Consider the following 72,089-nt stretch of genomic DNA (forward strand, 5'->3'; position numbering starts at 1 on the left):
GCCCATGCTTTATTTTGAACTTAAAAGATTCCATTTCAAAATTTGCAGCCAAAATTGATTGTGGTTATCATCTGGGATACTCAGCCACTGCCAAGGCCTACAAAGTGTTCAATACACGGACCAAGGCAGTGGAAGAGACTTTGAATGTAAAGTTTAATGAACTTTCCTCAATGAAAATCCCAGCAAATCCTGCTGACCTGATTGATGTTGAAAAGTTTACTTTTGAAAATACTTCTGTCAAGACTAACAGTGCAGGTCCAACAGAGGATACAACACCAGACTATGGGTATGAAATCATCATCCCTCAAAGGTCTGCCACAAAGGGAAAAGCATCAGTTGTTCAAAACATTTGTCAAAGCTCAACCACTGCTACATCAACAGTTGTTGACCAAAGTAGCCCATTCACCACTGCTTCCACATCCTCAAACACTGCTGACCAAAGTCCTCAAACAGTGGATAAAAGTCAGCAGTTGTCCAATGTCACACCCCGGTTTCCACGTGTCTCACCGGTGGGCCCGGTGGGGGATTTCCGTGACGTAGTTGGCAACAATATAGTCAAACCACACAATATATATGAATGCACAGCGGAAGCAAAAGATAAATATATTATATTCCGAATAAAAGTAATATCCAAGTATTACAACGGAAAGTAAGGGATCCACAGGCAGATCTATAAACATTGTTCTACAGACTTTAGACGCCTAGAATTTGCAAGATTCCTTATTAATGTCCTGAGCAGCTTCCAGCCTATTACGTACTTGTACCTGTCACTTAGACTTTTGAAAATACGTCAGTTTTCACTGGTAAATACACTCAACTGACTCATTTGAAAAGAGTTTAGGAAAATTGATTTAGATGCACCAGGCACAAATTATTTTGACACTTTGACTAAAATGCACAGAGGCAAAATTAATCTTTTATAACTTGAGACAATCATAATTATGATCTTGTATACAGATTTACATGTTCGTTGTACGTTCAGGGCCCGATGTAGAAACCGAGTCAAGATTAACAGACACATCACAAGTATAGGCCCACTGAGCGTGAGATACCGTTTCCCTTATGCAGCGGTCAGGTGTATGCCTACACCCCGTGCATAAGACGTGACCATTTTATAATACAATGATGTCAAGGATATCCGGGACATGGTCATTAAACCCTAAAGGCTTTTATTTCAAACAATACAGATCAAACCGGGTTACCTCAATAACTTAATCACAATCCGATTAAATATTCAATAACCGACCAAGCGGTATTATTATACCGTATCCCAAGCCCGTATAGGGAAATAAGTTAAGAGTATTTACCTGAGCTAGCTCCTGTCTTAAAATAGCAAGAATAATAACTCAGCCGTATTCACTTAAGTAAGCGTAGGTACAATTTACCGGAAGGCTCTAGTCTGGAACGATGGTATAAATAACCAATTAGAATGCTAACGGGTCTTTAATTAAGCCTAAGCTTAGACCGGATAGTCTTAAAGAATTGTTACGGTTTAATCGCGTGAAAGGCGAAAACCGTGAATGGAGTGTGATTTTGACCCAACAAGTTTGAAGACTTGTTTCATATGGGTATAACAATCATACTCTGGATTTTGGGGTTAAAACAATACAGTTTGACCCGTTTCGGCTAAATTATGTAAACCAGTTACATAAGCCGAACCGTGCGCGCAATAGGCGCAACGGGTAACCGTGAGAGTCTTACGCTTATTTCCTAAGTCAATATGCATTAAAGAGGTTGTGGTATCAGTAGGATACCTTCCGTGATGCCCGTAACGAGTTTAAGTTAATATTATGCCCCGTAGGGGTGTTTCGGTCATTTTAAAGACTTTTAAAAGGGCTTTTCGAGTTCTACAGGAAATCTGAGTTTCCCGAACAGTTTATAAAGTCTAAAATACTTTAATTATTATTTAAAATCAGTGGCTACTGGAATCGGGTCAAAAGACCTTGTAGAACTCATGTTTTGGCCGAAAAGGGCATATTCGGTATTTACCGAACCGTAGCCATAACCGCAGGTTATGAGCAAGGTAAAAATTATTAAAAATCTTTAAAATTCCCAAAATATTAATTTATAACAGTGGGTAAAAGTTTTGGTGACGAAATCTTGGTTTAGATGGGCGTTATGCTAATTGCGCCGTTTATTACAAAAGTTTATTTTAATTGCGCTAATTAGCATAACTCTCATTCTAGACCTCGGATTGACGTGAAACTTTAAGGACATGCTTATAATTTATTAAGCAAGGTTTTGGTCCGTTCACGTATCCGAAATACTCGTTTTAATTTCAAAAGGCCGTTACGGTCAACTTTTAGGCGAATGACGGGAATGCGCAAAAGACTCGGATAACTCATGAACCGATCACGGAGGTTCATTCCAATATGTGACCTGGTCCTAAGAGAGTCCTAAGGCATATCTATATCTCACTAAAACGGGTCAGAACTGAAGTCAAAACAAAAGTCAAACTTTTGCGACATTCGGCTCCGAACCGGTTCAATATAGCAAATGGTCGATTCAAACGAGCGCAAACAAGTTTATATACTTATTATCATGTTTTATGATTATCAAAACAGGTTTCATATCATTTATATCATAGATTATGCAAGAATCGTAAAAATGGAATTCTGTTGACTTTTTATGCATTCGTTTGACTCGATTTTTGACATAGTTAGAGTGGTGATCGTGGGGAACCCTTTCAGAGGTTTATTACCCACATAAATACCAACTTATAACTACTTTTGATTCGAGATATGACTGAGCTATTTAGGAGTTATATCGAAGCCAAACCGTAGTTACGACGGTTGAATTTTTAGCTATATACTAAGCAAAAACTAAACTCCAAATGTTCTAAACAACTTACAGAAGTTTGAGCACGATTTAGATGGCTAGAAGAAGTCTTGGGAGCTTCAGAAATGATCAGAGAAGTTGTTTTGAGTTATGATTAAGTTGTGAACTTAATATGGCCTTTTATAGTAGTTTTCACCACAACTTTTTGACACACAAGTCCCCCAACTATCCACAACCTTCCAACATGAGTTCCTAATGCTTAGGGGTTGTTTAGGGACCAATTGGCAGGGTTTAAATGCATCTCATGGCGTTTAGAAGGCTGAACAACCAATTTGAGCATGTTTCTGCATCTGGGCGCCTGACGCGGCCCGCATGGAAGATCCATGCACTTTGTACGCGGGTCGCCTGAGTTCAACATCAGACGCGTACAATTTAGGAGGCTCACGGCCCGCCTCAACTTAACCCAAAACGCAACGCGGCCCGCGAGAGGGTTATTTTTCAAAGATTTTAAGTCTTTTGTAATGATGACTAAATCTTTGTAATAAATAACAAAATCTTTAGTAATTATTAATGAAATCTTTAGTAATCATTAACTTGACCTTTCGGGTTTTGAAGGGGTAACAAAATCTTTAGTAATTAATAATGAAATCTTTAGTAATCATTAACTTGACCTTTCGGGTTTTGAAGGGGTAACTTTGCGATTTGGCCCTTGATTATTTACAACTAAGGGCCTCGTGTTATTTACTCGCTTAGTTAAGTCCCTGGTTAGTTTATTTAATTATTCTGAAAGCCTTAACTTTCATTATTGACGCTTTTAACCCTTCTCATACGAATTCGATCGTAATTTCTCGTTTTAAAGCGGAACTTCGCAGAATTTATACAATATATTCTAGTGAGTGTATAATACTGTTACAAAGCCTCGGGAGCGTTAAAGGGCCACTCAGAGGTATAATTAAACATGTTGACACGGTTAACCCCTGTAGCTTGTAATCTCTCACTTTCTTCCGCGTTTCGCTTCCGTACGATCCATGATTTATTCGTTTGAAGGTACGAGCATCGTTTAGGGTTACTATACCGTATATTTACCCTTCGTTGACATTTATAACCCTCGAATTTACATACTTTCAAGGTTTGTCAACTTTAGTCCTTTATTTAATATTTAATGCCACGTGTAAACTTATGACACGTGTTAACACATTATTGGACCCAAAATTTCGAGGTGTTACATCCTCACCCCCTTAAAATAAATCTCGACCCGAGATTTACTCAAACAAATAAGGGTATTTTTCCTTTCATCGTGGCTTCAACTTCCCACGTGAATTCGGGACCTCTACGGGCATCCCATTTGACCTTTACTATCGGTACATGCTTCCTTCGAAGCTTCTTCACCCGTCGATCTTCAATCGACAAAGGTTTTTCCAAAAAATTTTAAGCTCTCATCTATATGCACATCTGTGTGTGAGATCACCAATGATTCATTAGCGAAGCACTTCTTTAGATTGCAGATGTGGAACACATTGTGAATTCCATTGAGCCCTTCTGGTAAGTTTAGCTTATAGGCAACTGATCCGACACGTTTGATAACCTCGAAAGGTCCTATGTATCTCGGGCTCAGTTTGCCCTTCTTACCGAAGCGCATCACCCCCTTCCAGGGTGATACTTTTAGTAGCACCTTTTCACCTACCTCGAAGTGAAAAGCTTTACGCTTTTGGGTCTGCGTAATTCTTCTGCCTATTTCGGGAACTTTGAGATGGTCACGAATCTGAACAATCTTGTTCATTGTTTCGAACACTATCTCTGGTCCGGATAATTGGACATTTCCGACTTCCGCCCAACAGACGGGCGCTCTACACTTTCTACCGTATAATGCCTCGAAAGGCGCAGCCTTAATGCTGGTATGGTAGCTATTGTCGTAGGAGAATTCGATTAGTGGTAGGTTCTTATCCCAACTACCACCCAAATCGATAGCACATGTACGTAGCATGTCTTCTAACGTTTGAATAGTACGCTCTCTCCGACCGTCTGCCTGAGGATGGTAAGCCGTACTAAAATTCAAACATGAGCCCAAAGATTTGCTGGAAACTCTTCCAGAAATACGACGTGTTTCTAGTGTCCCGATCAAAGATAATGGACACAGGCATGCCATGCAAGGCTACGATCTTATCAACGTATAACTGGGCTAACATGTCGGAGCTATAAGTCTCCTTGATGGGTAAGAAATGAGCCGACCTAGTCAGTCTGTCGACTATAACCCATATCGTGTCATTTCCTTTCCTCGTTTTGGGTAACTTGGTAATAAAATCCATTGTTACACATTTCCACTTCCATTCAGGAAGTTTAGGCTATTGTAGCATGCCAGACGGCTTTTGATGCTCAGCTTTGACTTGCGTACAAGTCAAGCATTTGGCTACATAAGCGGCTACAGACTTTTTCAGGCCTATCCACCAACAATTTGCCTTTAGATCCTGGGCATCTTATGGCAATTTTTAGTTGTTGTTTACTTGGGGTTGCGGTCATTAATATATAAGCAATATGAACCGTCTTTCTTATTTAATAATATAAAACCTTCAGAATATTTGGGTCAGGCTATATGAGCCTATATCTTAAAACTTACTTAATCAAGGTTTCGATTGTTCTATGGCAATATGGAGTTCTCACAATGCTCCAGCCTACAGCGTAATGTTAAAATTAATTCTACCTGCCTTCCAGGAGGTAAGCAGGGAAAACTTATGAGAAGATAATCTAGATACAGGGAGACTACCGAGATTTTTCATATCTCAGGCTCCAGTTCATTCATTATTGTTTGTGCCAAACAAGTGACACGTATAAGTCCACGAATTTCCAATTCGGGAACATTTACTTGGGCAATACCATTCTGGATATCTTCTTTGAATACTACTAGTCGACATTAGGACAATATGACCATTGGGATATCTCAGGGGTTCCATGTATTAAACTTCCATACTGATCAGGCATGGAAATAATCTATGGGACACATTAGGATACGCCAATCCTCATATGGTACTTTTATCAAACATAGTTTGGCATTCGCAGGCGATAGAAAAACAAATGAGAAAAATATATGAAAATAACATATGTTGTCGTATTCTATGCGAGGAAAGAGTACTTTTAGATTTTTCAGAAGGATTTCTTGCCGATACTAGAAGAATCGGTTAATTTGGTTTCTTTGGTAAGTTATACCTTGCGAATATTATAAAAGTTTGCTAAGCTTATGGTTTATTGGTATCCAATCCAAAATAAAACTCTTAGCATTTAAATTTCTGATAAAAAGATAGGGAAAGTACCTGAGGCCATTATTTATGAACTAGCTCAGGTATTTAGGCGCTTTCATTCTTAGGCTTTCCTTCTTTAGCCGCTTTTCCTTTGACATATTTAGGGCACGTGGTCTTGATGTGACCCTTCTCATTACAGCCGAAGCAGACTGCATTCTCCATGTCCCTGCAGTCCAACGTTGTATGTTCCCCCGACTTGCAGATCCCACATACCTTTGGTGGTGATCGGGATTTTGGTTCGAACCTGCACTTCCCATAGTGGCACTTCTTGCAGGTCTTGCATACCGGTTTCTGGTTGGACTTTCGTTTGTTCTTCTTTATAGAGCTCTGGGAGTTATTTTCCTCCCTTTTTCTTTTTAGCTTATCCTTGGCATTTGAGGTATGAACAAGGTCCTCCTTATGAGTAAGGAAATGTGGTTCCAGATAAAATTTGGAGTGAGTAGCATGGGGCTCCTTGAACTTTTTCACAGCCTCCTTCACAGCCTTCCCAACCGCTGCGTTTATCATTATTTGAAGAACATCTTCGGAAATTCTAAGGCTCACAATCGTAGCATCATCTGCATGTGCCACATCATTCATAACACGATCGACGGCTGTCTCATCTGAGTTTGCCATTTTCGATATTGGTCCCTAACACCAATAAAAATAACTTCTTAGCTGCAATCCAACAACCGCTATTCTTTATCCTGACGGCCTTAACATATACTAACCATGGTATTTATAGACCATATGGGCTAATATAGTACTAACATTCTCAACGAATGTTATTTAATATATTCATTATGTTTAGCCTAGGTCACGAAAGACCATCAATGGCGTTTAAGATTTGGGCCTAGTTCATCATCTTTTTGACAGGGGATCAAAACATCACATCTGTCTTTATTACATTGATGAATTTTGGATAGCTCGAAAGCTTGCCATAAGGATATCAGAAAAGAGTGATTCCTAATAGATATCAACATCAATCTAGGATTTGTTGGAGCGTTTTCTTTAGTATCAATGACAAATTTCCATCTCGTATTAAATGATCGGAGTCCTAAACAGGCGGAGGCAACAGTTCTCAGCAACTATGATTCATTATAGAATTATATGTGTCAGTAATAACTAATTTCTGCATAACTGCTTGATAAGGAAGGTACCTGCTATATATTTATCATACTGCACTATCTCCCGGGAGTTCATCCAGACGACTCATGCGTTTGTTCTTTTGGCTTCTTCGGGCTTCTTCTGATTCCTAGGGCAGTTGGTCTTGATATGCCCCTTTTCGTTACAACCATAACAGGTTGCATCTTTTAGCTCCTTGCAATCCAGGGTTTTATGTTCCTGAGACTTGCAAATTCCACACGGTAGAGGCTGAGATTCAAATCTGCATTTCCCGAGGTGGTATTTCCTACAGGTTTTGCACTTGGTCTTCTCAACCGACTGCTGGCTGTCTCTTTTAAACCTGGAACTCTTCTTATCGGAGCGATGAGAATTCTCATCCTCCCTTTTTCTCTTTCCATCTACAGAGGCCTTGGCAGCCTTGTTTCTAACCACATCGAGTGTGAGAGATAGCGATAGGTCTGCTGTTGACCTGAATGTAGTAGGTCTCGAAGCCTTAACACTGGCTTTGATTTCTGGGGCTAAACCCCCAATGAAGCGAGCAATCCTCTTGGGTTCTGGTGTTACTAGGTAAGGAACCAGTCTGGACAGGGTATTAAAATTGGTAAGGTAAGCTTGACAATCTAAGTTTGTCATAACCAACGATAAGAAATCCGATTCGATTTTTTCGACCTCATGTTGAGGGCAGTAGTTCTCCCTAATGAGAGTAACAAACTGCTCCCATGTCATGTTATAGAGCGGGATCTTCCCAGTAGCTTGAATGAGAGACCTCCACCATGCCAGTGCCTCTCCTTTGAACGATTGGGATACATACTTTACTATATCCCTTTCAGCACAACCGCTGATGTCCACCACCGTGTCCATTTCTTCCAACCAAGTCATACAATCTACTGCTCCCTTTTCCCCCGTGAAATCTCGGGGTTTACAGGAAGCAAAGTATTTATAGGTACAAGACTTGGTACGTGGTTCATTATCGAACACTTGCTTCTTGGATGGAACACTGTGTTCATTTGATGAACGACGATCGTCATCCTTCTTTGGTCCTTCATTCTTAGAGGGCGGCTCGTTATGAGGCTCTGAATGAGTTTTAGGGACATATTTAGAGTGAGGTATAGATGAGGCTTTACCATTAGTCTCACTATATTCCCTAAATCGCTCCTCTACAGCTTTAGATACCGCTGAATCAATCAATGTACGAAGCTCTCCTCTGGTTATATTAATCCTTTCATCATCGCGGTTTTCCAGAGAGTGACTGTTCTCTTCCTTTGACCTAGCCATGTAGCTTTATATGCTACATAAAATCAAACAAGGGCAAGGTTTATATGGAAGCTCTTACAGTTTTTATCGTCTTAAACGATTTATTAACCATGGTAATATAAACCATATTGGTTAATTTGTTAGTTATATTTAATTATCATCTTCATTATAATTTATCCTAGTTATAAAACATCAAGGATATTAAGGTGGCGCAGAGGGCCTAGTCACAAGGACAAATTTTAAATCATAAGCAATGATTTCAGAGAATCAAGGCCCTTAAATCTATTAGCACAACAGGCTTAGTCATGAGGACATATATAATTTATAAGCTATGATTTCAGAGAATCACAGCATGAAGGTATTCTGGCACAATAGGCCTAGTCACTAGGACATTTATAATTTATAAGCTAGGATTTCAGAGAATCAAAGCCTTGAGGTTTGAACCTAGTTCATTACCTTTTTCTGACAGGGAGTCATAGACTACCACTGCCTTATATGACAATTAGTATGGCCCGTAGGCACTACATCACTATTGGATGTCTAATAAGTTTGGCCCGTAGGCACTACATCACTAATGGATGTTTAATAAGTTTTGGCCCGTAGGCACTACATCACTAATGGATGTTTAATAAGTTTGGCCCGTAGGCACTACATCACTAATGGATGTTTAATAAGTTTGGCCCGTAGGCACTACATCACTAATGGATGTCTAATAAGTTTGGCCCGTAGGCACTACATCACTAATGGATGTCTAATAAGTTTGGCCCGTAGGCACTACATCACTAATGGATGTCTAATAAGTTTGGCCCGTAGGCACTACACCACTAATGGATGTTTAATAAGTTTGGCCCGTAGGCACTACATCACTAATGGATGTTTTAAAAATGATCATCTTTATTGACGATTTAACCCATGATTTATAAATCACTAATTTGGGTTTTGGAATCCATAGAAGGATTCTCTTATAGGAATGACGCGTGCAATTTTTAACGAATCACATCTGCCATGGATGTTAACATGATCACAGAGGTTAACTGGAATTCTGAATCTTTTAATCAGGTCTTACCATCTTGGCCCGGTCTTATAATTGACCCGAAGGCTAGGTTTCACACTTAAGATTCTTATTTAATAATTATCGCAGATCAATTTTAAATTGAGGTGTTAAATATGGATCTGAATCTAATTATGGAACTACCATCTTGGCCCGATCTTTACAATGACACGTGGCTAGATCTTGCCCTTTTTAGATTTTGCCATTTTATTATAATGGTAGATCCTACAATAGGAAATATTATTTTCCATTTATTTAATATTCTTGTTTAGAATGACAGTTTAAATTTAATCATTCCACTATATGAAAATAAAAATATAAGGTTGCCCTAAGCGGGACTCGAAAATAATAATGTTGTCCTCGAAGGGACTGAAAGGTAAATATGTTCTTATAAAGACTTATTAAGGAAACGATCTTCAGCAAGAGGAGTTTCTTCTTCATTCATTTCCTGAATGCTTTCTCCTTGGTTGCACGTTTCATCCTGGTCGCGGTACGAAGCTCAGCAGTTCAAGACTCCGGATGTGGAGACTTCCTATTACAGCTCCTTCGCTTGGCGACGTATAAAAATTTGGAAGCAAAATTTCCAGATCAGAATTTAGAACATTCCTATGTTAAGTCTAGACTCAAGTATGTGCAATTGTGTCATTGAGATTAAACACAAAAGACTAGTGTTCAATTCACTCAATGTTGGCTCTGATACCAACCTGTCACACCCCGGTTTCCACGTGTCTCACCGGTGGGCCCGGTGGGGGATTTCCGTGACGTAGGTGGCAACAATATAGTCAAACCACACAATATATATGAATGCACAGCGGAAGCAAAAGATAAATATATTATATTCCGAATAAAAGTAATATCCAAGTATTACAACGGAAAGTAAGGGATCCATAGGCAGATCTATAAACATTGTTCTACAGACTTTAGACGCCTAGAATTTGCAAGATTCCTTATTAATGTCCTGAGCAGCTTCCAGCCTATTACGTACTTGTACCTGTCACTTAGACTTTTGAAAATACGTCAGTTTTCACTGGTAAATACACTCAACTGACTCATTTGAAAAGAGTTTAGGAAAATTGATTTAGATGCACCAGGCACAAATTATTTTGACACTTTGACTAAAATGCACAGAGGCAAAATTAATCTTTTATAACTTGAGACAATCATAATTATGATCTTGTATACAGATTTACATGTTTGTTGTACGTTCAGGGCCCGATGTAGAAACCAAGTCAAGATTAACAGACACATCACAAGTATAGGCCCACTGAGCGTGAGATACCGTTTCCCTTATGCAGCGGTCAGGTGTATGCCTACACCCCGTGCATAAGACGTGACCATTTTATAATACAATGATGTCAAGGATATCCGGGACATGGTCATTAACCCCTAAAGGCTTTTATTTCAAACAATACAGATCAAACCGGGTTACCTCAATAACTTAATCACAATCCGATTAAATATTCAATAACCGACCAAGCGGTATTATTATACCGTATCTCAAGCCCGTATAGGGAAATAAGTTAAGAGTATTTACCTGAGCTAGCTCCTGTCTTAAAATAGCAAGAATAATAACTCAGCCGTATTCACTTAAGTAAGCGTAGGTACAATTTACCGGAAGGCTCTAGTCTGGAACGATGGTATAAATAACCAATTAGAATGCTAACGGGTCTTTAATTAAGCCTAAGCTTAGACCGGTTAGTCTTAAAGAATTGTTACGGTTTAATCGCGTGAAAGGCGAAAACCGTGAATGGAGTGTGATTTTGACCCAACAAGTTTGAAGACTTGTTTCATATGGGTATAACAATCATACTCTGGATTTTGGGGTTAAAACAATATAGTTTGACCCGTTTCGGCTAAATTATGTAAACCAGTTACATAAGCCGAACCGTGCGCGCAATAGGCGCAACGGGTAACCGTGAGAGTCTTACGCTTATTTCCTAAGTCAATATGCCTTAAAGAGGTTGTGGTATCAGTAGGATACCTTCCGTGATGCCCGTAACGAGTTTAAGTTAATATTATGCCCCGTAGGGGTGTTTCGGTCATTTTAAAGACTTTTAAAAGGGCTTTTCGAGTTCTACAGGAAATCTGAGTTTCCCGAACAGTTTATAAAGTCTAAAATACTTTAATTATTATTTAAAATCAGTGGCAACTGGAATCGGGTCAAAAGACCTTGTAGAACTCATGTTTTGGCCGAAAAGGGCATATTCGGTATTTACCGAACCGTAGCCATAACCGCAGGTTATGAGCAAGGTAAAAATTATTAAAAATCTTTAAAATTCCCAAAATATTAATTTATAACAGTGGGTAAAAGTTTTGGTGACGAAATCTTGGTTTAGATGGGCGTTATGCTAATTGCGCCGTTTATTACAAAAGTTTATTTTAATTGCGCTAATTAGCATAACTCTCATTCTAGACCTCGGATTGACGTGAAACTTTAAGGACATGCTTATAATTTATTAAGCAAGGTTCTGGTCCGTTCACGTATCCGAAATACTCGTTTTAATTTCAAAAGGCCGTTACGGTCAACTTTTAGGCGAATGACGGGAATGCGCAAAAGACTCGGATAACTCATGAACCGATCACGGAGGTTCATTCCAATATGTGACCTGGTCCTAAGAGAGTCCTAAGGCATATCTATATCTCACTAAAACGGGTCAGAACTGAAGTCAAAACAAAAGTCAAACTTTTGCGACATTCGGCTCCGAACCGGTTCAATATAGCAAATGGTCGATTCAAACGAGCGCAAACAAGTTTATATACTTATTATCATGTTTTATGATTATCAAAACAGGTTTCATATCATTTATATCATAGATTATGCAAGAATCGTAAAAATGGAATTCTGTTGACTTTTTATGCATTCGTTTGACTCGATTTTTGACATAGTTAGAGTGGTGATCGTGGGGAACCCTTTCAGAGGTTTATTACCCACATAAATACCAACTTATAACTACTTTTGATTCGAGATATGACTGAGCTATTTAGGAGTTATATCGAAGCCAAACCGTAGTTACGACGGTTGAATTTTTAGCTATATACTAAGCAAAAACTAAACTCCAAATGTTCTAAACAACTTACAGAAGTTTGAGCACGATTTAGATGGCTAGAAGAAGTCTTGGGAGCTTCAGAAATGCTCAGAGAAGTTGTTTTGAGTTATGATTAAGTTGTGAACTTAATATGGCCTTTTATAGTAGTTTTCACCACAACTTTTTGACACACAAGTCCCCCAACTATCCACAACCTTCCAACATGAGTTCCTAATGCTTAGGGGTTGTTTAGGGACCAATTGGCAGGGTTTAAATGCATCTCATGGCGTTTAGAAGGCTGAACAGCCAATTTGAGCATGTTTCTGCATCTGGGCGCCTGACGCGGCCCGCATGGAAGATCCATGCACTTTGTACGCGGGTCGCCTGAGTTCAACATCAGACGCGTACAATTTAGGAGGCTCGCGGCCCGCCTCAACTTAACCCAAAACGCAACGCGGCCCGCGAGAGGGTTATTTTTCAAATATTTTAAGTCTTTTGTAATGATGACTAAATCTTTGTAATAAATAACAAAATCTTTAGTAATTATTAATGAAATCTTTAGTAATCATTAACTTGACCTTTCGGGTTTTGAAGGGGTAACAAAATCTTTAGTAATTAATAATGAAATCTTTAGTAATCATTAACTTGACCTTTCGGGTTTTGAAGGGGTAACTTTGCGATTTGGCCCTTGATTATTTACAACTAAGGGCCTCGTGTTATTTACTCGCTTAGTTAAGTCCCTGGTTAGTTTATTTAATTATTCTGAAAGCCTTAACTTTCATTATTGACGCTTTTAACCCTTCTCATACGAATTCGATCGTAATTTCTCGTTTTAAAGCGGAACTTCGCAGAATTTATACAATATATTCTAGTGAGTGTATAATACTGTTACAAAGCCTCGGGAGCGTTAAAGGGCCACTCAGAGGTATAATTAAACATGTTGACACGGTTAACCCCTGTAGCTTGTAATCTCTCACTTTCTTCCGCGTTTCGCTTCCGTACGATCCATGATTTATTCGTTTGAAGGTACGAGCATCGTTTAGGGTTACTATACCGTATATTTACCCTTCGTTGACATTTATAACCCTCGAATTTACATACTTTCAAGGTTTGTCAACTTTAGTCCTTTATTTAATATTTAATGCCACGTGTAAACTTATGACACGTGTTAACACATTATTGGACCCAAAATTTCGAGGTGTTACATCCACTTCACTACCTCCTATTCCACCACCTTTTGAAGCCACTACTGGGTCTTTTTGCTGGTTTTTCTATCACTCCATCAGCCAGTCAAGTACCAAGAGGCACTAAAAGACAACAGCTGGGTAGAAGCCATGCAAGAAGAGCTCCAACAGTTTAAAAGACAACAAGTATGGGAGCTTGTACCACTGCCAGAAGAGGTTAGTCCCATTGGCACAAAGTGGGTCTTCAAGAACAAAACAGATGAAAGGGGCATTGTTGTCAAGAACAAAGCCAGGCTTGTGGTTCAAGGTTACAGACAGGAAGAAGGGATTGATTATGATGAAACATTCGCCCCTGTTGCAAGATTGGAAGCTATTAGACTGTTCCTGGCCTTTGCTGTCAACCACAACATGAAGGTGTTTCTGATGTATATCAAAAGTGCTTTCCTCTATGGTACATTGCATGAAGAGGTGTATGTATGTCAACCTCCAGGTTTTGAGGATCCATTTTATCCTGATCATGTCTACAGGCTAAACAAAGCCTTGTATGGCTTGAAACAAGCACCAATGGCCTGGTATGAAACTCTTTCCAACTTTCTACTCTCAAATGGTTTCAAAAGAGGTACCATTGATAAAACACTGTTTCTTAAATGGAGAGGGAAATATTTAATGATTGTCCAAATTTATATGGATGACATTATTTTTGGAAGCACATGTACCAAAATGTGTGAAGAGTTTAGAGAGCTCATGACAGCTGAGTTTGAAATGAGTGCAACGGGTGAGCTGCAATGCTTTCTTGGTCTCCAAGTACAGCAATTGCAAAATGGAACTTTCATTCATCAAAGCAAATATGCTAAAGAACTTTTAAACAAATTTGATATGAATGATTGTAAACCATGCAGCACACCCATGGCAACAAATAAGCTGGTCATGTCTGATGAAAAGGATGAGCTGGTTGACCAAACACTTTATAGAAGCATGATTGGGTCTTTATTGTACCTAACTGCATCTAGACCAGACATCATGTTTGCAACATGTGTCTGTGCAAGAAGTCAATCAGCTCCCAGAAAATCAAATCTCATTGCTGTAAAAAGGATTCTCAGATACATAAAAGGTGCTCCCACACTTGGTATCTGGTATCCAGCTAATGGGAATATCAAGCTTTCAGGTTTTTCAAACAGTGACTTTGCTGGATGTCACACCACAAGGAAGTCCACTTCAGGATGGTGCCAGTTTCTAGGTGATTGCTTAGTTTCTTGGCAAAGCAAAAAGCAAGCAGCAGTTTCAGCATCCACTGCTGAGGCTGAATACATTGCTGCTGCGAGCTGTACAGCCCAACTCCTGTGGCTTCAAAATCAGTTACTGGATTTTGGTATCACTGCCTTAAAGACACCACTCATGTTGGACAGCCAGGCAGCAGAAAATATCATCAAAAATCCAGTTTCCCACTCTACCACAAAACACATCGACATCAGACATCACTTTGTGAGGGATTGCTATGAAAAGGGTTTGATTTCTCTGCATCATGTCCCAACTAAAGACCAGCTGGCAGATGTGCTCACAAAAGCACTTGATACAACCACTTTTGAAAGTCTGGTCTCTAGGATTGGGATGCTAAACATGGAATAACAAGCAACATCTTGTTTTTCTATGAATAAAAGCAACAAAATGTTTTCAGAAAATCAAAAATCCATCCTTAAAAATAGCTAAAAATGAAAATTTCCTTAAAATCCTTAAAAGTCTGCCATAACCACTGATTGTTCAAAAGTCTGCTCTACTACAAAAAGCCTGCCCACTGCTGAAAGGCAACCTCTGTTCTCTCATTTCTTGATAACCTCTGTTGTTCAAAAGCAGTGGCTTATCCACTGATATGCTATCCACTGATAGTAAAAATCATCCACTGCTTCCTTACCACTGCCTTCATCAGTTGGTTTCATCAAAGTACTGTCCTTCATTTTTCACCAGGGGTTGTCACGTGGGCAGTACACGGCAGTCAGACCTTTTGTAACGGCTGCCACGTCAGCATTCACTTCTCTTCCCCATAAAATCCCCTACTCACCATCGAAACAGGGTTTTACTGTCGAATTGAATTCTTAAAAATTCTCTTCTCAAAGCAGTTTTTCTTCTCATTTCTCACAAATTTCTTCGATCATTCGTTTCAAAAATGACAAAATCGAAGCCATCTGCAAAACCCTCATCCAAATCATCATCGAAAACAGCCTCTCAAAAGGCAACTTCCACTGAAATTCCATACAAATCATCTCACAATCTCCGGGGTCTTCTGACAAAACCAGGAACCACCGATGTTTTCGATTCCATCCTCAACATCATGGCAAAATCAAAGTATAAAACTTTGCTCACCGCCGATGCACCAATCTATTTGGCGACGCAAAGGGAGTTTTGGAAGAATGCAACCCTTGAAAAACAAGGAGACATTGCAACCACCATACACTCTTCTATAAAGGGTAAAAAGGTCCAACTCGATGATCAGGCAGGTAAAACTTCCTTCACTAAAAACGAGTTGCACACTGACTTCATTGTACGAGGGTATGAAGTCACAGTGATGAAGAAACTTACCTTAGAAAAAGGTTACTTTCCTCCTGCAACCAGATTCCTATTTCATACCCTCCTACTATGTGTTTCAAATAAAACCACTTCTTTTAATGAGATCCCTATAAAGATTCAAATCTGGGATATGCAATTCTTCAAGAAGAAAATTTTAAGTATTCTCGGGAAATCTTTAAAGATTTGGTTCATAATGTTGAAACCAAATCATTCTTACTGTTTCCAAGGTTTTTAAGTTACTATTTTGCAAAGAAATTCAGTGAGGATGATTTAGCTTTAATAAACCAAGTTGAAATAACTGTAATAAACTGCCTAACATCTGAAACTTTTTCACGAATGTTAGCAACTTGCAAAACACAAGCAGGGGTGCCTGAGCAGAATTTAGCAGCTACCACTGCTCCTCAGGTATCTGCTGCTGAGCCTACTGCTCTAGGTGATCAAAGCAGCAGACCAACTGTTTTGAAACCCACACCTACCAATCACAAAAAGCAAAATAAAAAGAAAAATTCAAAACCCCCCAAACCAATCAAAACGGCAACTCTGGAGGATGAGATACCAGAGTTAATGCCTGTGACAACACAAATGTCACAAGAAACCACTGCTGCTTCTTCCTCACAGTAGTTGGTACAAATATCTCAACCCATAACCATACCTCCTCCTTCTTCTTCACAAAAAGAACAGGTTGTACACAAAGGGCTACCACATTATGATGCTCTGGAAACACTCGTGTCCATCATCCACAGCTCAATGCCTGGGGCAAATCCTTTCTCTACACCCACCATCACATCCACAATTCCACCAAAAACACAGCTACTGTTGGATGCAATCGATTTGAACTAGGCATTACCTAGTCCTTCTCAATCACCTGTTAATGAGAATATACCTCAACAATTGACTGAGCCTAATGTATCATTCCTTGCTAACCCACCAACACAACCTGAGGAGGTTAAACCCCTTGAGTTACAAGTAACTCTTGGTGGTAATCCAAGTGAAGCAGCCACTACAACTGTTGAACCCACTGGTTTACAGTTGGACAGTGGTTACATCAATAAGTCTTCCTTGGAGGCAATTCCTTCTATAGCACCTCTGCCAACCACCAGTGGATTTATTTATCCTACTGGCAACATCAAAAGGTTGTCAAGTGTTGAAGGAAGAAGACCCCAGTACCAAGAAAAAGGGGCATCAGTGGTTAATGTTTGGAGTAAATTCCCTACTTCAACCACTGATAAAACCACTGTTAGTGGGAAATCAGATGATCCCATTAAATTGGGTAATGGTTTAAAGTACCAGAAATTGACGGCTCGTGTTGAAAAACTTGATAACTCTGTTGCAGAACTCAAAGATATGCTACAACAGTTGTTACAAGCACAAAAGGTACAATCCACTGTTGTTCCATCTCCAGCACCTGCTCCACAACAGGCATATGCTACCAAAGAGCTCTGGAATCTATTTCAACCTTTTCTCCAAAGCAAAAATAGCAGATCAGCAACATGAAAAACATGTTCAACAACTACGAAATGCTATGGAGTCAAGGTTTAAAAACACCCAGGCATATCTAAAGGCTCTCAAATCTCAGATCATGCACACCACTAGCACTGCTCCTCCACCAGTTTTCTTCATTGTTAAACTCCCCGAAGATAATGCCAAAAAGGGGGAGAAAATTCAGGAATTGAGAAGAAAGGGAATAGAGGATGGTCTCTACATTGCACCAGAAAATTCAAATATGACCAAAAAGATCCCTCTGCCAGATGGGAGCAAGAAAATTGATGTGACTACAAATGCACTTGCAGAAGCAGTTGCATGTGTAAAAAGGGATAGAGAGGCCAAAAAGAAAGCCAGGGTTGATTATCCGGATCAGGGTACTTCAGGGTCAAGAGATGATGAAAATCTTATTGATGAAAAGAAGAAGCCTACAAGAAGAATCAGGCTACCCAAATCCAATCCAACCAGACGTTCAAAGTCTGCTCCAAAACCACCACCTAAAACAGCTGTTGTAACTCCTGCTGTATCCACTACTGTTGGTACATCAGTGGTTTCAACATCTGCTCCCATTTCAACACACACCACTTCAACACACTACATCCACTGATTTACCACCATCACCACCAAAAACAAAATCACCTCCTGCCAAAAGGCAGAAGACAACAGATGTTATAACATCTGCTGTAAAGACAACAGTGGTTGGAACACCAGTTGTTTCAACAACTGTTAGTCTATCACAAACCACTGCCACTACAACCACCATTCCATCCAAAACATCATCAGTCCCTCCTCAAATAAAGAGGAGAAGGCTAATTGTTAAAGATGATGTCACTTCACCATCCCAAACTTCTTCAAAATCTTCCGCACTTGTCACAATACCAAAACCAGTTCCTCTTTCTTCAGTTCCAATGCACAAGCCCTTACCTCCTGCAGGAGTTCAATTTCCTCTTAATCTAGAAGCTGTTAGAGAAGAAATAAAATCTTTTTATTATGAGGATGACCCTGCCAAAAGGAGTTTGCCATCAATCAAAGGATATCCCTGGCCTAAAAATGTTGATGAATATTTGAAGATAAAGGCCAAGCAAGCAGAGGATATCTCGAAAAGAAACACACAAGGGAAATCTGACAAAGAAATTTCTAGATACTACCAATATCTGCTCACACAAGTCAGTTCCCTAGAACGTTTTGCAAAGAATGTCAGTCAACAAATTTCAGAAAGAGCAGCTGAAACTTTGAAGAAAGACTACATTCAAAGCATTATGATTCACAAAAGATACAAAGGAGAGAGACACATGTACAAAGAGTGGACTGTTCCTAAGCTTGAAATTGAAGCAGCAAGAATTCAAGACATGATAAAAAGGAAAGTCACTCACACTCCTCCTGATTGGGCAAAGTTTAGAAAGAGTGTACCTGACAAACAGGTAGAACTGAAAAGAATGAGAGAAGAATTGGTTGCTGCTGAATATGGTAACAAAAGACAAGTTGCAAGATGGAAAGAAGATGTGGTCAGGACAACCTACAAAAGGTTGGAGGAATTAAGAAAGAGAGATCCAAAAGTTCCTCAAAAACCTGACTACCTTGAAGCAGCGGTTTCAAAAAGACCATCAAAGCTGCAAATCAGGAGAGCCACTGCTCCAACTGGTAAAGCCATCTATAAAAGAAGGATACACAAACAGTTGAGAGAAGAAACCATCCAAGAGATGATAGAAGGAGATGACCTTGTAAAAGAAGGCATAAAGAGAATGATCATAGAATCTCTTGGCTTTGATCAAACTGCAAACACTGCTCAGCCAGTGATGAATAGGCCAGCCTCACCAAATACTTCAGCAAATAAGCATCTCCCAAGAAACCCACCAGGCTCAAAAATACAAAAGTGGGAAACTGACAAACAGACCTGCGTATTGACTTTGCTCAGGTTTGGTGGAGAAGTGGAGAAAATATCAAGGGAACAAGCTCTTGGCCTGAGTCTTGAAGATTTGCAGGATCTCCTTGATCTTCCACTTAGCAGGGATGATGAAGACACAGATGCCCTTGACTTTGAATTACAATTTAAAGGTCAGATAAGGGAGCTGTTAATGAGGCAATAAAATGTCCACAATAATGAAGAGTTTTGGCATTATCTGTTCCAGGGGGAGATTGTTGGGATTGAACCCTATCAGAGGAACATATAATTAAAGCCAAAACTGGATCAGAGCAGTGGATCCAGAATAAGCAGATGTTTACATACAAGTCTCTCCCCTTGAAAGTGATTACAACAACTGATGACCTCCTATCTGCTGATCTTGCAAAGTGCTGACCTACAACTGCTGCTCAAGTAAAGATCTGGTGGAAGAGTAGAGTCCTGCTGATTCAATCTACTGCCTTGAGTCAAGCACTGCTGATCCGGACAAGTGCTGCTGGGTTCACAACAGTAGAAGGTTGCAGCAGCTGTTCTAAAGTCTGTTTTGTAATAGAATGTATTAGCAGTAGTTAACACAAGCAGTGTCTGTATAGATCAGAGGTTAGAGTTTGTTAGGAGGTTAGATGTCACTTTCATGGTGACGTCAGCTAAGATGCTCAGTAGTTTGAAAGTGCCTATAAATAGTACAGTACTTTGTACTGTTCTATTAGCTCTTTTGCATCATTCGTCTTCTTTGCACGAACAAACAACTGAGCTCTGGCTGAGGGGGAGTTTGCATTCATTCATCAATCATTGTAATCGTTGTTGAAATAAATTCAATCTTTCGGTTCATTGTGTAAAGATGTTTGATCAAAGTATTACTCTCGTTTGATTGTATGCAAAGTTTGTTTTCATCTTATTTCGGCTGCACACTCATCCACTTTCATCTTAATTTCAAACACAAAATACAATCAAAATCAAACTCAGATCCAACAATTATGGTGGTGCTGGTGGAAACTGGGAGAGAAAGAGGGAAAATTTAGGGTGGCAAATGAACTAGGGTTTGGGTTATTTAATTTGGGGGAGAACAGAGAGGTGAGTGGAAAAGACAGATCTACCCTCATGTGATATGCACATGATCTCATTTAACTAAAAAAATTAACTGGGTTAGGTATAAAGGACATAACATGCAACATTTTGAAACATTAAGTACAAAACTCATCAATTTTAAAGAAAATGACACCGTCTGCAATTTGATATAAAAATAACAGACAAAACTTGCAATTCACTCTTTCCAAAAGTGTCTAGCCCAATATTTCAATTCAGTCCAATTAGTTTTAGTGCATCAAAAATAAATATGCAGCCACATGCAACTAGAGCTGCATAAAGTGGGATTTTTAATACCCGGTTCTAGATTTCAGGTATGATTAAATATTGGTATATTCGGGTATTGAACTGGGTTTGGGTATGATCAGTATTGAGTTTTAACCGATTAGGTTTCTCCATGCGTATCTCTTTATTTAATTTTATATATTATACTAAATTTAAGAGTAGACCAATTTGATTTTTTTTTTTTCTAATAAATTATGCTCGGTAATTTATTCAATAAAAACTAAATGCATAGTCTTGATCTCGTAAGTGGTGTCACACGTGTTTGAATCAACATTTAGTATGATAAGTAATTATCAATGATGAAAGTAATTAATACAAGGAACTAGAAAACAAAAAAGAACTCACTTACAACGCAACCACTTTTCACATGACGAAAATACATGTCTAGTAAGTTTGTAAATACCCAGTACCTACGGGGCCCGCCTTTTTTTCACATTTCACCATAATACAAATTCATATCCTTTGAAACTTCATTAGGTCGTGTAAATACCCAGTACCTAAGGTGTCGGTCATAATTATATTCATTTGTTTCATCTCATAACATAATTCAAAGTCATTATGTTTCTTGTCCTTATCAACAATTCAAAGTCATTATGATTCTTGTCCTTATCAACAAGCTGTAGTTATGTAGTCAGTGTCATTTCCAATAATTCAATGCCGGTGGTGGTTGTTACCCTCATAACTCATACCATTTATGGCTTAGCTGAATACATGCAAGTATATATTAAGCACTACATAGGTGACAAAATGAAGCACACAAAAGTAACAATTATGGACAATAAGGGTATCTTCATCTTCAATCTTATGATAGTCCTCATGACTCTCCAGTATTATCGTTTTTCTGCTGCCCAACATGGTATCTCTTTGAGCACAGATCAACTTGCTCTTGAAGCGATTAAAGCTCAAATCAATGTCGACCCTCTGGGTGTTTTATCCAAAAACTGGTCTGCAAAAACCTCCATCTGTCACTGGAAAGGTGTCACTTGTGGTTCTCAATCTCGAACTCAAAGGATCACTGCCTTGGATCTTTCTCACATGGGTCTTGTTGGAACAATCTCTCCACATATTGGTAACCTTTCATTCCTCTCATTGCTTGACCTCACAAACAATAGTTTTTATGGCCCAATACCTCCTGAGATCGCGCAGTTACGCCATATGGAAAAAGTGTACATGGGAGGCAACGATCTCACAGGAAGGCTACCCCTTTGGTATTTTAACAACATGCCAAAACTTGAAATATTGTATCTGAATGAAAATAATCTCACAGGCACTCTCTCTCCGTATTTTCTTAATAACATGACAAGTCTAAAGACACTACGTTTGAATGATAATTCATTACAAGGAAACATCCCAAAAGAAATTGGTAATGGATCTTGTTTGCATGATTTTCACGTGAACGGTAATCAGTTAACCGGGGTTGTGCCACCAACGCTTTTCAATCTATCTTGTATAAGAAAGATTGAATTATCAGTGAATAGTCTATCCGGAAGTCTGCCAGACGATATGTGCAACGATCAGCTCGGTAAGCTCAGGTTGTTCTTTATATCTCGCAACGAATTCACAGGACCGATTCCGTCAAGCATCAACAAATGTCAGCAGCTTCGATATTTATCCATGTCATTTAATAGATTCAATGGCACCATACCCAGGGGAATTGGAAATCTGACTCTTTTGAAAGAGTTACATCTTGGTGATAATGACATGCAAGGTATGGTTTATATATAAAGGGAATTGTTGTTAGGTCCTAACTTAGTTTCTAAAAATTGTATGGCTTATAGTTCTACTCTAAATTCTACACTTCTACACCATGGAGAATTAAATAAACTGTATTCTATCTTATATTTATATCTATATCTATATTACTATATAAAGTACCTCTTTGAGATAGAGATATAATTCACAATTTTTTTAACGACAATTCACAATCTTTTTAATATATTACTCAATAGTATACACATGAGATTATAATTAAGGGAAAAGATCAAATAGGAAGTTAATTTTCGCTAGAAAGAATAGGAAGCCATAGGATAATAACATGTGGCAAATTTTAAAATAAAGAGAAGGGGTATTTTAGTCAATCCAACTCCTTCTTCTTCCTTTTTCAAAACCCAGTAAATTCAAAAACCCACCATTTTCAAAACCCACCATCTTCAACTATTTATTCACTTTCTATCTCAATAATCACTACATTATAGTGCAATTTTCATCACCAATCAATGATTCAGAACCCGATCAACGTGTTCTTCAGCTTTTTTTGAAGAAAACCCAGTTTAATTTCATAAAAAAATCTCGTTTTTTCGGTGATTTTGGATATAATCACTCGATTCGTTCGATTCGAGCGTTGATAAGTGTTTCTATCATTCAAATTTCGTCAATTGATGAAGAAATCGGCTTCGATCCATTTAAGAAATTCTTTAATTTCATTTTCACGATCTGGGTTTTTGATTTATTCATTGCGTTTTACGATCTTTGCGGGGGTCCGGGGGCGGCAGCCCCCGGTAGCGGGGTCCCAGGGGCGGCAGCCCTTGGCGGGGTCCAAGGGGCAGAGCCCCTGGCTGGGGTTGAGCTGTACTAAATTGCTGTACTAAAAACGCATCAGAAAAATTAATTTTCCAGAAATTGGCTCGTTTCGAAGACAGTAATTCGTAGACAATTCAGACAGTTCACAGTGACAGACAGTTTTATGTGTCCATTGCGTTTTAGAAATAAGAGAGTTTTATGGGGTTTCTGTCTATTGCGTTTTAGAAAAAAAACACATTTTTAAGTGTTTTTAGTCATTGCGTTTTAGGTAAAACACATTTTTTAGGTGTTTTCAGTCCATTGCGTTTTAGAATGAGTCATTTTTAAGTGTTTTCTGGCCATTGCGTTTTACATATAAGACATTTCTTTGTGTTTTTGGTGCATTGCGTTTTAGGTAAAGCACTTTTTATGTGTTTTCAGTCCATTGCGTTTTAGAAAACACACATTTTAAGTGTATTCTGGCCATTGCGTTTTACAAATAAGTCATTTCTTTGTGTTTTTTGTGCATTGCGTTTTAGGTAAAACACATTTTTATGTGTTTTCTGGCCATTGCGTTTTACAAATAAGACATTTCTGTGTGTTTTCTGGCCATTGCGTTTTACAAATAAGTCATTTCTTTGTGTTTTTGGTGCATTGCGTTTTAGAAAAATGTCATTTTTTAGGTTTTTTTTTCATTGCGTTTTACGTAACTGTGGGTTTTTCTATTGCGTTTTACGCAACTGGGTTTAAATTTTTTTTTTAAATATAGCAATAGTATACTCGTTTTAAAGATAAAAAAACGCTCGTTCTTTTGGTGCAATTTTTATAAAAAAATAATGTCGTATGAAAGAGTTATTAACGTTTAAAAAATGGGGGGGAATTGGAGGAGAGAGAAACTATTGGCTTGAATTGACTAGAATGCCCTTGAACAAACTCACGCGCCTCTTTTCTTTCTTTCAATTTCCCTGATTTAATCTTAGCCCTTGATTAACTTAATGGATGGTCAAGATCACTTCCTATCATTCCTAGCCAAATAAACTTCCTATTATATCTCCACCCTTGTAATTAAATTCACTACATTAACTATTATCTTATTTATAATACTTTAAGTTAATATTTAAATTTACGTTTATATTTTAATAACTAAATACTATTTAAATTAAGTATTAAGTATATAATTCACTAAATATTCAGTAATTGTATAAATGCTTAATTTAAATAGTACTCATGAGACACCAGCCTTTCACGACAACCATTACCCATGTCCTCAATAAATTAACTCCATGTTTAGAATGCACACCACACGTTTCAAGATAGTTCTCAAATTATTTTTTCCCTATATAGCATAAAATCAAAACCCATTTAAGTTGAAAATACCTATGAAAACCCAAGGTAATAATTGTCTTTTTAACATTTACCATAAGGATGAGCTCGGTACCAAAAGTATCGGTACCGAAAATCCCCAAAAGTAGGCACCGGTACCGAATATACCCGGTACGTTACGGTTCAGTACCGGTATTTGAGTGTAAAAACCGGTAAATACCGGTACTAAACCCGGTACCGTATCGGATCCACCGGTACCGAAAATGTCAAAAGTCGGTACCGAATCGATACCGAAAATGTATCCGGTTTGGTAAATTCGTTACCAGTTCGGTACCGGTAACAGGTACCATTTGCTCATCCATATTTTACCATGTCTAATATATGTTGTTATGGTTATTATAATATAAAAATTATATGCACTTGTTACACAACACATGTGTTTGAAAATGTTGTCATTCTGTGTTACAAATGCGACATAACAGAGTGTTACACTTGTGTAACAATTGCCTACAAATTTATTTTTATTAGTTCTATTTTTTTTATTAACATATATTAGACATGATAAAAGTTATATAAAAAAAGTTGATTGTTACACTGAGTTTTCATGTATTTTCTCAACTCAAGTAGATTTCGTCGAATCTATATATAAAGTGGAGTTTAACTAAAAAGATCATTATGTCTAGATGATTAAGAAAGACTCTAGACCCTTAGATTAATGATGTTAATGGATGAGATTACACCAATGATATTTTTATAACATGTGTTATATATTAAATAGGAAGTTATATTAACCAAAGCTATAATGGGAATAACACAAAATTGGAATTCCCTTTTAATTTTTAAAGATTAATAACTTTTTCATATTAATATTTTTTTTAAATTACATCATAAAATCAAGCAAATTTTGATCTTTAATTTTAATTAAAAGTATAATTTTTTCATATTAAATATATATATAATGTATTATTTCTCCTCATTTAATAAACTTCTCCTAATTAATATATTATTTAATACAAATGAGATATTTTTTTAACGATGAATTTTTGCTACTTGTGAGACTTGAACCCAAGATCTCGCCCTTGAGTGTTTTAAAAGGTTTTGTCTTCCCACTAGACTACCAACCCCAATGGTACAAATGATATTTAGTTAACTACATTGACTATTATCTTATTTATACTACTTTGAATTAAAATTTGAATTTACATTACTATTTATATTTTATAACTAAATATTTATTAAATATTACCTCATTTAAAAAAAATAATAATAATAACAACAACAACAACAACAACAACAATAATACCCAGATATAATTATTGTTTAAGGTAGGTCAAGTTAGATTTCGCTCTCCAAAAGAGTTTTTATGACAACTACCACATCATGCAGGCCAACTCACTACATGTGTGTGTGTGTGTGAGCATGAGAGAGAGATTCATTGGGGACCATAAAAAACATGGAAATGTTAGTTTTACATGTAAATAGCTCATATTTACATAGACATATGTAGAAGTTATTCAAATAAAAAAACTAAATTTTATACGAAATAAAGAAATATTTATTTCTAACTATTTTTATTAAAATTTCTTCTACGTATGTTTACAAGTAAAAGCTATGAAAAAAGTTGAGCAAAGATGATTTTTTTTACATTTAAAATGTATTTTTGAGTTATTACATGTTTTACCTTTGGTTCCCCGGTTCTAGTTAGTAACAAAAAGGCACACAATTATACATACGAGAGTCTAGTATCATTGAGTTTTATATCTACTCTCAAAACAGGGAAATAAAGCTAAACCCTAATTAAATCACTTGTTCACATCCAAATTGTTAAAAGCCAAAAGGGAGAAACATAGAGATAAATAGCAATTTCATTACGAAATTCTATACAATGAGAGTTGAGGAAGTTATGATCAGAGAGGAAGCGTGTACCTTGAATGTAGTTAAGCCTTAAAAAACTGGAGACTGTCTGGGAGCCTCAAGTTTCAGCTTATTTTTCTATAGTAAAAAAATCCTATATACACTTCCATATATATGACTAACCTAGGTTTACAAGCTAATTTATGAGTAAATTGCCATTTTAGTTCCTGAGTTTTGTCCAAATTTGTCATTTTAGTTCAAATAGTTTTTTTCTTGCCTCTGGGTACCTGACTTTTCCCTTTTGTTGCCATTTTGATCATATACACTAACTCCATCCAAAAACTCCATCTTTAACCAGGGGTATTTTGGGGATTTTCATTTTAAATGTTTTCAATTGCCATTTTGATCCAATTCCAAAAAAGCAAAAAAATCCAAAAAATCAAAAAAAATTCTAAAAAATTCTAAAAAATAATAAAGATTCTAAAAAAATCATAAAAATTCTAAAAAATCCTAAAAAAAATACAAAAAATCCGTTTCGGCGCGAACCGTTTCGAACCCGAACCGTTTCGAGCTGAACCGTTTCGAACCGGACCCTTTCGAGCTGAACCATTTCGAACCGAACCGTTTCTAGCTGAACCGTTACGAACCCGAACCGTTTCGAGCTGAACCGTTTCGATCCGTACCGTTTCGACCCGTACCGTTTCGAACCGAACCGTTTCGAGCTGAACCGTTCCAAAAAATCAAAAAAATTCCAAAAAATTCTAAAAAATAGTAAAAATTCTAAAAAATTCTAAAAAATCCAAAAAATCCGTTTCGGCGCGAACCGTTTCGAACCCGAACCGTTTCGAGCTGAACCGGTTCCGTCGAAACGGTTCAGCTCAAAACGGTTCGGTTCGAAACGGTTCAGCTAGAAACGGTTCAGCTATCCGTTTCGGCGCGAACCGTTTCGAACCCGAACCGTTTCGAGCTGAACCGGTACCGTCGAAACGGTTCAGCTCAAAACGATTCGGCTCGAAACGGTTCAGCTCGAAACGGTTCGGCTCGAACGGTTCGCGTCGAAACGGTTCAGCTCGAAAAGGTACGGTTCGAAACGTTTCGCGTCGAAACGGTCCAGCTCGAAACGGTTCGGTTCGAAACGGTCCAGCTCGAAACGGTTCGGCTCGAAACGGTTCAGTTTGAAACGGTTCGGCTCGAAACGGTTCGGCTCGAAACGGTTCGGCTCGAAACGGTTCCGTTCGAAACGGTTCAGCTCGAAATGGTTCAGCTCGAAACGGTTCGCGTCGAAACGGTTCAGCTCGAAACGGTACGGGTCGAAACGGTTCGGGTCGAAACGGTTTGGGTCGAAACGGTACGGGTCGAAATGGTTCGCGTCGAAACGGCTCAGCTCGAAACAGTTCGGGTCGAAACGGTACGGGTCGAAACGGTTCGCGTCGAAACGGTTCAGCTCGAAACGGTTCGGGTTTGAAACGGTTCGCGCCGAAACGGATTTTTTGTATTTTTTTAGAATTTTTTAGAATTTTTATTATTTTTTAGAATTTTTTGGAATTTTTTTGATTTTTTGGAATTTTTTTGATTTTTTGGAATTGGATTAAACTGGCAATTGAAAACATTTAAAATGAAAATCACCAAAATACCGCTGGTTAAAGATGAAGTTTTTGGATGGAGTTAGTGTATGTGATGAAAATGGCAACAAAAGGGAAAAGTCAGGGACTCAGTGGCAAAAAAAAACTATTTGAACTAAAATGACAAATTTGGACAAAACTCAGAGACTAAAATGATAGTTTACTCCTAATTTATGGATGACAAATAAATAAATTAAACCGATCGAAATTGAAGTTTAATTGCATACATCGAATCAAACGAACAATATAAACCTTGTTATGCTTAGAAAGAAAGTCAATGTACAATTATTAGAAATCGATACTAATTACATCAATATGATTGTTTTACTCTTTTTAACAGGTTCAATTCCAGCTGAGATAGGCAACTTGAAAAGATTACAAATATTATCCATTATTAGGGGGAATTTAAAAGGATATGTTCCGCAAGCCATATTCAACATGTCTTCCCTCAAGTTGGTCGCTTTGTATGGAAACAACTTGTTTGGAATTCTGTTCCCAGACATCTACACCAGTCTTCACAATCTTGAAGAATTATACCTTTCCGAAAATCGGTTTACCGGCCAACTTCCACCTAGCTTATGGAGACTGAAAAAACTTCGAAAAATTGGGCTATCAGATAATAAATTTATAGGAAGCATTCCTTCTGAGGTCGCTAATCTAACACAACTTACACATCTTTATCTTGGAAGTAATAGACTCACAGGTATGTTGTTATTAAGTGCATGCATTTAAGCTAGAATTCTTTTAGCTGAAAGATGCATATGACTTTATTCTTTAAAAGAATAGCTAGTTTTATTTTTCTACCGGCCAACTCATACGCCCTCTAATCCTACTTCTAAATCCACACATTTGTCCACTATGGGACGGACACCTTTCCACATACCTTTGTACTGCTAGGCTACAAGCCCTTTGGTGGAGAATATATACTATATGTTTATAACTACAAAACTTAAGGATTTGAAATACGGGTATATCCATCAAAACTCTCTCCATAAAAATGACATCTATCGGTAATATGTTTATTACCGGTGATTCCTCATTGGCAAATATGACATAGGTAAAGAGTTGCTAACCAAGACGTAAGTAAAGAATTGCTGATCGATGTTATGGAGAGATCACCAACCGAGAGTATTACTACTACCACCGAAAATATATATTGGCAGTCTACATGTCAATATCACCCATGTAGAATAGTTACCAAGGAAATATCAAGGAATAGTTACCTGTAGAAACTAGAGATGGTGAATAAGTTTTCTTGACATTTTTTTGTTGAACACTAGTATTACTTAATTAAACACTTATCAAGAACACAATAGTATACTTGTAACATTCAAGTATTTAAGGGGTTAAGGGAAAGAATGTCAAAACCGATTTTAGATGTTCGAGAGATGTTAACTAATCCCTCTACGTTACATAATCGTCTAACTAAGCAAAGATAGTGATCACCTTATACAAATGTCTCACTCTTTTAAAGGAAATGGTCACCTTCTACGTCTAACTAATCTCAAGTGGTAGTGATCACCACTTTCTCTAATCACTAAACAAACTTAGTGATGCCCCTTTCTATTTTTTTTCACAACAACACTAAACAAGTTACAATACAAAGCTCATACACAATAATGAATGATCGTTTAGTTGTGGAATAACTCTTCTTTTTTTTTTCTCTTGATCTTGAATCTATCCTGTATTTGTAGATTGAAACTCAAAGGAACTATAGAGATTTATCTTAGATTGACATTTTAGAAAGTTTAGAGCTAAAGGGTTGACTGAAAAAGGCTCTCGTTGCTTGTATTTATAGTCAAAGCTTAACAATCAAGAAAACAACATCAGATAGATAGTCTGACGGTCGATGCCACTTTCCATGGTATCGACCGTGGACCGTCAGACTTTCCTTATTGCTGATTTTCAACTCTTGGACGTTGTACAACAACTATAAATGGCTACCAACACTTTTCCACACCCATACTTCTGAATTTTGACTTTTCAAATCATCCATTACACATCTATCTGTAGAGATATTTACTTTTTAGTAATGGTTGGATAGTTGGTGAAGCAAAAATTTTTTCAATTTTAGTAACTCCTTGTCGCCAACTGTCACAACCTGATTCCCGGTGGGCTTGTATGGGTTGTAACGATTGGATAACATTATCACAATATAATAATATGCAGCGGAAGTATTAGAGTAAAAATATTCATTTAATGAAAGTCTGAATATATAATAAAACTTGTATAAGCGTTTCAGCATAAGCCCACAGGAGGGATCTAACAAACAGAGCTTTAGACATCATAGGTCTTAAGCTTGAGGAGTTGCAAATTCATTAGCCTTCATTCTAGCCGACCCGGATTCCCAGACTATAATAAGGTTCGGTACCTGCGGTTCAGTCTTTTGAAAACACGTCAGCTTTCGTTGGTAAATACAATTAACTGACTCGTTTTGAAAAAAGTTTTCAAAAAGAGTTTTATACATAGAGAAAACCCGTAGGTTATCATTTAATATTTCTTGGCATTTTATCTTGTCGCCAGATTTACATACTTGTCATACAACCGGGAACCAGAGATCAGAGCTGGTCATTTTCAGTCTACAAAGGTTAAGGGTACACACCAAAGTTGAATAAAACGTGTCTTACAGTCGGTATTTCGTGTGGCCATAATAGTTCATGAGTCGGGACACCCGGACACAGTACCAATAACCCCCAATTGTTTCGGTTATCAAGTAAAACAGATTAAACCGAGTTCTTACATTTATGAGCAGTCATAGTCGACTCATTTATGTTATACTCACTCCAAGTGGCGTATTCACCATACCCCAAGTTTAAAAACAAAATAAGTTAAGAGTATTTACCTTTCGCTAGCTTCCAATCAAATATGATTATAATTTAGCAAAAGCCGCAAGTAAAAGTATAATTAACCTAAGTCCGATTAATCGTAGATCATATAGAATGTGGTTTATACCTATCCAAGTTCAATGACTCATTGGATAAAGATTATTTAACCAAGCATTTAGATTTGGAGTGATTTGAAATGTTTAGAACCGTTACGCCTAAATTATATGAACTAGGTTCATATAACTAGTTATGCGAGTAAAAACGGGTTTGGAAGGTTAGATAGATTTTATGACAAGTCTAAGGTGCCAAAACACTATTTATAACATTATACATTCTGTTTTAAAGTTAGAATATTAACTACTTAGGTTCGAAAACCATTTATTTAGTTTTTAGGATGAAAAGGGCATAGTCGTCCTTTTTTAAAATATAACCATTAAACTTGTTATTTGACCTACAAAATAACATGACCAAGAGGTATAACTTCTAAGGGTTATATCTTATACTAACATGGTCATAATATGAGTTCTAAACAAGTTCTATCGTTGACCAAACTGGTCAGAATCGAAAGTCAAAGCAAAAGTCAAACTGCTTGACTTTCGATATAGAATTGTGCTCTAAACAAGAAAATGACAAATTGGACATGCTTACACATGTCCTAATATGTTTTATAAACTGATATGATGTCAAAACTTAAGGTTTTGATAGTTAAAAACTTAATTAGCGATCACGTAGCAGGTATGATCCCGGGGGATTATAACCTTCATTAGTACGATCACGTAGCAATGTTCAAATCGAACTTTGGCTTGACCATAATGGTCATAATCGAAAGTTAAACAGAAAGTCAAACTTTTGACTTTTGACTATGAAAGAACACTTACTTATGTTCTCGGAGAAGATTAACTCCAGTAGGAGGCTTCCTTTGAATCAGGAAACACTCTAAGTGTAGATTAGAAAGAAAGAAGGAAATGAGCAATGGAAATGGATGAATATGGAGGCTATTTATAGTTGAATGATCATCACATGATGTTGACATGTGTTAAGGATAGTTCTAGGACCATCACATGTTTCTAGTGAGGTGTAAGAACTAGGAAAGAAGTGGCAAAATCGAGCTAGGTGTCAAGTTATGAAGATAGCCTTGGAGATCAAGCATAAAACTGCCAGCATGGTCCCTTACGAACCGTAAGGGTTTATCGCTTACGATCCGTAAGGACCTCAGCACACCAACATTTTATTCAGCTTACGGTCCGTAAGCTCCAAGGGCTTACGGTCCGTGAGCTCCAAGGGCTTACGGTATGTATGGGGTTGCCAGGAATGTTATTTTGAGACTTTTACATCCATAGCCCCTTGACATTGATTCTTTCGCCATTTGGCACTTTTAGTCCCTCTCTTTCCTCATAGTTGGGATTAGTCGGAGATCCGAGATGCGTTTTAGTTAACGCACAATAATAGTTTCTCTCCTTCCTAGAACCGGGATCAGTCGGAGATACGAAACACATTTTAATGAATGTATAATGTAGGTCCTTCCTCCTTCAACATAGTCGGGATTAATTGTGTAGGTCCTGATTTTCCGGTGGATCGATAACGAAAACCTATCCTTGTTTATCCCAAACACGGTAACAGGTGCGGAATCCCCGTGACGGTTCAAACCAAACACAGTTAATAAGAACACGAGTAACCAAAAGGTTCAATATCTATTGATTATGGATGAGTACAACCAGAAACATATACAAACAATGTTTACAGACTTTCACTAAGTCTCATAGGTCTCTCATACTCATCTCGGTTTCACACAGAAACTATGACGAGTATTTATACTAAACAGCACAGACCTTGACGAAACAGAAAAGGACTCGGCGAAACACCTTTGGGCCAGAGATTGGGCCTGAAGAAGCCCAACAGGCGACGAAACAGGGACAACCCACGGCGAAACACCATAGTCGACGAAACACTTTATGTTTCGTCGACCATGTACAACAGATTGTGAATTTGTATGAATTTTCAACTAAATGACATCATCATGACATCACAGTGATGATGTCATGGTGATGTGTTACCTAGTCTTGGTTCGCGGCGCTCCGTGCTTCGCGTATCGAACTCTAGGGCGCACGACGGAGGAATGTCGTGACGTCGGGCTTGAGCCGGACCTAACCGTGTCGAACCAAGTCGAACCGTGCCGAGTCGCGTCCACACAAAGTGTATCAACAAACTCCCCCTTGGACGCTACTCATGATGGTTCGTCTTCTGTGTCTTTCATGTCGGAGGATCTTCAAAGTCTTCACGCGTCGTAAGAAGAAAGTGTATCAACAAACTCCCCTTTTCATTTAGGAAGTGTGTTAACAAACTCCCCCTTAGAATGAACTCTCCATTGAGTCATGCTCGTGAATCTTTTGATCTTCAATTCTTTAGATCCTTGTGGTGTTGATGAAGGGTCAGCGGCAACTCGATCATTTTTATCTTTTGAGTGCCTTCACATTGTGTCTTCATTCCAAAGCTTGTCATCGAACATGTTCTCCTCGCCTTTAGCATCTGCACACGTAAGAAATCTAAACGCATAATGAGAACAACCGCTTGGAATATAGTTAATATTTAAACAAATGACACATATGAGATCAAATCTCAATCAAACACCGACCAACAACAGTTTGAAAGTTTAAAAAAAATAATCAATTTTAATCCTTTAACTTTCAAAACCTGTTAACTTCGACTGTTTATGAAGATGCAATTGTTTTCCGGCTTAAAATCAGGATTTTGGGTAGGATAGACTCGAGTTCCAACATCGGTCAATCAAAAATAAACTAGAAGAAAAAATCTTTTTGGATTTTATAAAGTTTATATTAAAACACACCTAAAATCTTTTTGGAATTTTTCATTTTTCAAATGTATAGACGGATATTTGCAAAAATCTTTTGTTTTTGTGTTTTTGAAATTTTTCGATGTTTTTGGATTTTTTTTAAAAATGGATTTACTCCCCCTAAAATCAACAAACTAAGATAAATTTTAAAAACACAAGGATATTTATAAAAACAATTTCCCGATGTCGGATTAACTCAAGTTTTACCTTAATGTCGTTTACCAAAATTAATTTAATCAGAAATGATTTTATCAAATTTTGGAAAAATCAGTTGGCACGTCGGTAAGCAGTGTGGACCATGACAACGTTGACGAGTCTCATAGTGAAACAATCACGTGTGAGGTGATATTCGAGATCAATGTGTCAGGCCAAAGAGTGCTATACGAGATGATAATAATTCATAAAGCAGCTTAAAAATCGACAAGTATAGGAGAGATTAGAAATTCAAAACCGTAATCCTGCAACTTCTTCGTGCATTGCCAGGAATTTGAGCACTCTCCTTAACTGGATATCCACCCGGTGTGGACTTCAAAGTCGATTTTTGTAGCTACTGAGAAATCTCTTGACAGCAACAAGATCATAAACCTCCAGGTTCCGGCTGGTCTTCCACATTGCACCAGCGAAGGTCTTTGTCTTTCTCTTGAGAAGTAGTGTGCGATTGTTCAATCCACGCCAAGGCATCCGCACACCCGGTTGGTTTGTTCAACAAACACATTTTCTTCATTCACATCGCAAAGAAATGTACACTGCGCGTTCATTTTGTTGATTGTGAACTTCAGACGTGCTACAGGTGTGTACATTTTGATTGAATCTATCCCGGGGACCCGATCAAAGCCATTAACAATCAAACTTTGAAATGATTTGCATTTTGTCGAAGCTTTTCAATTTCTTTCAACAGACAACTATGTTTCCCTTTTCATCTTCTCTCCATCAAAGGCAACAATTTCTTTTGTTGCCTATCTTGTGCAAGGACATTCCACTATCAATAATCCTATGACTATCGATAGTTCCTCCTGGAACTTCCTACACACTCACTCAGAGATTAGTTGGAGAGGGGGACCCAAGCCTTCATAGACTTGGGTTGCCCCTGAGAATCAAGAAATGTAATTTCAATTTCCTGATGATTTTCAAACACAGCACCTCCCCCTGAACTTTCACCCGATTTAGGTTTCCAAGTTTGTTTTTGTTTACCAGATTGAGTTTTGTAAACAGATTTTGAAACTTCTGGTTTTGAAGATTGTGAAGAACTTGGTTCTTTATTAACATATTTGACTTCAGATTTTAAAGCCTTTTCAACTGCTTTGACGTTTTGACGTCGTTGTTTTGTTTCTTGTTTTTTAACAGTTCTTTTATCATGTTTTGGTGAAACGGGACGACGTTGAGGGTGAACCTTTTCAGGTGGTGCTTTCTCAACAAAATTTGGTTTGGGCGAGTTTGTGCAGTCTTTAATGATGTGCCCAAACTTCCCGCATTTGAAACAAGTTCTCCTTTCAACAAACTTAGGAGAATCTGATCGACGACCTGACGTAGAAGTTGTAGACCCAGAGGTACTAGCTTCACACCCGTTTGTGTGTTGGGTGTAATTGTTATCACTATTAAATTTCAAAATGTTGACTTTTTGTACAAAATCGGTATTTGATTTATTTTCAAAAGTCTCCACTTTATCAGTACCTTTGGAGGCCACAAAATTAACGTCTTTTGCTTTCTTATTGTAACGAGCTCCTTTTGAACAACCTTAGCCTTTGGCTTTGGAGCTCGTTGTTGTTGTTTACCCTTAAAAGCAATTGGTTGTTGCTTTGTCGGTGATTTCTGTTTTCCAAATTGTTTTCTGATTTCAGCTTTTGGAATTGGGTCACATTGAGTTACAATGAGTCCTGGAATTGTCTTTCCCAAAAACTGGTTTGTAGTATCTTCAAACACTTTGTCAATCAAAGATTGATTGACGTTTTTGATTGGAAAATCTTTGTCTGAATAAATTTTACTATCACCGACTAAAGTATACAACAAGATATTGCTCTTAACAGTAGACACACATTCCTTGTCATCTTTGACATCCTTGACAGGATCTATCACTTGCTTGGCAACAGGTTGCACGGCAGGAGTAGGAGGATCACAAAGAATATGATTCTCAATTGGAATTTCTACTCCTTTCGTCTCATCAAGTGATTCATCCTGGTCATTCACATCTGATTTATCGTCTGAAGAATCATAGTCCTCAATGGTTGGAGGACTTTGATTTGAAGCACATGATGACTTTTTTTTGTTATCAGATGAGCCCTCCGATGAATTGTCCGGTTTGAACCCTAGGCCAGTAGTAACTTCCTCATAATCAAGAGGCATACTGGGTTCATACCGAGGCATATCCTCTTCATCGAGCATTTTGGTATAGTTGTGTCTCAAAGGAGGCGGACACGACTTACACCCAACACCTTTCACATTACCTTTCAGTTTTTGAACGTCTATGATGTGATCGAGCACAAATCGGGAGTTAGAATAACTCTCCAACTTTTGCTTGATAGCATCATGCTCGCATTTGGCAATGGCTAACTCCTTTTTGGTTTCCTCAACAATGTTAATGTAATCGTTAATACTAACTTGTTTATGATAAACAACTTTGTTCAATTCGGAAACACTTTTCTTTAGGGTTTCAATTACAAATTTAAAATCCTTTTCATTTTGAGTTAACGCCATGTTTGCCTCTTTGCACTTAGACAGTTCAATAACCAAACTCTGATTGTGACTATGAACCGTTTCAGATTTACGTTTCAATTCAGCACATTCATGTTTCATCTTAGCACAATCACTACATATGCTAGGAGTTTCAGATTTTAGCTGACTTGTAGAAACTGTGACATTAGCCATAAAGGCAGTCTGAGAAGAGAAAGATCCATCTTCAGTGAGAATCTTCTCCATTTCTTCTGATGTAGCATCAGCTTTCTTGATCAAGTCAGATTTCTTGTTAGCATCATTCGACAAATTATCAGCTTCAGAATCCACTCCCTCCTTCACGTCCGATTCTGAACTGTAATCCCTCACACCTGAGCCATCTTCATCAGCACTGCCACTATATCCTGAACTGTCATCATTTCCCGAAGATTCACCATCATTGACATTCTTGACAATTTCAGCATGAAACGCAGTTCCTCCTTGATCTCCACTTCCAAATTGTACAGACCAGGAGTCATCGGCTTTATTTGAGTTGGACGTGGATGTACTTGTTTGATTTATGAAAGGATTTTGGTTGCCTTGTTGAGGTTGGGCTTGAGGTGTAACAAATAGAGGTTGAAGTGAAGTAGCCTTTGATTTGATTTCTAACTCCCGATTTGATTTAATACGGAAATAGTCACTCATAGTGAATACGGGTTGAGGTTGTGGTTGTGGTTGTGATGGAACAGGAATATAAGGACTACTCAAATGAGGGCTAGAATAAGCCTGAGCTTGAGCACTCATATGCGCTGGCGGATGATAGGCACTCGGATCGAACTGAGGTTGAGCAGTATTAACTTAAGGTTGAGGTTGGGGTGTAGGATTGTTGATATAATGTGCTTGTTGTTGTCGAGGTATGGTACTCGCTAAATATTCGGCCATCGATGTCGGTTTTTGAACTGGTTGTGAGTCCGTACTCCAATCCCACGGACTTGTGCAACTCATGATTGGTGTATAGAAGTGAAAAATCTGGTCACACACTTGAAAACACGTTGTTAAATCACTTTTGCAGAGCCTTTGTGAAAAAAAGACACAAGTTTCTCGACGAAACTCTTTTTGATGAAACCGTGATATTTAGAAGCGCGATTCAAATCAACTCCGCGAATACCCGACCCCAAATAAATTTCCGATATAATCACACCTGATACCCGTAAATGTCAAGTGGACCCGTAATATATCCGATAATAATCTCATCACAATCCAATAAACCATCTGCTACAATTTAATCATTTGAATTGTAGGCCCCCAAAAAAAATTCCAAATAGTTATACGTGAATGGCAATGGCTCTAAATAAAATTTCGATGCAAATAGTTAATCTATCATCAATTAGAACCCAACTAGCTGAACTATCTACCATCAATTAAGGCCCAACAAGTAACACTTAGCCCATGTGATTTGTTCCAGCCTACCATCCATCTATTTGATTTAATTCAGACCATTTATCAACCCACTCTTATCTCTCTCTTGTATTTCGGAAGTTCGAAACCAGCAAACTCCAAATGGCAAATAATAGGCTCAATTAATCAAGTCTAAAAAGTATTCAGGTGAGCCCAACAGACAATATGTAAGCCCAAATAAAGTTTGTCATCGTGCATTCATGGCCCACAGAGTGTATCTGATTCAATCCAAAAGTCAACAACCCTATTTTTTTAAACATCACCAGCCGCAAACAGACATCATCTTCATCATGTCTTCTACGATAAATAAACAACAGCAGCCTTCATCTTCTTCCAAACTCTACGATACATAGACCCATTCATCTTCTACGATACATCTGGTCAGCTGTGCGATTCCACCTTCAAATCTCTATATGTGACAAAATTCAATGGGGAAGTACTGAATCGATGAAACCTCTTTACATATGAACGACGAACCTCGGATGTGTTGGCGACGAAACTGAATGAAGAGAAGTATTGCGACGAAACAGAATTTCTTGTTGATAATGCGACGAAACTGAAAGAATAATGATCTTGACGAAACAGCTCTAATAATTTGTTAAAGCGACGAAACAGGATGGATCTTTATGATTCGACGAAACTGATTGCTAAAGTTGGATGACGAAAAAGATTCTCAAAGGTGGGTGACGAAACAGAAATCTGGTCGACCAAACTGGATCTTTCTGGTCGACGAAACTGTTGTTTTATAATTTTAATAAACGACGAAACACTTGATTTGAACCTCTAATTGACGAAACTGATTTGGATAAGGTTTGAGAGTTGGTGAGTTATTTTTGAAATCTTATCCTTCTGACACAGAGACACAATTTTCAACCTACTCAACAATCACCATACTTTGAAGGCACAATTTTCAAACAAGAAATAATTTTCAATTTACCAACAAAGTGCACAGTAACTTTATCAAAGGATTAAAAAGTGTATGGTTTGAAGAACAGTTTGAAGGTAACCGAAGAACACAATGAAAATATGAACTTGATGAGTTTTCCGGTGACATTATGATGATTCCGGTCACCGAACAATTTTCCGAAACGCGATTTTGCTTAAAACTTTCAATAAAAACCAAATGCTAACATGTAGACATGCAAAATAATAAGGTTTTCACTGCAAAACAACACTTCAAACACTGATTTTCAGCAAATATTTCCGATAAATATGAATCTTTTTAAGAACAAGAACTGAAAATCCCAAAAACACACTTGATAAAACACTAACAATGTTTGGTTTTAAACAAGGATTAGAGCCAAAGCTCTGATACCAATTGTAGGTCCCGTTTTTCCGGTGGATCGATAACAAAAACCTATCCTTATTTATCACAAACACGGTAACGGGTGCGGAATCCCCGTGACGGTGCAAACCAAACACAGTTAATAAGAACACGAGTAACCAAAAGATTCAATATCTATTGATTATGGATGAGTACAACCAGAAACATATACAAACAATGTTTACAGACTTTCACTAAGTCTCACAGGTCTCTCATACTCATCTCGGTTTCACACAGAAACTATGACGAGTATTTATACTAAACAGACACAGACCTTGACGAAACAGAAAAGGACTCGGCGAAACACCTTTGGGCCTGAGATTGGGCCTAAAGAAGCCCAACAGGCGACGAAACAGGGACAGCCCATGGCGAAACACCATAGTCGACGAAACACTTTATGTTTCGTCGACCATGTACAACAGATTGTGAATTTGTATGAATTTTCAACTAAATGACATCATCATGACATCACAGTGATGATGTCATGGTGATGTGTCACCTAGTCTTGGTTCGCGGCGCTCCGTGCTTCACGTGTCGAACTCTGGGGCGCACGATGGAGGAATGTCGTGACGTCGGGCTTGAGCCGGACCTAACCGTGTCGAACCAAGTCAAACCGAGCCGAGTCGCGTCCACACAAAGTGTATCAACAAATTAGAGGTTCCTCCCTCCAATATTCGGGATTAGTTGGAGGATTGGACACGTATCGTTACATAGTTGAAAGAAAAATTCCCTCTCCTTAGTTGGAGACTTGGGACACGTGTCATCTCATAGCTGGACGAAATTATACGGGTGTTACATCCTCACCCCCTTAAAGGAAATCTCATCCTCGAGATTTGTTTAAACTAATATTGCTATTCCCGTTTCATTTCAGATATTAACATCTCAAGTGTATTCTGGGCCATAATGGAAATCCCATTTCACCTTGATGGGGGAAACTTACTTCTTTCGAAGTTTTTAAATATCATGGTCCTTAATGGACAAGCTTTTTCAATAACCTTAAGCTGTCGTTTGAACGTCATGATGAGACATGACAAGTGCTTTATTAGCTAAGCACTTTTTAGTTTAGAGATATGGAATACATTATGGATTCCACTCAGCTCTATTGGTAGCTTAGGTGTACATGCTACTGAATCGACACATTCTGTTATACCGAATGGTCTAAAATTACTAGGGCTCAGCTTGCCCTTGTTACGTCTTTCTAAAGCAAGACTTTTAGTAGTGTACTTTCTCCGATTTGGAATTCGAGAGGCTTCCGCCTTTATTATCATAACTCTTCTGCCTATCATGGGCAGCCTTGAGTCTATTTCAAGTTTGTAAGATTCTTTTAGTTATTTCAAGGAAAATCTTAGGTCCAGAGAGAGTTGGTTCCTACCAACTTTAGCCCAACAGACGGGTGTTCTACACTTTCTTGTGTATTATGCATGCAAGCATGTTTTCCAGAGTTTGGATGTTTCGCTCACTCTACCCATCAGTCTGGGCGGTAAGTCGTACTAAAATTTAAGAGCGTACTAAGAGTTTTACTGGAATTTTACAGAAATAAGAAGCATATTTAGTATCTCAATCCGATACTACAGACAACGGTACTCCATAGGGAGACTCGGTGTTGTCAACATACAACTTAACTTGTCGGAATTATATGTTTTCCTTAATTGACAAGAAGCGCTGATTTAGTCAGTCTGTCGACTATAACCCACATCGTGTCATTGCCACGATTGGTTTTAGGTAACTTGATAATCAGTCCATTGTTACCATTTCCCATATCTATGTGGGAATTTCCAGTTTATTGATGCAGACCAGATGGTCTATGATGTTCGACTTACTTGCGAACATGTTAGGCATTTTGCTTTATAGGTGGCTATGGACCTTCATGTACATCCACAAAAAGGTCTTCCAACTTCGGCTCTAGTTCGTCAATAGTTACTTGTGTCATGTAGATGATTCATTCTCCTTTCAAGGACTTGGATGCCTTAGGCATAAAAGCTTTCTCGGGCAATCCATAGTGCTGGTCTTCCACGAATAGCGAGTATATCGTCAGATGGGGATTTAATTTCGATAGGTTTCTTATCGCAGGTGATACGGACTTGGTTATAAGCTAACCAATCCATGCCTAAAACTACATCAAATCCCGCAAGATTTATAGATAAAGGATTAATAAGAACAAAATTGATTCTTGCTAATTATAATGTATTTATTAAGAATTGTGGAAGCTATTTCCATTGGCCATTCGAAATAATATCTAAGGCCTTTAATGGCAGAATTTAGAAATTTATTAAATTTACAATCAATGAAGCTTTCACCAGCTCCAGAGTTTAAAACAAGATTCTAGCAAATATATCATTACGAGTAATAGATTCGTAATGATAATTATGTCTTTAACTGCTTCTCCTGCAGCTAATTGAAAGGCTCAAACATTGCCTTTCTTGCCATCAGTGGCCTTGTTCTTCCTGTCAGTCGCCCACTTCGGGGAGTGGGTCTTTATATTCCCTTTCTCGCCACATCCATAGCGGGTGGCATTTTTTAGATCCTTGCATTCATGGGATTTGTGGTCCATCTGCTTACAGATGCCACAACCTTTGGGTTTCTCACGGAAGCATCTTCCAGAATGTCGCTTCCCGTAGGTTTTGCACTCGGGTTTTGCCTCATTTGGCTTGGACTAGTGATAACTCAAACCAGCTTACCCTTTTAAAATCCCTACTAGGGGTGTCATCACGCTTCCGCTTGTGATCACTCTCGGCCTTCGCCGCTTTTACTCTTGTCTCATCTTCAGTGAGAGAGAAGGCTAGATCCACAGCGGATCTAAAAGTTGTAGGTTTGGAGGATTTAACCATCCCCTTGATTTCTAGAGCGAGTCCTCCAATAAATCGCCCAATGCGCTTGTACTCAGGAGTAATTAAATAAGGAAGGAGTCTTAATAAAGAGTTGTATTCAGATACATAGGCTCGACAATCGAGGCCTTTCATAGTAAACTTCAAAAATTCAGATTCAACTTTCTCCACCTCGTGAGGTGGGCAGTAAGTCTCGCGGATCAGTTCCACGAATTTAGACCAACTTAGGTTATACAGTGTAACCTTGCCAATGGATTGGATCAGTGCCTTCCACCAAGTTAGAGCATCATCCTTGAAGGATTGGGACACATATTAATAGTGTCCTTAATTGCACAAACGTTTATATCAATAACGGTCTCCATTTTATCAAGCCACTTTAGAGCATCAATGGCTCCTTACTCGCCTGTAAAATCACGGGGCATACAAGAGACGAAATACTTATATGTGCACCCCTTCTTAGAGTTACAGGGCTCAATTCTAGAAGTATTCTTGATATTTCGCTCACTATTAGTTGAGGAGCAGTGAGACTTTTCAGTCTTATGAGTAGTAGAGTGAGATTTAGAAACAAATTTCTGTTTTTGTACTGATAGCTCTGGCCCTTTGAAGTGTGGCTACAATTCCAGCCAAGGCTTTACCCACTTCATCGACAATCAGGGATTGAAGAATATTCTCTTCGTCCTTACGGTTTTGGTGCTCTAAGTCGTTACCATCGTTTCTCTTAGTCGCCTCGCCAATATTTAGGCTTGCCATTAGTTTAGCTGAAAACTATATAGCCAGTAGTAAGATTTTTAGAATTTAATAGCAGATTAAAATATTTGCGTTAGATCTTGCAGATCCATACGTCTTATATTTACTAGACTCTTTTACCGCAGCTGGTAATGGGCTTTCATTTATAATTAGATATATAGCCCTAGAGGCTTTTAGTCCCCATCCTTCCACACAGTTGGGATTATTTGGAGACTAGGGACACGTTTTAGTCAACGTAAGTAATATAGATACGTATTTAATACAGTCAACGTATTCGGAATAAGTATTGTCATATAGTTGCACGAAGATTTTCTTTTTTCCACATAGTCGAGAATTAGTTGGAGATACGTTTTAGTCAATGGATTTAATATAGATTCCTCTCCTTCCGCATAGTTGGGATTAGTTGGAGATTTGGAACAACTATCATCGCGTAGTTTGATGAAAGTTTTCTCCATTCCACATAGTCGGGAATTAGTTGGAGATACGTTTCAGTCAACGAATTTAATATAGATTCCTCTCCTTCTGCATAGTTGGGATTAGTTGGAGATTTGGAACAAGTATCATCGCGTAGTTGGACAAAAATTTTCTCCTTTCCACATAGTTGGGAATTAGTTGGAGATTTAAGATACGTTTTAGTCAACGTATTTGATATGGATCCCTCTCCTTCCACATAGTCGGGATTAGTTGGAGATTTGGGATAAGTGTCGACATATAGTTGGACGGAAATTTTCTCCTTTCCTCGTAGTCGGGAATTAGTTGGAGATACGTTTCAGTCAACGTATTTGTTATAGGTTCCTTTCCTTCCACATAGCTGGGATTAATTGGAGATTTGGAACAAGTATCGTCACATAGTTGGACGAGAATTTTCTTCTTTCCTTATAGTCGGGAATTAGTTGGCGGTCTGGGGTACGTTTCATTTAATGTATTTAATATGGTTCCTCTCCTTCCTCATAGTTGGGATTATTTGGAGATTTGGAACAAGTATTGTCACGTAGTTGGACGAATATTTCATCTCCTTTCACATAGTTGGGATTAGTGGAACTTTGAGATACGTTTCAGTCAACGTATTTAATGTGGATCCCTCTCCTTCCACATAGTTGGAGATTTGGGATAAGTGTCGTCACATTGTTGGATGAAAATCACTTATAGATCATTAAGACTATATTGATGCGAGGGAAATAGTTTTCCACTACTATCACCCTTTTCAACCACTACTATTGTTGGGAATAAATGCTTAAGACAGAGTCTTTTATCATGGTCTATTTGCTAGTCTTAGTTACGTAAGAAGTAGTAGACCGAATAAATTTAGAGGAAAAATATTTTCTTGATTGCTCGCGAGCTTTTGACCAATTTGTCTTAGTCCTATAGATTTGGCATTATAATCCTTCTCCTTCCACATAGTTGGGATTAGTTAGAGATTTCAAGACACGTCTCAGTCGATGTGTTAAATATTGGTCCATCTCCTTCCACATAGTCGGGATTAGTTGGAGATTCGGGACACGTCTCAGTCGACATATTCAATATAGGTCCTTCTCCTTCCACATAGTTGGATTAGTTGGAGATTCGGGACCCATATCGTCACATAGTTGGACGAAAATTTTACACTTTCTCAACCACTCATTGGTGGGAACATGTGCTTTTGGCCTTCGCATATATATGAGCAATCAAGAGATATGTTTGATATGGTAGGAGCAATAAAATGTGACATTCATAACATTTGAAGGGAATAATATGTAAAGGGCTCCACAAAATCAATGATTATTCTTCTGGCAGTGATATCCCCAAAATATATTTAGATGCTTCCTATTAGTTGATATCAGTACAATATGATTGTTGAGAGATCTTAAAGGTTCCATGCATTAAACCTTCATATTGGCCAGGCATGAAAGCAATCTATGGTACACACTAAGATACTGCCAATCACCATATGGTGCTTTTATCATACTAAGTTTGGCATTTATAGTTGTTAAAGATCACTGAAATAAAAATCAATGTCGTGCTCCAGATGATCAGATGGAGAACTTACTAGCGAAATTTGCCGAATTTATATAATTTCATATACCCAGATGGGTTTGGATAATCGAGTTCCAAGGATCGAGATTATATGCTTTAAGCAAGAACTAGGAAATTGATTCCTTTTTCTACTTATTCTCCAGAATGAGAGAACATTGAATCAAAGAATAGAATTTTGTGCAAAAGTGCACAAATATCCTTTGCCATGATGCAGCTTTACATAGTTGCTGCTGCTTTAATCAGCTGGAGAGATATCACCGGAGTGTCTATCGAATATGATAGACATCAGATAAATGATATTAGGTTATCAAAAAAGTATCAAAAGAAATAGTATTTGGTGACGAGTTTTAGCATCCTCATATCGGAGTCATCATCTCTAAAATAGTGTAGTTCACCATATGGAACTTTGAGCTATTCAATGGTAGAGATTATTGAGCCCGCGGCCCATCATAGATTCTTCATCTCGTCCGCGACATCTTGGTGGCATTTGCAGAATATTCATAAAATCAATAACTATATACATAAATAAGAGTAGTCTTATGTTCGGGTCTAGACGCGGAGTTTCTTAAAGAATCTGCATTTGTGATATTTGAGACTAGACACAAAAGGCTAGTGTCTAATTCACTCAAATTGTAGCTCTGATACCAATATGTCACACCCCAATTCCTGATGGGCCCGGATGGGTCATGACGATTGGATAACAGTATCACAATATAATAATATGCAGCGAAAGTATTAGAGTAAAGATATTAATTTAATGAAAGTCTGAATATATAATAAAAGTTTTAGAAGCGTTTCAGTATAAGCCCACAAGCGGGATCTAATAAACAGAGCTTTAGACATCATAGGCCTTAATCTTGAGAAGTTGCAAATTCCTTAGCCTTCATTCTAGCCGACCCGGATTCCCAGCCTATAATAAGGTTTGGTACCTGTGGTTCAATCTTTTGAAAATATGTCAACTTTTGGTGGTAAATACAATTAATTGAATCATTTTGAAAATAGTTTTTCAAAAAGAATTTTATACATAGAGAAAACCCGTAGGTAATCATTTAATATTTCTTGGGAGAGTAAACTGCCATTTTGGTCCCTGTGGTTTGGGCACTTTTGCCATTTTAGTCCAAATCTCAAACTTTTTACATCTGGGTCCCTGTGGTTTCGTTTTTGTTGCCATTTTGGTCCAAAACTCAAATCAGATCAGATTTCTCAAAAAAAAACCTGCTATTTTGTCCTTTTCTGAAGGGGCATTTTGGTCATTTTCAAAAAAAACCCCTATCTGTCTCTCTTCTCTCCTCTCTATCTGCAGATCACCAAAAAAAACCCTGTCTCTCTCTCTCTCTTTTCTCTCTCTCTCTCTCTCTCTCTCTCTCTCTCTCTCTATCTACAGTCTATAATACCCTTCACTTAGAGTTATATGACAGTGAGCAAAGAAGAACCAGAAGCAGCACTCCTGATGAACACAATAAGTTCTTAAACAAGAACTGAATCAAGAACCACAAGTAGCCTTCATCGAAGATATCGGTTCGAAGACACCAAAAACCACATGAATCAAGAGGTCACCAGTTCGAATACACGAAACCCTTCACCCCACCACCACCATCAATTCCTGCCGGCCAAACACCACAACATACAATCATTTCATCAAACACTTAATCTACATATAAGCAATAAAAATAGACCAAACACTTCATCAATCTGCAATTAAACAAAAACCCACATGGTGGGGACCAACGGCGGCTCAGCCGAACCACCGCCGCCACCTCCGCAATACCCAGATGTTGATTGCCGGTCATTTTCGCAGATTCTCGCCGGAGCTATGGCCGGTTGAAACAGACGGATGAGAAGAAATCAGGGGTTTTAAGTCAAGATTCATCTTCATGGCCGGTGATTCTCTTTCCATCTCCCTCTTGCGTCTCTCTCTCTCTCACCATCGATTCTCGTTTTGTCGCTGCTGCACGAGAACCACAAATGATTTGGGTGTCAACTCTACCGTCGCCGGAACCCTCTTTTTCTCCGACATCAAAACGCAGGCGAACCCATAACCACGTTGACGCCAAAAAGGGGGTGATTTTCTTCTTCCAATTTTGAGGGTTCAAGATCCGAAATCTCCTTCAAATTTGGTTGATTTTGGGGGTCATTTGGGGGTTTTGAGGGTTGTTAGAAACAGAGGTGTGTTCGAGAGGAGGAGAGAGAGAGAAGAGACACAGAGGTGTGTTAGAGAGAGAGTATGCAGAGTTTTATTTATATTTTTATATATATATATTAATGCTTAAAATGACCAGAATGCCCCTTCAGAAAAGGACAAAATAGCAGGTTTTTTTTGAGAAATCTGATCTGATTTGAGTTTTGGACCAAAATGGCAATAAAAACGAAACCACAGGGACCCAGATGTAAAAAGTTATAGATTTAGACTAAAATGGCAAAAGTGTCCAAACCACAGGGACCAAAATGGCAGTTTACTCTTCTTGGGATTTTATCTTGTCGCCAGATTTACATACTTGTCATACAACCGTGAACCAAAGATCAAAGCCGGTCATTTTCAGTGTTATAATGATTAAGGGTACACACCAAAGTTGAATAAAACGTGTCTTACAGTCGTTATGCCTACCCCTGCACGTTATTCCGTATGGCCATAATAGTTCATGAGTCGGGATGCCCGGACACGGTACCAATAACCCCTAATCGTTTTAGCTATCAAGTAAAACGGATTAAACCGAGTTCTTACATTTATGAGCAGTCATAGTCGACTCATTTATGTAATACTCGCTCCAAGTGGTGAATTCGCCATACCCCAAGTTTAAAAACAAAATAAATTAAGAGTATTTACCTTTTGCTTGCTTCCAATCAAATATGATTATAATTTAGCAAAAGCCGCAAATAAAATTATTATTGACCCAAGTCCGATTATCTAAGGGTTCTATAGTCTGGAATGAACAGAATTATTATCTGTTAGAATGTATACAGGTCAAAGGTTAGTCCCTTTAGACTTGGCTCGTTACATAAGAATAGATTCACTAGATTAAGCGTAGATCATATAGAATGTGGTTTATACCTATCCGAGTGCAATGACTCATTGGATAAAGGTTATTTAACCAAGCATTCTAATTTGGAGTGATTTTGAAATTTTAAGACCCCTTACGCCTGAATTATATGAAATAGGTTCATATAACTAGTTATGCGCGTAAAAACGGGTTCGGAAGGTTAGATAGATCTTATGACAAGTCTAAGGTGTCAAAATACTTTTTTATAACATTATACAATTGATTTTAAAGTCAGAATATTAACTTCTTTGGTTTGAAAACCGTTTATTTAGTTTTAAGGATGAAAAGGGCATAGTTGTCCTTTTTTAAAATATAATCATTAAACTTGTCATTTGACCTACCAAATAACATGATCAATAGGTATAACTTCTAAGGGTTATACCTTATACTAACATGGTCATAATATCAGTTCTAAACAAGTCCTAACGTTGACCAAACGGGTTAGAATCGAAAGTCAAAACAAAAGTCAAACTGCTTAACTTTCGGTATAGAATTAAACTCTAAACAAGAAATGACGAGTTGGACATGTTTAGACATGTCCTAATATGTTTTATAAACTGATATGGTGTCAAAACTTAAGGTTTTGATAGTTAAAAACTTAATTAGCGCAATTTGCAAAGTTTACATTTTTTACCTTTTATTTAATATAAGTCAACTCGTCATTTCGCCTACTTAACGTGATCTTTATAGGGTATGATCCCAGGGGATTATAACCTTCATTATTACGATCACGTAGCCGTTCGAATCGAACTTTGGCTTGACTATAATGGTCATAACCGAAAGTCAAACAGAAAGTCAAACTGTTTGACTTTTGGATAATAACTAGACTATAAAATGAAATAGACTATGAAAGAACAAGTACTTGTGTTCTAGTAGAAGATTAACTCTAGTAGGAGGCTTCCTTTGAATCAGAAAACACTCTAAGTGTATATTAGAAAGAAAGAAGGAAATGAGCAATGGAAATGGATGAATATGGAGATGTTGTCATGTGTTAAGGATAGTTCTAGGATCATCACATGTGTCTAGTGTGGTGTAAGAACCAGGAAAGAAGTGGCAAAATCGAGCTAGGTGTCAAGTTATGAAGATAGCCTAAGAGATCAAACATTAAACTGCCAACATGGTCCCTTACGGACCGTAAGGACCTCAGCGCACCAGCATTTTATTCAGCTTAAGGTCGGTAAGCTTCAAGGGCTTACGGCCCGTATGGGGTTGCCAGGAATGTTATTTTGAGACTTTTACATCCATAGCCCTTGGACTTTGATTTTTTCGCCATTTGGCACTTTTAGTCCCTCTCCTTCCTCATGGTTGGGATTAGTCGGATATCTGGGATTCGCTTTAGTTAACGCACAATAATAGTTTCTTTCCTTCCCAAAACCGGGATCAGTCGGAGATAGGAAACACATTTTAATGAACGCAGAATGTAGGTCCTTCCTCCTTCCACATAGTCGGGATTAATTGGAGGTTCCTCCCTCCACATAGTCGGGATTAGTTAGAGGATTGGACACATATCATTACATAGTTGAACGAAAAATTCCCTCTCCTTAGTTGGAGACTCGGGACACCTGTCGTCTCATAGTTGGACGAAATTTTACGAGTGTTACACCAACCATCATGACATTCCTATAAGGGAAAGATATCAACTAAAGTCTTCCATTTTCAAATTTCAAAACCCCTTCCATTGATAACCAACAAGTTTAGTTCTAATGGGATTTTCATTTTAAATTGTTATCCTTTCTAATTGTGAATCAATTTCCTTGATACCATGATCTTTGTGAATGATTCTTCATTGACGGGTTTGCATCTTTAAGACTTATCAGCTGTAGTTACTTGGATCTTTCACCTTTGAATATAAAAATATGTTGCACTTTGTGAATCCCTTTAATGATTTTTGCACTTGATCATTGTTGCACTTTAATATTCATCCAAGATGGCTAATACGAATTCATTAGACTTCTAGCACTTTATCTTCCAATTCTTCATTACCATACTAGAAACTATACCTTGAGTACTAATTTGATTTCATTAAACATCTACCACATCATCTTCTTATTCTTCATCACCATACTTGATCTATACATTAAGTGTGTAGGAAAATGTATCTGCAGGGGCGGATCTATTTGGAGCCCAAGGGTTACCCGGGATACCAGTGGCGAAGTTTGAGATTTTCGACTGGGGGGTCGAAAACGTATGTACCTAAAAAAATATAAAATTGGGGGGTCGAAAACGTATATACCTAAAAAAATCTATACGAAAAGTACATATCGGACTCTACTGAGCGAAAAGTTCGGGGGGCGCACCCCCCCCCCCCCCCGGCCCCGATACTCCTAAGCACAATTAAAGGTGAGATGAAACAAAACTTTCTTGTAGATGGAAACGAAAATTTCAGTCGATGAAAACTTGCAGAGAAAATCTTTAAATGATGGAGAAGATAAAGTTATAATATAATAGTATTATAATAGTTAGTATCGAAAACATCAATGAAAAAGCTAATTAGTTGGGAAATGTGAGAAATTATATCAGGAGTAGATAGTCAAACTTTTTTTAATTTGTTATTGTATTTTTTAACATACTTTATTTAATTTGCTATTGTATTTAACCATTACTTTAATTAATATTTAACCATTTACAATATAATTTGTTGACCGTAATCATTATCTGTTTGCCTTATTTTTTTTTCATTTGTTAATTTGTTTATTTATTTATTATATTAAGTATTTTTTTCTCATTTTACCCCTCCTTTTAGTTCTATGGTTCATAATATTTACAAAAATATCAACGCATCAATCTCAGCTGTAAAACACAATGATCTTGTGGCTGAGAATCGTTTTCACATTTTTGATTGTTTTCCCCCCATAACCTACTACATATATCATTGTGTTTATGTCGTGATATCTTTCTATCCATTGTGCATGTACTGTGTAAACAAGTATTCTTTAAGATATTATATAATAAGCAATAAGTTTTATACAATTGAATATAGCTTATTCACCCCTCTCTAGGTTTTTATACGTGGTATATGAGGAAGTTCTCTAATTTTATTAAAAATTAAAAGTTGTAACTCTTATACAAAATATTTGAGTTTGATCAATGGCTAAAACAAACTATGTGGAGGTGTGTTACATAACTAGACCACACTACTACAAAACTTTGCAATTTCCTACGTCAAAATGCATCGGAAATGCATAAAAATGGGCATTTCCAACAAAACCAATTTTGTAGGAAAAACCTAATGGTAAAATTTTCCAACACAATTTCTGACAAATATGTGTTGTCAGAACTTTACGACACATTTCCGGACGACACCAAAACTTTCTTTTTTTTTATTTTTTAAAGTTTCTATGAGAAGAGTTTTGTTATTAGAAACACGGATTTTAAACAAAGACATTGATCTTTGGTAGATTGATGAAATTAAATCGTGATTATTGTCACAAGTTTTAACCATTTACTAAATAAACAAATAATTAACAAAAGAAAAAAAAAATAAGGCAAACAGATAATGCTTAATATTATAAAATCCGTGTTTCTAATAACAAAACTCTTCTCATAGAAACTTTAAAAACTAAAAAAAAAAAGTTTTGGTTCTATGATAGGTTGTGTTGGTTAATCCATGGCAGTTACCAACGAACCTTCATGTAGGTTCATTTCAATATGATTCCAAACAACATGACGTTTTTAAGAATGGTTTTTTAAATATATATGATGAACATTTCCTGTTGTGTAAGAGAGGAAGGGAGAGAAAGAGATCCCATTAACACATCCCATTAAATGACAAAATAAAATACGGTTGCTATGCATGAATTTAAGCAAGTATGGCACAACGACTAAATCACCAAGATTCAGCTTTTAGTTTTCTGTCAACAAAAAATGTACGGTTCCAGATGAAGATGACAAAGTTGGGCCATTCTTCTAAAGCAATTTGTATTTTTTTAAGTAAAACACATTCGTTTGGTGTTGTAAGTCGGTGATAAAGGAGAATGAGAAGAATGTTTGGCATAAACTTAAGAATTTTTGTATCTCATATGGTGCCACAAGCACATTAATAATCAACATCTTGCCGCAACGCGCGGGTTAGCGTCAATTTGTTTACATATGAAAAGGAACATTTCTTTTTTCTCCCCCACTCACAACCCCTCATAATCGCTATCTATAATATGGAGGAGCCTCTCATAGAATTTTGCTTAGAGAAGCAATCCAAGCATCCCCTTTCTTAAGCAGTTGTATAACTATATAAATCGCATGATTATATATGGAGCACTCTTTTAAGGAAATAGACTAATTTTATTATTGAACTTTGTGGCAGGAGTCATTCCTCGTGAGATCAGCCACCTTCATCACCTTGAGGAATTGAGTTTGGTAAACAACAGCATTGGTGGAAACATTCGATTGAACATCTCTACACTAAAGAAGTTGGCCTTAACGCAGAATTTGTTTTCAGGTGATCTCCCATCAGACATGGGTTTCTCGCTACCAAATCTCCAAGAGTTAAACTTGGCCTATAATACATTCCGAGGAACTCTACCGAGCTCAATCATCAATGCTTCCAAATTGTACATGATTGATCTATCTGTGAACTCATTTACTGGTTCCATACCAATTGCAATTGGTAGATTAGAACTACTGGAACGACTACTCTTAGGAAAAAATTATTTCACTGCTGAAGGCTCAGAGTTGGATTTCTTGTCATCATTGACAAATTGCAGAAAGTTACGAACACTGGCCTTTGCATATAATCCTTTACAGGCCTTCCTTCCCGCTTCTGTTGGTAACCTGTCGACATCTCTCCAAACATTCGAAGCATTTGGATGTGGAATCAAAGGCATTATTCCTAGTGGAATTGGTAACTTGATTAATTTGCAAAGGTTAGCTTTGGACATGAATGAGTTAAATGGAAATATTCCAACAGCACTTGGGAAGCTGCAAAATATTGGCCAGTTGTATCTTGAAGATAACAGGTTACAAGAAAGGATTCCACAAGAATTATGTCTCTTGAAGAACATAGAGGAGTTATATTTGAGCAAAAACCAGCTCTCCGGAATTATACCACCATGCTTGGGAGATATGAGTTCGCTAACATGGTTATTCTTGGACTCGAATACATTCACCTCCACAATACCATTGACTTTATGGAACCATAAATCACTCATAGTCCTAAACTTGTCCTCAAATATCTTAATCGGAAATTTACCATTAAGTATTGGACACTCTGATTCACCTCTTACCGGGTTGGACTTATCATTTAATAGATTGTCGGGTGATATCCCAAGTAGCATCGGTGGCTACCAAATGCTGAACAAACTCTCCTTGGCTCATAACAACCTGCAAGGTTCTATTCCAGAGTCGCTTGGCAAGTTAATTAGTTTAGAACTTTTGGATTTATCTCAAAATAATCTATCTGGCGTGATCCCCAGATCCTTAGAGACACTCAGGCATCTTGAGTACTTAAATCTGTCTTTCAATAGACTACAAGGAGAAATACCAAGTAGAGGACGATTTAGGAACTTCACTGCTTCATCATTTATGGACAATAAAGATCTGTGTGGCGAACCAAAACTAGCAGTCTTGCCATGCAGAAGCAAACAGAAAGAATCAAGAACTTTGTCATCTCTGAAGTATATATTACCCGCAATTGCATCCATAATTGGATTAGTTGTAGCTGTATATTTACTGAGAAAACACAGGAAACACATACGAACAAATGTTGAGCCGCCATCAGTTCTTAAATTGACAAGAATATCATATTATGAACTTGTGAGAGCAACAGAATCATTTGATGAGAGTAACTTGATTGGGAAGGGTTCTTATGGCTCGGTGTTTATAGGGAAGCTCTCAGATGGGGTAAATGTTGCCGTGAAAGTTTTTGACTTGCTCTCTGAGGGTGCAATAAAGAGTTTCAATGTTGAATGTGAAGTTCTACGCAATATTCGTCATAGGAATCTTGTTCGAATCATTAGTAGTTGCACTAACTTGGATTTTAGATGCTTAGTTATGGAATACATGTCGAATGGGAGCCTTGAGCAGTGGTTGTACTCGCATAACAATCAACTGAGTCTTGTACAACGACTGCAAATAATGATCGACGTTGCATCGGCCTTGGAATATCTACATCATGGTCTACCAACGCCTATTATTCATTGTGATTTAAAGCCAAGCAACGTCCTCATCGATGAAGATATGCACGCTCGCGTTTGTGATTTTGGAATTTCAAAAATCTTTGGTGAAGAGGAATTCAGGCTAAGAACTACAACTTTAGGAACAATAGGATACATGTCACCAGGTAAGGCTCTTTTAATTCCCTGCTTCTTCCTTTTGAGTTCTTACAGTACAGCAAATTCGACTGCTTATTATGGCATATGTAGAAGCGTGAAATACACACATTCATTTGCATAAAGAAATATGCCATGACCAGTTATATCTGAATATATCTCCCCTCTTAAAAATGTGGAGTAAATATTGGTTCAAACTTCATACTAAAGAAAATGGACAAATTGGTTAAATGTTCATACGTTCAAATGTGAAGAAACTGGATGAATCTTGTGATAATTTTTTCTCTAGAATCTTCACATTTTTTGCATAAAGTTTTTTTCAATCGTCTTCAAATATTATATCTATATAGTTACATGAATGAACAGTTTTAATTTCTTTTATGCACTCATAAGTGTGGCATAGATTTATGTTTCCAGCAACTTCCCATGTAAGTTAAGAACTAATTAAAGTGAAGAAAACATAGATCCATTGGTGTTTTATACTCTCTTCATCTTTGCTTTTCGCAAAAATATATATCTAAAAGAATCCACCTCTTCAATTGTATACTTCCACACAAGATTGTATCACACATCCTAGTTCCTACCCATGATTTCAATGAAACTGTTAATCATAAAGGCCTGCAGTGAAATGTCCATTAAGCACAAATGATGAAAAGTTAACCGGTAGACTTAAATGAATCAACAACTTTTAATATGTTATTTTTCATGAATAGAATATGGGATGGAAGGACTTGTGTCACCAGAAAGCGATGTCTATAGTTTCGGCATTCTATTGTTGGAAACATTCACGAGGAAGAAGCCCACAGAAGAAATATTTTGTGGTGAGATAAATTTGCGAAGCTGGGTTCTTGAAGCAACACAGCGTTCAGTTTTTGATGTTGTTGATGAAAACTTGATCAACGAGCATTTATATACTAAACAAGAACCTTTGGCATCTATTTTTAATCTGGCAATAGATTGCACCTTTGATTCATCTTCTCTGAGGATAAACATGGATGAAACATTGGTTAGGCTTAGCAAAATACAAAAGAATTTCCTAGCCAATGATTAATGTGTATATATATATTCTAGGTGTGAACGTAATTAGCTTGCAAGTGTTTTCTACTTGGAACATTTCCTGTAAGACAACATACCAAATTCTTCTGGATTTTGTATTTCCTGTATAACTTTTTGAATCGTGTAATGAGTCCACTTTAAGATTAAAATATTCTCTTCTAAGTTCTTTTCTATGAGAATTTGAAAGTATGAAAGCTGATTGCTGGCAATAGGTAACCTGCTAAGACACGATAACAGAAAAGTACACCATGTAATTTTTTACGTTTTTAAAGATAATCAAAATTTGAAAGTTAGGATCCATTATTTCTCCTTCTAGGTGCATAAAATATACATCTGTCTTATATACATTAGATATAAAGTAGTTAAACGAGTCGTATTCATGTTTAAAATTTTTGTTGTTCGCGTTATCAGATATCTGTTAAACCTGCTAAGACACGATTTGCCAGTGTAAAGCAGTTACATCAATAACCGCTCAACAATAACATTGTTGCTACCGCATCTTCGTTGCAACCTAGGCACAGTTTTCTTCAGTGTAGGTCCACTAGCGGAGGATCTAGTTAACCGTATCCTTGTTATGCGACAAACACGGTTGTGCGGAATCCAACCGGTAAGTTAAACCGAGATCGAGACACAAAATAAAGCAAAGAAACAATACAACGTTTAAAGCTTCAGATCTATTATGAACCAGAGAGTTTTGTTTACAAAGATTACAAACGATAAAGCTCTCACAAACTCACTCTGTTCTCTCGTGTCTCTCTACTTTGTCTTCTGTCTTCAGTCTTGTTTATATAGGACCAGGTACGACGAAACTGAAGCAGGGAGTCGATGAAACATGGCGAAACTTCAAGGTCGACGAAACAAAAATGAGTTTCGTCGTCAACATGCAGATCTTATGGTTTCGGCCCAAATGCAAGGTTTTGGCCCACTAGAGTTTCTTCAAAGAAGTGATTGGCCCAATCACAATTAAAACTCCACTAAAAGCACACGTAAATTCAATAGTTGCATGCATTTCCTTCTACATGACATCATCATGACATCATCATGGTGATGTCATGATGAGGTGTCAGCGGGAACGGTTCGCGGCTCTCCGTGTTTCGCGTGTCGAACTCTGGGGCGCACGACGAAGGAGTGTCGCTATGTTGGTCTTAAGCCGAACCTAACCGAGTCAAACCGAAATGAAACGAATCGAGTCGAGTCGCGTCCACATAAAGTGTATCAACATTCAGCAATACTGAACGGTAGTAGTTTGCTACTGACATTCAGTGTCTTTTGGGGATCATTTCCATGCGACTTTTGTGCGGACCATGCTTATATCTGAAGCATTTTCAATTATGTTTTTTCTTCAGTGCGATGTGTTGTCTCTTGGACCCCATCGAGGTCGACCCCATGCCAAGAGGGCAATGGCCCTTTGGCATCGAAGTGCTAGTATGTTCAATGAGCGTGTAATCCACACCTCCTAACACGTATCAATACTTATAAGGATCATTTGGTCTACAAGTAAACCCATAAACCCAAAATAGCTTGATGACATTTAAATCAACAACATAATATTCGATCTAATATTTTTATATTAAGATTAAAGGTGAATTTGTAAAAGGGAAAATCACCAATTTATTCATTTTGAACAAGATAATTAACAAAATAGCTATGGACTTTTTACAATAATCAATGAATTAAGGTGTTGTGACACGTGGCATTTGGTGCATCAAAAAACAATTCTGGCACTTCATATTGTATCACATTAGTGTAGTAAATGGCGTCCATCACTCATCACTCACTCACAACTTTTAATAAAGTTTCGCTATGTCATCAAGCATTATTGCATCACTAGTGATGGATTTTAGTGGAAATGTCCATTACTCATGTGACAACTCAAACTTCTAAGGTTGGTAGCGTTTAATCTCGTTATCTATTCTAATCTCGTTATTTATTCTTTTCTTTCGATGTGTTAAAGTTATGTGCGGATATAACCCCGTTTAACTCAAATCGTAACTTTCGGCAACTCGGTAGATAATACGTACACCATGTAGGCCGCACCTGCACTTGTCGAAGGCACCATTGGGCCACTCGGCCCAACTCTTTATACTATATCCTTGTGATTTACATATTAGAACTCGGCCCAACTTCCCCCTTATTTTATGTATGCGTAGATTAGAAAATAATACACAACAGTTGCCATATTTTACAAACCCTAATCAAGTTGTGAACGGCCGTAGCAAAACCCCCTGTCGTGATCATCATCATCATACTCTCATCAGTCATTCGGTTAGTGTTTCATGCGATTATTGAAATTAGTTGGTTATTTGATAATTGTGCATCTAAGTGATACTATTGTGTGATATTCTATATGTTTTGTGTGATCTAGAACTACGAACATCAAATGCGGTTTCGATAAGCCTTCATAAGGAAAATCGGTCCAATGGCATGAAAACAGTAGGTATCATGTGCATGAATTAGTATTCTCTATAAAAGAAAATATATAACAATCGGTCAAATGTTGTGAATTTGTGTCAGAACATCAAACATATTGGTCAAATTAGAAATATTGTTCTATGGGTTTGAGTGTAAAATATTGTTCAAACATATAATAGCCATGTAATAAATTAGAAATAAGAACCGACCAAAACTGTTGTGGGGAAAGGGGATTGGACCGAAATATCCATGTGTGTGATGGTGGGTTACTGGAAACAAGTCAATAACATTACACAGGTGCCGAGTGCATAAGCCAGCCGTGAACAAGTTCATGTAATCGGAAACTGGATAGTGGGCTGCACGTGTATTGACTGATTATTGGACCAAACCCAATCCGAGCCCACCTCCCCATGTCGCACATGTAATATGTTTAAAATATATTACCTTGTTTTAGATAAATCGTAACTACCCTAATCACCCCTTTGGAGTCGACGAAACCCCCCCCCCCCCTCGGAGCATAAAACAGTCGATCAAACCTATCTGGGTTAGTGATTTCTTTTGTATGATTAATTCTGAATAATGATCTTATTATGTACGAATTCGAGTAACAATAGTGTGTGCGTATGGTACACGATGCTTATGCTATGTGAGCGAGTAGTAGCAATTGGATGGTACATGAATTATATGTTGTGATTATGTGAACTGTTAATGGAACCATGAGATGATGGATACAAGGATTTTCAATAAGCTTGAAATAATAGATGTTTTGATAATGATAAGATGCGGATATTATTTTGGGTTGGGTTGACATTAGTGGGCCATGCACAGAATGTTACTAACATATTAGGCCACTCACTTACAATGTTAATATATGTATACTGAAGCGCACACAACTTAAGCAAGGCAGTGGGCCGCATAGGATAGAATTTGGGCCGGACTTTGTATGAGAATCGGTTAGATATTGGGTTATATGCGCATGTTATAATCTTGAGTCATACACATACTAGTAGCTCATGTAGGCATGTACATGGTGTATTTTTACGAAACATATCAGTGGATTGTAAGTCGTGATAATTATATGCGCGTCAGTTATGATGTAATCTATTAGTGGGCTGTACACGTTTATAATTAGACTTGAAATGTATGATGAGTAGATCTTGTGTGTGTGTATGACGGGTTTGGATAATTATCTACTAGCGCTTGTTGTTTGCTATAGTCGGGTGAATAAACTGGTATGAGTCAAAAGTATATGGGTGTGCTACGTGAACTATGAACTGTACATGCTTGACGTGAACCCCGAATACGCTAAATGGCTGTATACTAAATGCATGAAAAACTAACTGTTACTGGTACTCCTTTTAGGACGTGATTGTTCAATTGCTAATCAAGTAGATAACCTTACCGAGCAAACCTAAGGTGAGTTCACTACATTCGAGCATGCGTCCCAGTGGTTGGGGACAGTCGGTGGGTATTCCATGGGGGAATAAGGCTTTGGGTAAAAACGGGTATATTGGTTAATATTCTCACCTATCATCTTTTGTAAGTCCCTCATCGGGTATTAGTTAGTAGCGCTACTTAGGTTTGGCACCCTCACCCCGTGCCTGTAGAGGACGGAGGTGAACTAATGACCCAGTCTGGCCCAGTACTAGATAGGAGTACGTGGGAAGGGCAGTCCGTGAGCCGTCCGTGTTTGGAAATGAGATATTAACAATATTACTTGCATTTGGGTATTAAACTGTTTTACATACACCGGGTAACAAATGTTTTCTAAAACTGTGAACTCGCCAGCTTTGTCTGATACGTGTGTTACATGCTCGCAGGTCCCTAGGTACTAAGACAGCAGGAACTTGCTGGCTGGAGGACGTGAGTGGTCATGGTTGCTTGCTGGATTTATTATCAGACTTTTTATATTATGTTCGTTTGGGAGAACACTTATATTACGTTTCATTAATGCTTCCGCTAAACTTATGGTTTTTGAATGATGTATGTTGGGATTTTATTAACTTTAAACAACGAAGTTTTATTGCAAACTTGTGATTCAATGTAATTGGTGGCTCATTGCTAGTCGTCACACGCCTAACAGGGGCACTCCCTAGGTGGTAAATTTGGGGGTGTGACAGTTTGGTATCAGAGCCACTGGTTATAGTGAATTTGGTTTTAAAAATGATTTATAAAACCAGACTATAACTGAACTGATACGACATTGACCATGACACTCAACTCCAGGCAGCGAGGTTCGTCTCTTGTTTACTATTGTATAGCATAGTTAGTACATACTTATGATTGGTATCACACTCGAACGCACATATGATGTTACAATATGAATTACTATGCTACCTGCCTATACTATGTGTTTTAAGAGTAGGACTCTTCTTGTGTTTACATGATCTATGTTGTGATATCGACGGTCGTACTGCATGGATTAGGGGAAACCTTCTAACACGAGTAGGGAGGAACTGAGATAAGCATGCAAATCAGGTTATTATTATGGGTGCACACATAATAACAACGTGGGGTGCATGTGAGTCCCAGTAAATCTCGACTAGTGTGAAAAAGGAATCCCGCGTTGTTAGTCAATGTTGTGTTAGAACCTCAAAAACTGTGAATACTATAGCAATACTTGACATCTGTTTGAAATAGTCTGTTAATTTGTTACCTTTTTCCATACTTATAGAATCATGAACGGACGTGGTGGAGGTCGTCGTGGTGGACGCGGTGGACGTGGTGGAGGCCGTGGTAACGGACAAGGCGAAATTCATATGACTCAAGCTGAGCTAGAGGCATTACTCAATGCCCAGGTGGCTGCAGCCTTGGCAGCTTATCAGGCTGGTATGACATGTACCAGACATTCCTTTCCTTTGAGTCGTGAACTCAAATCTTACTTGTTGGTTTATTTTCTCTCGTTAATAGGTCAGCCGGCGCCACAAAACCAGCCTCACCCACCGGTCTGCACTTTTAAAACTTTCATGGATTGCAAGCCACAGACCTTCAGTGGCACTGAAGGGGCTGTGGGGCTTATACGCTGGTTCGAAAAGGCGGAGTCAGTGTTTGCGATATGTAACTGCCCAGCTGGGGATAGGGTAAAGTTTGCTGCAGGCACACTACTGGATGGTGCCTTGACTTGGTGGAATGCCCAGGTCCAACTGCTAGGGATTGAGGCGGCGAATGCCACTACGTGGGAGGATTTCAAAGAACTGATGAGAGAGGAATACTGTCCTCGAGATGAGATAGCGAAGTTAGAGAATGAGTACTATCATCTGACAATGGTGGGGTCTGAAATCGAGGCGTATGTGAAGCGGTCGTATGAGTTAGCTGATTTGTGTCCGAACTTGTCTCGGCCCATGCCACGAAGAATCGAGTTGTTCATTAAGGGGTTACCCCCACGAGTGAAGGGTTTGGTCACTGCCGCAAACCTCAACAACCTGACCCAGATCGTTCGTTTGGCGCATAAAATCACTGATCAGGAGGTGGAGAGCGGGGATCTGCCACCGCGTATTTCTACTACCACTGCTACTACTACCGCTACTACAGCTACTACCCCTGCCATAGACAGCAAGCGTAAGTGGAACGATACAGACAAGGGGTCCAACTCAGCACAGCCTCAGAAGAAGGCAGATACTGGCAGCACCCGCAGTTTCAGTCAGACGGCATCAGTGAATCAGAACTCGAGCAACAGATCAGGGCAGGGATCATATGCAGGGAAGTTACCCTTGTGCAACAAGTGTGATTTTCATCACAAGGGGCAGTGTACTCGGGTTTGTCATCGGTGTAATCGACCGGGGCACAAGGCCAAGGATTGTAGGGCCGCACTTCCAGCTCAGCAGCAGCCAGCGCAGCAGACGGGTAGGCAACAGCCTCAGCAAGCTCAGGGTACTCAGAGGGGGTGTTATCAGTGTGGGGCTGAGGGGCACTTCAAACGAGACTGCCCTCAGCTAAGACAGAACACAGGGGGTGGTAACGGGAACAACAATACAGGGAACAACGGGGGTAATGTTGCGCGTGGGCGCGGGTTTGTGCTGGGAGCTGGGGAAGCGCGGAACGACGGCAACGTGGTTACTGGTACGTTTTCGGTAAACGGTGTTATTGCTTCTATTTTATTTGATTCTGGTGCCGACTGGAGTTACGTGTCTTTAGAGTTTAGTTCCCAGTTAGGATTAAGTCCTACACTCCTCGTAATGAAACACATAGTAGAAATCGCAAATGGTAAAACAATCGAAGCTACGCATGTTCTATTTGGGTGTAAAATCGATCTTCTGGGTCAAGTCTTCGACATTGACTTGATCCCTATTACTCTTGGAAGCTTCGACGTGATTGTTGGTATGGACTGGTTGTCCAAGTACCAAGCGGAGATTCTCTGTAAGGAGAAGATCATACGTGTTCCCCTTTCCAGTGGAGAATTTTTATCAGTTCAGGGTCATCGCAGCGGGACCCCAGTTAGTATTGTTTCGGCAATGAAGGCTCAGAAGTATTTGCGTAAGGGCTATCCTGCTATATTAGCTCTTGTTACCGATTCATCGTCTGATGAAAGGAAGATCGAGGATCTTCCAGTTGTTCGGGAATATCCTGATGTATTTCCTGAGGAACTCCCTGGGTTACCTCCACATCGTCAGGTGGAATTCCAGATTGATCTTGCCCCAGCAGCAGCCCCAGTTGCTCGTGCTCCTTATCGTCTAGCGCCAGGAGAACTGCAGGAACTATCGAATCAACTCCAAGAGCTGTTGGATAGGGGTTTCATCCGACCTAGCTCTTCCCCCTGGGGAGCTCCAGTCCTGTTTGTGAAAAAGAAGGACGGGTCCCTACGAATGTGTATAGATTATCGCGAGCTCAACAAGATGACGATCAAAAACCGTTATCCTTTGCCTCGTATTGACGACCTGTTTGACCAGTTACAAGGGTCGAGCTTTTACTCTAAGATCGACTTAAGGTCTGGTTATCATCAAGTGCGGGTCAGAGAGGAAGACGTTCCCAAAACCGCGTTTCGGACGCGATACGGTCACTATGAATTCTTGGTTATGCCATTCGGGCTAACCAACGCACCAGCGGTTTTCATGGACCTCATGAACCGCGTGTGCAAGCCATACCTTGACGACTTCGTTATCGTTTTTATTGACGACATTCTAATTTACTCCAAGAACAAGGAGGATCATGAGCGGCATCTACGCCTTATCTTAGAACTCCTGAGGAGGGAGCAGTTGTTCGCAAAATTTTCTAAGTGTGATTTTTGGATACGGGAGGTACATTTTCTGGGGCATATAGTCAATGAGGTAGGCATACATGTGGATCCTGCCAAAGTTGACGCCATTAGAAATTGGGCGGCACCAAAGAACCCTTCGGAGGTGCGGCAATTTCTCGGTCTAGCAGGGTATTATCGCCGTTTCATTCAGAACTTCTCAAAGATTGCACAGCCACTCACCTCGTTAACACAGAAGAAAGTAGTTTACTCTTGGGGGACGAAACAGGAGGAGGCTTTCCAGCTTTTGAAACAAAGGTTATGCAGCGCACCCATCTTATCTCTACCGGATGGTACTGAGGATTTTGTAGTTTACTGTGATGCTTCGATTCAGGGTCTCGGTTGCGTGTTGATGCAACGCGAGAAAGTGATAGCTTACGCCTCTCGACAGTTGAAGGTTCACGAGAGGAACTACACGACACATGACTTGGAGTTAGGAGCAGTAGTGTTTGCGCTAAAGATCTGGAGGCACTATCTATACGGTACTAAATGTACTATCTACACCGACCACAAGAGCCTTCAGCATATCTTCGACCAAAGAGAATTGAATATGCGACAGCGTCGTTGGGTGGAATTGTTCAATGATTACGAGTGTGCCATCAAATATCACCCAGGTAAAGCTAACGTGGTAGCTGATGCACTCAGCCGCAAAGAGACAAAGCCTAAACGTGTTCGCGCACTACAACTCACTATTCATTCCAACCTCCCTGATAAGATTCGTACGGCCCAGACTGAGGCATTGAAAGAAGGGAACATCGAAGCTGAGGGTTTGCGCGGTATGGAAAAGCAGCTTGAGCAGAAATCTGATGGTATCTACTACATCATGGAAAGAATATGGGTTCCTCTGTTTGGTGATCTTAGAGAACTTGTGATGGATGAAGCACACAAGTCACGATATTCTATTCACCCGGGGTCAGACAAAATGTATCACGATCTTAAGGTTATGTATTGGTGGGCTGAAGTGGGTGATAGTCAGATCACAGGTCCTGAGATAGTACTCGAAACTTCAGATAAGATCGTGAAAATCAGAGAACGTATGGCAGCTGCTCGTGATCGTCAGAAAGCCTATGCAGACAAGCGTGCCAAAGAGGTAGTGTTTGAAGTGAATGACCGAGTCATGTTGAAAGTCTCACCGTGGAAAGGGGTTGTGCGCTTTGGGAAACGTGGCAAGCTGAACCCACGTTATGTTGGGCCGTTTAAGGTTCTGGAGCGTATCGGTAAGGTGGCTTATAGGTTGGAGTTACCTACTGAGCTGGGTAATGTTCACGACGTATTTCATGTGTCGCAGTTGAAGAAGTGTTATGCTGACGACCCATTAACGGTACCTTTTCAAGAGTTAAAGATCGACGACAAGCTGCAGTTTGTTGAAGAACCCATCGAGATCATGGACCGTGAGGTCAAAGTGCGTAAACACAGTCGTATTCCCATCGTTAGGGTTCGTTGGAACTCAAGACGTGGACCGGAGTTCACGTGGGAGCGCGAGGATCAGATGAAACTAAACTACCCTCACCTCTTTTCCAAAGACAAGGCAGAGTCAAGCAAAACTGGTGAATCTCGGGGCGAGATTCCCCTTCAAGTTGGGGATGATGTCACACCTAAGCAAAATCCGCAACAATACTGAATTCTCACTTCATTTCTCCGTGTTACTTGGCGAATTTCGGGACGAAATTTCTTTCAAGTTGGGGATGATGTGACAACTCAAACTTCTAAGGTTGGTAGCGTTTAATCTCGTTATCTATTCTAATCTCGTTATTTATTCTTTTCTTTCGATGTGTTAAAGTTATGTGCGGATATAACCCCGTTTAACTCAAATCGTAACTTTCGGCAACTCGGTAGATAATACGTACACCATGTAGGCCGCACCTGCACTTGTCGAAGGCACCATTGGGCCACTCGGCCCAACTCTTTATACTATATCCTTGTGATTTACATATTAGAACTCGGCCCAACTTCCCCCTTATTTTATGTATGCGTAGATTAGAAAATAATACACAACAGTTGCCATATTTTACAAACCCTAATCAAGTTGTGAACGGCCGTAGCAAAACCCCCTGTCGTGATCATCATCATCATACTCTCATCAGTCATTCGGTTAGTGTTTCATGCGATTATTGAAATTAGTTGGTTATTTGATAATTGTGCATCTAAGTGATACTATTGTGTGATATTCTATATGTTTTGTGTGATCTAGAACTACGAACATCAAATGCGGTTTCGATAAGCCTTCATAAGGAAAATCGGTCCAATGGCATGAAAACAGTAGGTATCATGTGCATGAATTAGTATTCTCTATAAAAGAAAATATATAACAATCGGTCAAATGTTGTGAATTTGTGTCAGAACATCAAACATATTGGTCAAATTAGAAATATTGTTCTATGGGTTTGAGTGTAAAATATTGTTCAAACATATAATAACCATGTAATAAATTAGAAATAAGAACCGACCAAAACTGTTGTGGGGAAAGGGGATTGGACCGAAATATCCATGTGTGTGATGGTGGGTTACTGGAAACAAGTCAATAACATTACACAGGTGCCGAGTGCATAAGCCAGCCGTGAACAAGTTCATGTAATCGGAAACTGGATAGTGGGCTGCACGTGTATTGACTGATTATTGGACCAAACCCAATCCGAGCCCACCTCCCCATGTCGCACATGTAATATGTTTAAAATATATTACCTTGTTTTAGATAAATCGTAACTACCCTAATCACCCCTTTGGAGTCGACGAAACCCCCCCCCCCCTCGGAGCATAAAACAGTCGATCAAACCTATCTGGGTTAGTGATTTCTTTTGTATGATTAATTCTGAATAATGATCTTATTATGTACGAATTCGAGTAACAATAGTGTGTGCGTATGGTACACGATGCTTATGCTATGTGAGCGAGTAGTAGCAATTGGATGGTACATGAATTATATGTTGTGATTATGTGAACTGTTAATGGAACCATGAGATGATGGATACAAGGATTTTCAATAAGCTTGAAATAATAGATGTTTTGATAATGATAAGATGCGGATATTATTTTGGGTTGGGTTGACATTAGTGGGCCATGCACAGAATGTTACTAACATATTAGGCCACTCACTTACAATGTTAATATATGTATACTGAAGCGCACACAACTTAAGCAAGGCAGTGGGCCGCATAGGATAGAATTTGGGCCGGACTTTGTATGAGAATCGGTTAGATATTGGGTTATATGCGCATGTTATAATCTTGAGTCATACACATACTAGTAGCTCATGTAGGCATGTACATGGTGTATTTTTACGAAACATATCAGTGGATTGTAAGTCGTGATAATTATATGCGCGTCAGTTATGATGTAATCTATTAGTGGGCTGTACACGTTTATAATTAGACTTGAAATGTATGATGAGTAGATCTTGTGTGTGTGTATGACGGGTTTGGATAATTATCTACTAGCGCTTGTTGTTTGCTATAGTCGGGTGAATAAACTGGTATGAGTCAAAAGTATATGGGTGTGCTACGTGAACTATGAACTGTACATGCTTGACGTGAACCCCGAATACGCTAAATGGCTGTATACTAAATGCATGAAAAACTAACTGTTACTGGTACTCCTTTTAGGACGTGATTGTTCAATTGCTAATCAAGTAGATAACCTTACCGAGCAAACCTAAGGTGAGTTCACTACATTCGAGCATGCGTCCCAGTGGTTGGGGACAGTCGGTGGGTATTCCATGGGGGAATAAGGCTTTGGGTAAAAACGGGTATATTGGTTAATATTCTCACCTATCATCTTTTGTAAGTCCCTCATCGGGTATTAGTTAGTAGCGCTACTTAGGTTTGGCACCCTCACCCCGTGCCTGTAGAGGACGGAGGTGAACTAATGACCCAGTCTGGCCCAGTACTAGATAGGAGTACGTGGGAAGGGCAGTCCGTGAGCCGTCCGTGTTTGGAAATGAGATATTAACAATATTACTTGCATTTGGGTATTAAACTGTTTTACATACACCGGGTAACAAATGTTTTCTAAAACTGTGAACTCGCAAGCTTTGTCTGATACGTGTGTTACATGCTCGCAGGTCCCTAGGTACTAAGACAGCAGGAACTTGCTGGCTGGAGGACGTGAGTGGTCATGGTTGCTTGCTGGATTTATTATCAGACTTTTTATATTATGTTCGTTTGGGATAACACTTATATTACGTTTCATTAATGCTTCCGCTAAACTTATGGTTTTTGAATGATGTATGTTGGGATTTTATTAACTTTAAACAACGAAGTTTTATTGCAAACTTGTGATTCAATGTAATTGGTGGCTCATTGCTAGTCGTCACACGCCTAACAGGGGCACTCCCTAGGTGGTAAATTTGGGGTGTGACAACTCACCACACACCCATCTCCATTTAAAAATAACTCACCACTCAAAAATGTAAAACGCGTGATAAATTCAACGCATTATAACTTTCACGCGTTATAACATTGGGTGGCGGCGGTGTTTTGTTTTGTTCCACGCGTGATGGCACCTCCATCACGAGGCGCCCCGTCCCCCCTTATAGATCCTTTTCGGGGTGCATCAAATTCTTTTCTTTGCGCATGAGATTTTAGTCCACCAGGACGCGGCAACAGAGATAATTGGTGCATCAGATACCATCTACTACAAGGTATTGACACGCAGAGGCATGTTAAAGGTTGACATTATTAAAATGAAAAGTTAAATGGTTATTTTCATAATTTCAAAAAGTCAAGGATATGTAATTAATTATGTGGGTAAAAATGGATATTATAGTGATTTTCACTGGTAAAACCTATTATCTTGGAGAAATATTTTTGAAAATAGTAAATAAATTTGAAAAATTAAGGTTGTCGATCAAGAATTATAAACCCAACAAGGATTTATAAGTGGGAGATGGTGGCCCAAGTTGCATGGGGAAAGAGATTGGTGTATGTTTGCAAGGTGCATTAGTTCCACCAATTAGGGTTGCATGCCTTGAGGAACAATATAAATAGGCTCTCACTATCTGCACACCAAGTCTGGCTATTTGCATAATTAGGGTTTACATACGCTGCGTATTGACCAATACGCAGCATATAGGGTTACCTCAATACGCTGCGTATTGACCTCTACGCAGCGTATGTAAAGGGTAGGTACACGACCAGACAGTCAAACCTAGTACCATGTCAAATCAGTCTTACATAGGGTGCGTATTGCCCTATACGAAGCGTATACTGCTAACCCTATACGCTGCGTAGAGGTCTCTACGCAGCGTATGTCAGATTGATTTGACAATGATACGATGTTGTCCAGGCACGTGAATAAAGCAATACGGGGAGTAGAGATCAATACGCTGCCTATTTGAGTAAATTTAAAAGTCTATTTAGCTCTGCTTTCTTTTCATCATTCGAACAAGCCACAGTTCTTTCTTCTTCTTCTGTGTTTCATAGTCTTCTTCAGTAGAGAATTTACACCCCAAACCAAAATCATTTGTTCTGTTTTTTGTTCAATCTTGTTAAAATGTCATCATTTTGGAACGATAATTATTTTGGTAATCGCTATTCTAACGACACATGGGGAGCAAATGCTGCCAATGAGGAGGAGGAGGAGGTTGTGTCTGGAGTCCCTGTTGATCAAAAAACACAGTTGCCAGACTTGAACAAGACTCCCACTCCACCTGTTGATGAACCAAATTACCCGGCGCATCAAGTGTGTCCAGATTACGGATACGGGTATGAATCTCAGTACGTGCAACAAAGTGGATACGGTGCTGAGAATGCACCTGTTGATGAACCATATTACCCGACGCAGCAATCGTATCCGGGTTATGGGGTATACGGGGATGAAGGTGGATACGGAAGTTACAGTGGATACGATGGTGAAGGTGGATACGGGGGTGAAGGTGGTTACAGTGGATATCGGGGCTACGGTGGATACAGTGGATACGATAGATATGGGGGTGACGGTGGTTACAGTGGATACGGGGGCTACGGTGGATACAGTGGATACGATAGATCTGGGGGTGAAGGTGGATATGGAGGCTACGGTGGATACGAAGAACATGGTGGATATGGTTATGAGCCCCGTAACACATCACTTTATGAACCATCTACCCCGGGCAATCCATTTCAAGTAAATGAGGTATCACATTAAAATAATTATTATTATTGTTATTGTTAAAAATATTGTAACTATAATTATAATTATTATTATTGTTAAAAATAATATAATTATAATAATTATTATTATTGTTATTATTGTTAAAATACTATAATTATTATTATAATTATTATTATTATTATTATTATTATTATTATTATTATTATTGTTAAAAATAATATAATTATAATAATCGTTATTATTGTTAAAATACTATAATTATAATTATAATTGTTATTATTATTATTATTATTATTATTATTATTATTGTTATTATTATTATTATTATTATTATTATTATTATTATTATTGTTATTATAATTATAAATGTTATTATTATTATTATTATTATTGTTAAAAATAATATAATTATAATAATTATTATTATTGTTATTATTGTTAAAATACTATAATTATAATTATAATTGTTATTATTATTATTATTGTTATTATTATTATTATTGTTATTATTATAATTATAAATGTTATTATTATTATTATTATTATTATTATTATTGTTAAAAATAATATAATTATAATAATTATTATTGTTATTATTGTTAAAATACTATTATTATTATTATTATTATTATTGTTATTATTATTATTATTATTGTTAAAAATATTATAATTATTATTATTATTATTATTAAAAATTTTATTCTTTTTATAATAATAACCTAGTTAGTCTAGTTAAAACAAATAATTATAAGATTTAGTAAATAAACAAGTTAAGAAAGTTAAGTTAATAAACTATTTATTTTTCTTTTCTAAATAATTAAATTAATAAAAAAAATTTAAATAAATTAGTATTGTAAATAAATAAAAGAATCATGAAATTGATTTTTAGTTAAAATGGTTAGTTTAAACCTAACTTAGTTAGTTAAATCATAGTTGCTAACTAGGTTAGCATTTGATACAAGGGACCACTAACTGAGTTAGAGATCTCAGTTAGTCCAGTTAAGTGCCAAAAACAGAAAAAATGGGGGTTCCTCTTTAAGGAACCGGCCCCTAACCGGTTTCGAACTTACTACCTCTCGCACACAAAGCAACGCACTAACCACTCGGCCGGGAATGCCACATCCGTTTATTTATGGAAACAATTACAATTTATGCTCGATTTCGCATCCTTCCATTTATTGACACATCATATTTACACTTTGGTCCCTGAAGTTTCAAAATTTACAAAAATAGTCCCTGAAGTTTCGTAAAATTGACACAAATGGTCCCTGAAGTTTCGAAAATTGACACAAATGGTCCCTGAAGTTTCAAAATTGACACAAATGGTCCCTGAAGTTTCAAAAATTGACAAAAATGGTCCCTGTACTGTTCAGTTAAGTATGTTAACTGAGTTAGTGTTTAAAGAAGAAATCTTTATATGAAAGTTAACCTTGTTAAACCATTCAGTTAAAATAGTTTCAATAATGACCATATTAGTACCTGAAGTATGAGTTTCAATTATATTATTATTATTATTATTATTATTATTATTATTATTATTATTGTTATTGTTATTATTATTATTATTAACGTAACTTTTTTTTAGCGTTTCATGTCTCTAACTGATTTGAAGAATTGGGTACAAGAAACGGGAAAGGAGTATGGTTACGTAATTGTTACCCGTCGATCAAAAAATATTGGCGGTACTACTGGGATGGTATGGCTTGTGTGCGACCATAGTGGTGAGCACCGTAGTAAAGCAACAGTTAGGAAAGCTGGTAGCAAAAAAATCGGTTGCCCATTTTCATTACTCGCCATCTGGGACGTGACGAATGACACGTGGGAGTTAAAAGTGGACTGTGCGAACCATAACCACGAACCTATGACGAGTCTGTTGGGCCACGCTTTTGTGCGAAGATTTACTGAAGCCGAATACAAGCTAGTGGAGCAGCTAACTGCTCAAAACATGGAGCCACGTATCATATTTCAAACCCTAAGAAAGCAGTTCCCTGACAGCCTGCACGTTCAGAAAGATGTGCAAAATGCGGTACAAAAAATTAGAGCGACAATAATGGACGGAAAGAATCCTATTCAGGCACTGGAAAGCCTGCTGCATGACCACCGATTCATTTACGACACCCGACAGGAACCCAAAACAGATGTCGTAACAGAGATTTTCTTTGTTCATCCTTATTCAATCACTATGTGGCGTGCATTCCCGCACGTGATGTTGATCGACGCGACCTACAAAACAAACCTCTACAATATGCCATTTGTCCAGGTTGTGGGTATGACGTCGACTGGGAAGTCTTTTTGTATCGCACATGCCGTTATTTGTAAAGAACGAAGGGGTAACTACGTGTGGGTGCTTGAGCGGATCAAGTCAATATTGCATGAATGTATGATGCCGCGTGTGATAGTCACGGATAGGGAGCTTGCCCTAATTAACGCGTGTTCTAAAGTATTCCCGAACGCAACCAGGCTTCTATGCCACTTTCACATCCAACAAAATATAGCTAGACAGTGCAAGAAAGGGTTCGATAAAGAAGATTGGGGGAAATTTATGACGTACTGGCGGAGATTGTGCGAATCTTCATCAGAGCCCATGTACAAGTACAACTTGGAGAAAATGTATAACCGACTCATGGTTGCCAACCGAGAAAGTAAGTGTTCCTTCAACAAACGACTCACCCAATCTATTATATTTTACACACGCTTTTACATTTCATTATTTTATTTTTGCAGGTGTCTATGATTACGTCTACGAAAACTGGCTCAAAGACTATAAAGAAATGTTCATTTATGCGTGGACCGATAAGTGTCGCAACTTTGGTCAGCGCACCACCAACAGAGTTAAGAGCCAGCACGCAAATTTAAAAAGATACATTACGCGCGGGAGTTCATTGGAGCGAATAGCAAGATGCGTCATTGATATAGTTGAAACTCAGTACGATGAAATACAAAAAAGTTTCACCGAGAGCATCGAAAAAACGATGAACCACCACAGACACCGAATGTTGGACAACCTACGT

At 38.2% G+C, this 72,089-nt stretch overlaps 2 protein-coding genes across 2 annotated transcripts in view; both read left to right on the forward strand.

Moving 5' to 3' along the window:
* Positions 1 to 21,770: 21,770 nt before the first annotated feature.
* Positions 21,771 to 55,446, forward strand: LOC110934001 (receptor kinase-like protein Xa21). Its single transcript, XM_035988665.1, has 4 exons — positions 21,771 to 22,713; positions 28,644 to 29,006; positions 52,331 to 54,304; positions 55,007 to 55,446. Exons 1-4 carry the CDS (start codon positions 21,777 to 21,779, stop codon positions 55,342 to 55,344), a joined length of 3,612 nt encoding a protein of 1,203 aa, XP_035844558.1. The 5' UTR covers positions 21,771 to 21,776; the 3' UTR covers positions 55,345 to 55,446.
* Positions 55,447 to 68,785: 13,339 nt separating this feature from the next.
* LOC118491601 (PKS-NRPS hybrid synthetase CHGG_01239-like) overlaps positions 68,786 to 72,089 on the forward strand; it is a 4,707-nt gene continuing 1,403 nt past the window's right edge. Inside the window, exons 1-3 of the mRNA XM_035989495.1 lie at positions 68,786 to 69,031; positions 70,691 to 71,720; positions 71,803 to 72,089. The exon at positions 71,803 to 72,089 is cut by the window's right edge and continues 154 nt beyond it. Of these exons, the coding sequence (XP_035845388.1) occupies positions 68,786 to 69,031; positions 70,691 to 71,720; positions 71,803 to 72,089 (1,563 nt within the window). The remainder of the gene's footprint in view (positions 69,032 to 70,690; positions 71,721 to 71,802) is intronic.

Source organism: Helianthus annuus, chromosome 4 (assembly GCF_002127325.2).
Source record: "Helianthus annuus cultivar XRQ/B chromosome 4, HanXRQr2.0-SUNRISE, whole genome shotgun sequence".
Lineage (NCBI taxonomy): Eukaryota > Viridiplantae > Streptophyta > Magnoliopsida > Asterales > Asteraceae > Helianthus > Helianthus annuus.

What these genes read in the sequence shown, in the direction of transcription:
- LOC110934001 (XM_035988665.1), top strand. Translation starts at nt 21,777, where the DNA reads ATGGACAATAAGGGTATCTTCATCTTCAATCTTATGATAGTCCTCATG. An exon ending in TGGAAGTAATAGACTCACAG is followed by an intron (nt 29,007 to 52,330) that starts GTATGTTGTTAT and finishes ACTTTGTGGCAG; the next exon opens with GAGTCATTCCTCGTGAGATC. An exon ending in AATAGGATACATGTCACCAG is followed by an intron (nt 54,305 to 55,006) that starts GTAAGGCTCTTT and finishes TTTCATGAATAG; the next exon opens with AATATGGGATGGAAGGACTT.